Raw genomic sequence first — 60,948 nt, 5'->3', positions numbered from 1 at the left:
AATACATATCACTACATTTCTTCTACAATGAACAGTGTAAATTGTTTTGAAAACTAACATGAATATGAAAGTAAATGTTTTCCAATCATTATTTCATTTTTCAATCGAATTTAATTGTATACACTATTTCTAAATACAGGCAATTTGTCAGTAAAAAAAAGTACTTTGATCATGATTTCAAGTTAAAATGTTATGTTGTATACTATTGTATGTATTCTTGAACTCAAATTGTTATTGTATTTTTGGTCTAGACAGTCTGCTACCATTCTATGTACTTTTAATTAATTTCAAAGTTTGTTCCAAATCATAAAGAATCATTTAATTTTTCCCACCAGTAGGGGAAATTATTACCCTGTAATTATTCACAGAAAATCAATCACCAACTCATACTTATTTGTTTACAAGTAGTATTTAAAACTAATTTAAGAATTAAACTATCTGGTATAGCTTGAAAATTAAACCAATAACAATAATGTTCAAACTTAAACAAACAAAAGTTTACAACTATAAAGTTTAAAACAAAAAACATTGAATGCTCACAACATACTGCCTCAAGTGTCAAAATTATAGATGTATAATTGTCTTCAATTATCACAAAGTGTTAAACTTTTATTGGCAAAATAATTGGAACATTTCTTGTATGAAATGATTGTAATCAGTACCATTGTTATACAAATCTTGTCATCAGTACCATTGTTATACAAATCTTGTCATCAGTACCATTGTTATACAAATCTTGTCATCAGTACCATTGTTATACAAATCTTGTCATCAGTACCATTGTTATACAAATCTTGTCATCAGTACCATTGTTATACAAATCTTGTCATCAGTACCATTGTTATACAAATCTTGTCATCAGTACCATTGTTATACAAATCTTTTATATCAAAGACTTCAAATATGTCACAACTTAAAAATCAATTTATATGGTAATATGGATTTCTTTTCAAAAACTTTTTCTTTTCAAAAGTAATATGGATTTCTTTTCAAAAGTGAAAACAATTGTAAAAGCACTGCAGTAAACAGAAATTTCTTCAATCCTGCTTTGTATTACAAAGATAATTGTCATCTGAAGCTTTCTAGTTTTATCAAGCGTCATGCCTTCTGCATAACTATTTTGTGTGTGTTGTGTGTGTTGCACTGAAGTCCTGCCTACACATGGTCTATTACTATACACAATACACAATGAAATCTTCTATTTGAAGTAAAAAATCTCCCAATGACTCTAGGCTTCTGTAAAACATTTCACAATGAATAACATATAACAGTATTTTGTGCAAAATGTCTATCACTATATCTAGTATCTACAGTGAGGTTTTAAGGTTTGTCAATACATCTCAGCTCTGTCATCTGATTACCATTTGTATTTGAAGTCCATCCTCAGGAGATATTGCATATTACACTGGGCCACATCATACACAATAAATCTTATAACAGTTAAGGATAACAAATAAAGACAAAAAAAACTAACATTCTGTGAAATATCTATTCATCTATAGTGAGATGTTATCACAGAGTGATATATTTCCTTACTTAACTGTTCTTGCTCACTGTTGAAGGTTGTACAGTGACCAGTTGTAGTTGGTCATATCCTTGTGCTTCAGTAAATCATTCAAGATCTTATTTTTTTATTTATTTATAAAAATTAAATTAAGATTTTTTTCTGATTTAAACTTTTAAAATCCATTTATTCTAAATATAATGGAGACGTCCATTCTTTATTCCAACTCATAATGGGGAAGTCCATTCTTTATTCCAACTCATAATGGGGAAGTCCATTTTTTATTCCAACTCATAATTGGGAAGTCCATTCTATATTCCGAATCATAATGGGGAAGTTCATTCTTTATTCCAACTCATAATGGGGAATTTTATTTGTTATTCAAAAACATAATAAAATATGTCCATAGCCAATCAGATGACAGAATTAATTGCTAGATTAAATGATTTTTTTATAATTCTTTTTCAATAAAAAGCCTAAGGTAGGTACAAGTGGCATCTGGAATTATATGTGATTGTCATACAAGTGAGAGCTTTAGCTAGCTTTAAAACCAGGTTCAATCCACCATTTTCTACATAAGAAAATGCATGTACCAAGTCAGGAATATGACAGTTGTTATTCATTCGTTTGATGTGTTTGAACTTTTGATTTTGCCATTTGATTTGGGACTTTCCTCTTTGAATTTTCCTCAGAGTTCAGTATTTCAGTTCAGGTTGTCTAATGGGTCCAAGCCAGAGCTGTTACAAGAGGACTAGAAATGCATAGCCTCCTTTGTAGCTCCTAAAAGACATACTGTTGTAAAATGACCAACAAAAACCTTTACCACTAGAAAATATATATGTCTTTTAGTTAAGACAAAGGGCTTACAATGTTTTAAGTCCTGGAGATTATGCTATCTTCTACCAACAAGAATGTATTTGAATGATGAATCTTAAACATCATTTTGAGAATAATGAGCATTCATTCCTTTATACTTATCTGATTAGAGAATTTCAGAGTCCAACATCTATCTGATTAAAGAATTTCACAGAGTCTCATTGATAGGTCAACAACAGTACATTAAGCATAATATGGTATTGATATGTAAGTAAAAAGGATACTCGTTATATAAGAGACTTGAATTCTTGCCTTCAGGCTGGTTAATGCCTTTACCCATGGGTATCTCTGACCCATCTGTACGTTTATGTGCCATGGTAGGATCAGGTCCATTCCTTCCAATACCTGTAAAAATACACCATATATACTGATTATAAAATATCAGTTGCTCAAATCACCATACAAACTTTGGCATTGCAACTCAAGTTCTATGGTTTGACATAACCTTTAAATTTACAATATAAAATGAGGTACCAAATATATGTGCTATGTTGCGACCTTGTGCAACATGTTTTCCTTTTAGTAATTTTGACACATAATGCTATATCTATACCTCTTTAACTATGTTTTCCTTTTGGTAAGGTTGACACACAAATTGTGACATGATGGTATATTCCTACCTTTTTCCTTTTAGTTATTTGAAACGTAATTCTGTATTTCTATCATTTGTACTATGTTTTCCCTTTGATAAGATTGACACATAATGCTATATTTCTACCTTTCGTACTGTTTTCCTTTTGGTAAGGTTGACACACAATGCTATTTTCCTACCTTTTGTAATATGTTTTCCTTTTATGAATTTTGACACATAATGCTATATTTATACCTTTAGTATTATGTTTTCCTTTGGTAAGGTTGACACACAATGCTATTTTCCCACCTTTTGTATAATGTTTTTCCTTTGTTAAGATTGGCACACAATGCTATGTTTATACCTTTTGTACTATGTTTTCCTTTTGATAAGGTTAACACACAATGCTATTTTCCCACCTTTTGTATTATGTTTTTCCTTTGTTAAGGTTGGCACACAATGTTATATTTATACCTTTTGTACTATGTTTTTCCTTTGTTAAGGTTGACACACAATGCTATATTTATTCCTTTTGTACTATGTTTTTCCTTTGATAAGGTTGACACACAATGCTATTTTCCTACCTTTTGTACTATTGTTTTCCTTTTAGTAATTTTGACATATAATGCTATATTTATACCTTTTGTACTATGTTTTCCTTTTGGTAAGGTTGACACATATTCAGAATGTAAAAGTTCATACCTGTAAATAAATAAATTAAATTTTCGTCAATGATAATTAAGAATTACTTTAGGTTGGAGGCAAACAATTGCTCAGATTGACAAAGTCACAGGGAAATTTTTCTCACTAGAGATACACATGATATTTCAAGTGCCCTATATGCATTAAATAGGTTTTTTTATTTTTTACCTGAGTTTGTAGTACTTGTTTTGTTAATACATTAGTTATTTTCATCTCTCTTTAATAAAAAAATAATTGTAATCATAATCAAATAAAAGAGTATATTAGGCATTCTGTAAATTTCAAAGACCTTATTGTTATTTGAAAATCTGCGCCTATTGAACTACTGACATCATAAAACATGTACTTTTCCATTGTGGTTTTCAATATTTTCAATTTTGCCGTCAAAATTAAACTGCAACCATAATGATGTCCAGTAATGGCAGACAAATAGCAATAAAGTGTATTGAACAAAGATCAATTCAGTTTTTAACTGCAAAAATGAAGCTCAACATGTGTTAAAAATAAATCAACAATTTTTTCGACTTTTGAAAAAATTGAGTTATCTCCCCCTGAAATCTGGTTTCTGTTAAAATGTTGAATATTAATGTATTTCATTTCCTGAATAAAATTTAAATCATTAAATGGATAAATCATTCCATTATATTTGTAAACACACACTGTCTAATTGTTTTATTTCCATTTGTAATTTTTGAGTGATATCTGTTTGATAAATATATACTTTTCATAATAAACATTTGTTGATAAAGCTGACATAATTTCTTTACAAAATTTTTCAATCATGATAGCGACCGTAAAATTTACGAAGGTATTTCTGAAGTTCACACAGACAAAGAAGCTGTGTAAAAATTAACATGAAACAGTTAAATCAGCCACTTAAATTACAGAGAACAAAGCTAATCATAAAATTGTTGATTACGTGAATATTTAATTGGTTTAAATATTGCTGATACATTTTATGGTATGTTATATACTTGACCTCAGATATGATTTTACTGTGACTGTAATGTTTGTTTGTATATATTATAGCTTGTTTTCTCTTCTTGTTGATGTTATTACTGAGTTTGAACATTTTAAGCTTATTTTCATATCATATATATATAGCTGTCACAATTTATGATACAATTCCCATCTCTATCATTTTCAATTTTATATATTACAAGAAAGTCAATTGTTTTCATTTTGTGGATAACACTTTTTTTCTTCTTATAAACTATCTTGGTTCATAGAACAGACGAAGAGCTAGATGTATAGGGAAAAGCTTCCCTCCCCTTCCCCCCCCCCCCCCCCCCCCAAACAAAAAAGGATTTGGGCTGGCATCACTACCAATGTTCTTACATGAATCAAAATATACAAGTTGAGGTTCATATTATCCTTTAGAGCACTAATACTTACGGGTTACCAAGAGCCACTTCACACAGCAACATGAGACCTGTAGGATCTGACTTTGAAGTTCTACAATAATTGGCACTCTTTGACACCATATCAGCAAAATATATTCCTTTACCAAACATGTAACCAGTCTACAATATAAAATATATACCTATACCAAACATGTAACCAGTCTACAATATAAAATATATACTTATACCAAACATGTAACCAGTCTGAAATATAAAATATATTCCTTTACCAAACATGTAACCAGTCTGAAATATAAAATATATTCCTTTACCAAACATGTAACCAGTCTGAAATATAAATATATTCCTTTACCAAACATGTAACCAGTCTGAAATATAAAATATATTCCTTTACCAAACATGTAACCAGTCTGAAATATAAATATATTCCTTTACCAAACATGTAACCAGTCTGAAATATAAATATATTCCTTTACCAAACATGTAACCAGTCTGAAATATGAATATATACCTTTACCAAACATGTTTTTTTGATTGAGTTAAGTCTGCCAATTGATATTTTATCGTATGTTTTTCTATGTTGTCATGTTATGCTATTGTTTCAGAAAAAAGGAGAAGGTTTGGATCCATTAAAACGTTTAATCCCGCTGCAAATGTTTGCACCTGTCTTAAGTCAGGAATCTGATGTACAGTAGTTGTCGTTTGTTTATGTAATATATACTTGTTTCTCGTTTCTCGTTTTGTTTATATAGATTAGACCGTTGGTTTTCCCGTTTGAATGGTTTTACACTAGTAATTTTGGGGCCCTTTATAGCTTGTTGTTCGGTGTGAGCCAAGATTAGACCGTTGGTTTTCCCGTTTGAATGGTTTTACACTAGTAATTTTGGGGCCCTTTATAGCTTGTTGTTCGGTGTTAGCCAAGGCTCCGTGTTGAAAGCCGTACTTTAACCTGTAATGGTTTACTTTTTAAATTGTTATTTGGATGGAGAGTTGTCTCATTGGCACTCACACCACATCTTCCTATATCTATGTAACCAGTCTGAAATACATAGATAGGTATTGTTGACATTTGCAGAACTCTTATAATTAATAAAATAAATGTATAAATATGTATTTGCTAAGCCTACATGATATGCTATGGCAATGAAAACCAAGATGATCTGTGAACTGCGTCACACTAACTTCTGAAAGTTAATGAGCATGAATTTGAAACACATCACACAGTAAAAGCATATTCACATAGAGCTTAATAAAAAGTTTCAGTTAGCTCTTAATTGTAATTAACTTAGAAACTGCAACGGTCATTCTATATATGGCCATAATGTGTTGGATGGGGCCTCTGTGGCCGAGAGGTTTGAGTAGTCATACTGCTATATCATGAACCTGTCAACACTGAGGTAGTGTTTTTAAATCCTGTATGAGCAGACTAGACTCCAATCTTAATTGATCAGGTTGTCAGTTTTTCTACCAAAGGTCTGTGGCTATGCTACAATATTTCAATAGGTTTTGATTTGAAGTTCCTGCAGAAATCAGACCATTAAAAGTATTGAGGTCTTTTTCACTTACCACAGGAGCCTCAGGAGGAGCTATACGTAGACCTTGGGACAGTATTCCAGCAAAATTTGTTGTTCTTGAACCATGCCATAATAATTTACGATTATGCAACTCCTTAAAGGGACCATATGTAACTGCCTCACCCTGCCTTTCAATCTTGAACACCTGAAGTTAAAAATTATATTACATTACAATTTCCTGTATTCTGAATCTTAACATTCAAATTAAGCCAAGGCTCCGTGTTGAAGGCCGTACTTTAACATGTAATGGTTTACTTTTTAAATTGTTACTTGGATGGAGAGTTGTCTCAATGGCACTCACACCACATCTTCCTATATCAAATTACATTTTGGCAGCAGATAAATCTCATATGTAGGATATTAACAATACTTTATTTTTTTCTAATACCATAACTTGTATTAATATTTTGTAAATTCAATATTGAATGTGATCAGTAAAGTTAAAACAGTAATATTATACTACAATATATACATTAACACATAACAGATTTTAATTTTTCCTGAACATCTTACACCAAACATGTTCTTAAATACAATTCAATAATCTTGTCTTCAATACTGATGTGTACTTCATTTGTATCTCATATTCTATAAACTTTTTATTCGAATGTCAAACCGATTATGTGTAGCTACATGTATTGTATATTCTACATACCTCTTCTACAACAAGGTCATACTGATTATGTGTAGCTGCATGAGTGTTCTTAACATAATCCACAAGTCTTTGGAATTCTTCTGATTTCTTGTCAATTGGCTATAAATATCAACGAAAAAGGAATTAAAATACTTTCTTCAACTGACAAATTGATATTAAAGATGGCATTAAGTGCAAGGAATTGTTTTGTCATATTAATTACATTTCTAACTTAAATTTTACATTTACAAAGTAAACATTGCTTAAATAACACAATAAAATGTTAGACGGTGCAGAAATCTGGCATTGCAATAAGCCAGCTTCAGAACCAAAAACACTTTCGCAAGGGTTTCAGGCCGGTAGCCAGCAATTTCCATAACGGGGGGTTATTTAGACTCATGAACTCAACTTTAACAGTCACAATTTTGAACAGAATGTTGACTTTAACAGTGCTTATTTGGTTTAAAGGGAGGCTTTGTTCGAACCCTCAGAAGCCCCCCCTGGCTACGGGTATGGGTTTAACAAGCAAAGAAATAAGTACTGTTTCAAAGATTTGAAGTGAACAGACATACAAGGTCAACTTCAGGGAATGCTAACTATTATCAATAGAAAAAATTTGTAAGGGTTCCGCGGAACCCAGTGTCTCGCCTACTTTTGCTGTAAATCGCAGGCTCAACAAAAATGAGGAAAAAAATCAATAAAAATATTCCTCTTAATACTATCTTTTGACTGTATAAAGAAGCTTCTGTCCAAGTTTGGTGAAAATCTAGGATTGTTAATGAATGTAATATATGTTTTGAAATTTTTAACTGCAGACTGTATGTAATGTTAACTGGAAGAAAATCTTCGTCCATTTAAAAGTAAAATACAGAAAAAATGGAGTTATCTTTTAAAAAAATTTACTTCTGGATACTATCTTATAATCATAAAAAAGCTATTGTCCAAGTTTGGTACAAACCCAGGATAGTTTAAGAAAGTTATTAAAATTTTAAAAACTTTAATCACAGAGTGAATGCAATGTTTCCTTGCACAAAAACTAAGTCCTTTTAAAAGTAAAATACAGAAAAAATGGTTGTGTTTTTTTTTTAAATATACTTCTGGATACTATCTTATGATCATAAACAAGCTTCTGTCCAAGTTTGGTACAAACCAAGGATAGTTTAAGAAAGTTATAAAAATTCTAAAAACTTTAACCACAGAGTGAATGTAATGTTTCCCCGTAGAAAAAAAATAAGTCCATTTATAAGTAAAATACGGAAAAATGGAATTTTATTTTTACAAAATTTACTTCTGGATACTATCTTATGATCATAAACAAGCTTCTGTCCAAGTTTGGTAGAAATCCAGTATAGTTTAAGAAAGTTATTAAAATTCTAAAAACTTTAACCACACAGTGAATGTAATGTTTCCCAGCAGAAAAAAAACTAAGTCCATTTATAAGAAAAATACGGAAAAATGGAATTTTATTTTTACAAAATTTACTTCTGGATACTATCTTATGATCATAAACAAGCTTCTGTCCAAGTTTGGTAGAAATCCAGTATAGTTTAAGAAAGTTATTAAAATTTCAAAAACTTTAACCACAGAGTGAATATTTATGGACGCCGCCGACGACGACACCGACGACGACGGAAAGTAGGATCGCTTAGTCTCGCTTTTTCGACTAAAGTCGAAGGCTCGACAAAAACTGGCTGTTGCTATGTTACTTATTTTGCTAATTCCATTAACTCAAGAACTTGCTTTGTTATTGTCAATGGTGTTAGTAACTTACTACAATTTCTGTTTTAAGTTTCTTGTAATGATTGTCAATAGGATCTTCTCCTTCAGTGCCACCCTTCAACATACTGTATGCTATCTCTATCTCTAATAAGTTATCTAACATCTCGGTCTTAGACTGAAATAAAATATTGTATAAACCTCTAATAAGTTATCTAACATGTCCAGCTCTATTGTTGACTAAAATCAAATATTTATCACTTAAAGTTGACATTGTTAAACAGAAATTAACTACCGTCTTTTGGTATGTTTAACACGCAATACCCTAGATCATGTTTCTAGTAAGAGGGGTGCGTGTTATACATGACTACAAACAATTTCTTAGTCTTGTTTTTCAGGTCCAAACTCCGACAAAGAAATTTCCAAGTGAAGTGAAGAGTACGGAATATTTTTGCTAAACCCTCGATTGTTTTTATGTTTTACATGTTATAATTGTAATATGTATCCTATTGTTCTTGATTTGTCATGTTTTATTCAAATAAAATACATTTTATATCTTTGTTGTTACGTTTATTGTGTAAATTTGTCCATCAGTTTTGCAATCAGGAAATTTGCCAAGTCTTAATAAAGACACAATAAAGCTTTTGCTGTCAATTAAATTAGCCTCTGTGTTCCTTGTTGTCGTAATTTACTGTTTTTTTTATGTGTTCATCATAGAGAATTGAAGAAAAGTGTATGAAATTTGAATAAACCACGCTCGTTTTGACAAGATTAACGGCCATTTTTTTCTAATGTATTGATCAGGTGATCACAAGTCATGTGGGTAAGTCATGAGACTTGATATTGTAAAGTGATGATTTACTGTCTATGAAAAATTTATTAGGAAATATACGTTTTTACTTTGTAACTTTTCAACTTTTAAACAACTGTTAAACAACTGTTTGAAACCATTCAAGAAATTATGATTGAAAACATGATAATCCCATAATTGTAACCTGAAATAATTTAATTAGGAACAAGGTCAACCTGTCACTGATTTGTTTTGACATTGATTAGACCCGTTGATTGAGGTGTGATGATCCCCATTAAGCTAGAATCATTAAACAAAAAATATAAACAACGAGATTTTAACAATTTATTACAGCACTAATGACATTAATTATAATTAATAGACTGATTCGTTATTATTTTATTGTTTGAATCAGAACAATAATTTGGTCTGACATTTAATCTTGTCCTTGATACCCAACCCATTTATCAAATTTGGATTAAAATATTTTATCTCAAACTTATAAAATTCTTATACATTTGTTAGAATACTTTCAATTTCATATCAATTACGTATTCTGTACGAAATTCTCCGACATTGGTGTCCATTTAAAAAACTTCCTGTTTGCCGATTTCGGAGATGTAACTTTTCTGAAAATGTCAATGAGTATTATACGAACAAGAAACTTTTTTTCTCAAGTTTCTCGGACCAGAAAGGGGGTGCGCACAATACATCAATGCGCTCTTTACATACGAAAAGAAGGTAAACTTTTTATTCAATTTACTGCTTTGCTGCAAGGTTTATTTAATACATACAAACACCCATAACATAATAACTAGTACTGATGTTAAAATAGGAAATTCAAGATCACTTGAACGCATAATATTATTTATCTGTACCTTAATGACTTGATCTGTATCTAATAATGGTGGCTTCTTCATGCCAAAGTCATGTGGCACTAAAGTATAAAATCTATTGGTGGCATCTAAATATTGTGTTTGTGTTCCTCCTTTCTCCAATAACTGTAATCAGAATTTTACATTTAAAACAAGAATAAAACCATCATCTAATATCTTGTAATTTTAGTGTGGAATAAAACATCACCAAAGTTTGACTCGCTGATCTTACAATTTTTTATATTTTTTCATGACAGTGATGACATATTGCAGAAAAGTTTCTCTGCTTTAAGGTCAAGGAACAGTAAATGGGCTATGTTGCAGATTTTGTTAAAAATTTGCATACAACCTTGGCTCGTTGAACTACAACTGAAAATCGAAAAAATAATACATTTATCTCTTTTATTATCTGAAAAATTGCAGATTGATTTCTTTTGATATGGGTGAATATTTGTATAGAAAGTACATAAAATCGGCGAAAAACCTTCTAAAATTTGTCTTAAAATCGCCAAATCTCTAATTCCACTCCATAGATTTTTCTTAAAAAACTATATATTGTTGACACATAAATTTCTGTTTTAATGATATAAAATAATCATAGGGTCACCGACTTCGTTTTTTGTCTAATTATCAATTTGTAACCTTGTTGGTAGGGAAAAACGTCAAAAATCAACTTTTTACGACCTGCAACCTGATAACGTTACGATTATTTCGATGTTTTGTTGCATTTTTTCACAAAAAACGCAATTTTAAATGAAGAATACCGTAAAAACAAAGTTGGTGACCCTATCTTTATTTTGCATCATTATAACGAAAATTTATGTATCAACAACATATAGTTTTTTAAGAAAAATTTATGGAGTAGAATTAGAGATTTGGCAATTTTAAGACAAATTTAGAAGGGTTTTATACGATTTTATGTGCTTTCTATACAAATGTTCACCCATTTTGTAAGAATTCAATCAGTAATATTTCAAATGATAATTGAGATAAATACATTATTTTTTCGATTTTCAGTTGAAGTTCATCGAGCCAGGGTTGTATGCCAAATTTTACTGAAATCTGTGACATAGCCCATTTACTGTAACTTGACCTTAAGGTAAATGGTTGGTTTTGTTGTTCAGTCTTATGCAAAATAGTCAAAAACATTTATATCTTTCTTAGCAGAGATACACAACTTAACAAGTTTCTTTTAATATCTCTATAATATTATCAAGTGTAAAACTCATTTTAACTCTAAAAGAGTTAAAATAATTAATCAAATTTGTTAAAAGCAGTTGTTTGTGAGGAGCTAACATTGAGCTACTCAACAGCACTGAAGTTGAGTCTCACAGCCTAATAAGTTTCTGAGATATCTGATCAGTAGTTAATTTGAGAGATTTTCTATATAAAATTGAACAGAATATTATAGAGGCTGAATGCTTTTGACAATTTTTTCTATATTATTATCTATCCAATTTTAAACATTATAATCTTACACAGAGAGAATATTAAAACATTTGGTCAGTGTGACCATAAACCATAATTTTACTAATGTTTACCTTTGTTAACTCTGTTAATATTTTATAGGCTGATTCTATCTGGCGTTTTGACAATTTTCCCAATGGCATCTTTTTTAAATCAATCTAAAACATTAATGATAATAAAATGAACTAAATCCTTATAACATTGAAACTGTTATATTATAGACTACCCTAACCAGGGCTAGATGATAACTAGTGTTTTAGATAATGGGATATGTAAGCCTGTTCAAAAGAAAATGTTACCAAAGGCAGTTTTTTTGTGTCTAAAAATTTACTCTGTTAGTCCATTGGTTTCTGGTGGATAATTTTCATCGGCAATTATACCAAATATCCTTATTTTTATATGATCAGTGATGATGTCCCAATTTTATCAGAAATCCACAGCACCTGTAATAGGAAACTACCACTTCTTTGAGTTATAAGATACAAATCATGGGAAGGAAAGCATACACATGATATTGAGGTAACACCATAGTCCATGTTTGAATTGTACATGTTTTGGTGCATTTTTAATATTTCATAATTTGATTGAAATTTAATTGCAATTAAAATAAATCTAAGTACTATGAATAATTTACCAATTGTTTGAATTCACGTTTGCTAAAATCTACAGAAAATATTTGTTGTCCTTTATTAAGTCAAGAGTTGTTCTTATTCTATAAATACCTCAAATTCTAACATGGCTTTTTTCATACTTTCTACGTCAAATATAAGTCTAACTAAGTCTTGTACAGGTTTGGCTAGTTTAGATGTTGAGGAGCTGGTGTCAAATTTCTTCACTTCATCTTCATCCTAAAATATTAAATAATAGTTGTTAAATTAATAACTCTCTTTTTCTGAACAGATTTGGTGTTCTTATGAATCTTTTCAGATGAACTTAATTGTCTCATTTTAATCTAAAGTCTTCATTTGTAAATGATAATCATACTCATCTCAAGATTAAAGTATCTTTGGTTACGTAATGCAGCGAATTTTTTTAGTAAGTCCATCACTTGTTTAATATTTCAATTTAAAGAGGTATACTGATTTCCTTTTTTTTTATTAACATTTTTACTGATTTTTAATGGAAGGAAAAAAGGATCTGCAGGAATGAGTGCTGAATTTTTTTAGTTGAAATTTAACTAAACTATTCCACAGATTTAATGCTAACTATAGACAACTACATACATCACCATAATCTATCTCTAATGGATAAAATTTGTTCTGTATTTTCTTGAAATCTTTCCTCTCTTCCCAATCATTGCCTGTCTTCTCCCCAAACAAAGCTTTAAACTGTGATATAACACTATTCTGGGAACCACACCTCTCTAGCTTGTTACCTCCTATTGTTGTTCCCACACGCCCCCACGCACGGAATAACCACCATCTACAATATATCATTTAATGTTATGAAATTCAATAAATCTTAATACACCTCTCTTCTTAAGTCTTATTGTTCAAAGTATTAAAAAGTTGTTGTAATTTAGATTATTGAAAGTCTATGGTAGTCTTTTTTTTTTACATTGAATGCAAGCAAATTTCTGATTAACATAGGGCATAACATTCATATCATAAACAGCTGCACCAAGAGAGCATGCTACACCCTTATTGAACATATTGAAAAATGTTCCAAAAACAAAATTAGATATTTCAAAGGCTTTTAATATTCAAACAATTAAGTGAAGTTTTTACTACATCAATCAAACTAACTGAAGTAATCGTACAATAATAAATATATGAAAAAGTGACTAAAATCTGTTCTGCAACTCAGGAATGACAAACTTGAAAATTGAAATAAATGGCAGGGGAGCTTCACCTGCATTTCATCAATCCCCACAATAAAATAAAGTTTCAAGGAAATTAATTCGGGAATACTAGAGTTACTGAGGGATTAGTGAAAAATTGCCTTAAATGTAAGGTTTAAAGTTCAGTAACTCAGAAATGATAAAAAAAAATTCAAACCATCAATTTCATGAATTTGACCTACCGAATTAGACTATTTACTGGATTTGTAATCACATAAGCAACACGACGGGTGCCACATGTGGAGCAGGATCTGCTTACCCTTCCGGAGCACCTGATATCACCACTAGTTTTTGGCGGGGTTCGTGTTGTTTATTCTTTAGTTTTCTATGTTGTGTCATGTGTACTATTGTTTTTCTGTTTGTCTTTTTTCATTTTTAGCCATGGCGTTGTCAGTTTGTTTTAGATTTATGAGTTTGACTGTCCCTTTGGTATCTTTCGTCCCTCTTGTAATGATGTGTTCAATTAATATGAGAATTGGTCAATATGAATTTGAATCTATTTTATGACGTGTTGACAGACAGATGGAAGGACATTGGTATGCTATAATATGTCCTGTATTGGACAGGTGTATAAAATGAACAGCTAAATTTTTCAAGGAACTAAGGTCATATTTTTTTTATCAACTTCAATGTATCTGAAATCAATATGCATTTCAATATGTTCTCAAAAAAAAAATGTATGATTAAGTTGGTAACAAGTATAGGATCAGTTATGCTTGAGTACCATTTGTTAAATTGTCTACTTACGCTCCACCTTTGTCACTCTCCAATGCCTGAATCTTATAGTAAGAGTTAGTCCCCCTTACAACATCCACTAATCCTAATACTGAGTTAAATATGTCTCCTTTACTTTCAACAATATGTGCACTGTCTTCCAAACCTAGTAAAACATTAACAACAGCTGAATAAACAGGAATATTATTCTCAGTGAAATTCTAATTCATATTAATTATGGAAATATATTGGCATACATAGTTTTAATGGCATTTTCTTGGGTGTGCATCAAAACATATTTCAATTCTCTATATTAGATGCAGCATTATTACAACTTTATAACAATTTTCTTAGAACTAGTGTACCTTATCATTCTTTTGGAGAGCTGTCTCATTGGTAATCAATCATACCACATCTTCCTTTTTATATCTTATGGGAAGTACTTAATTCTACATATTTTAACTTTTGACATTGAGATACATTTTACAAAGTTACAAGTACAAAAAAAAAATCATGAAATCAGAAATACCAAATTCCTACAGTTACTTTAAATTCAGAAATTATTGTGAGGTTTTTATTATTGTGAAAAATACGACAGAGCTGGAGAAGTAATATTTAAACTCGCAAATATTTTATATGAAGTAAACAGAATTTTTCTCAAAATCATAAAAATTAAAATCGCATTTAAGTCAAAAATGAGAAAATCGCAATAATAAATGCACACAATAATTTCTGAATTTACAGTAACCTACAGGTGGATGAAATCTCTCACTAAATATACCTGAATCAGGATCTACAGCAGCTCCTCCTTTTACTTTCATCTTTATTGTTGTTTGCATATTCTTAGTAAAATGTTTCTCTGAAATACAGTATTATATCACAGTAAAACTATTACAACTTGACATTACTACATTCCACACATCAATTAATCATGTGATCCTGGAGGAGATTTGAAGTAATTATTTCCATTACTGCCTTGTAACAATATCCTTCAGCAGTCCAAGAAAAATGCTGTGATAGTTACACATTCTTACATACTTATTGCATGTTGAATATCCAATGTATTATAATGTTAGTTATTTTTTACATTTTGCATGTTATTAGTTTAGGTATTAGATTGTTTGGTGTTTTTTACATCATTTTTTGTAGTGTTCATAGTTTAGTTATTAGATTGATGGTTTTTTAGGTATTTTTTTCAGAGTTATTGGTTTAGGTATTTCTTTGTCAGGGTTTTTGGTGAGTTTTTTTCAGTGTAATTGGTTTAGGTATTTGATGTAAGTTCTATTTTTGACGTCTTTTTTTTTCAGTGTTATAGGTTTGTGTATTTGATTGTAAGTTGGGTTTTTTTGTGTTGTTTCTGTGTTACTAGTTTCTGTATTTGATTGTACACTCCGTATCTGTCCACAGCTTTATCTAGATAAACTGTAGTCATCAGAGAGAGATTTTCTGTAGGAAGCTGTAAGTGACACCTGACCTGTACTAGATGGTCAGATGTGTATCCATAAACTTCCATTTAAATCATACTAATGGCCAAGTATGTCTAATGTTTTGTCCTACAGGTTCTATTTGTGAACAATAAAAAGGGCAACATATTGCAATATTTTTATAATTTTTAAAGAAATTTGATGTTTTCACAATTTCAATTTCAGCCTTGTAACAAAAGCAAAATGTAAATGTAAGTATTTTCAATTTTGAACAATTTCTAACTAAAGGAAATATTGCCAACATTGTAAATCCATCTCTACAGTGCCTTACTTGGCTTGAATGCAAATGTTAGAGGTTAAAATCAGGATAGATAAATAGGACAAGCTATTTTTGTTTCTAAATAAAAGTTACCATCTTGTTTCTGTCTGTAGGCACTCTTTCCCATACTTTTACTAGAAGCTGGAACAATTCTGGCAGATGGCTGAAAAAGTATATTTATCTATGATATGTAAATATGAATTTATTATTGAAACAAAAGTGTGTGCACCTAATTCTTTTTTACTATACAACTTTATAGAAATACGTAATAAATATATTGCAACCCTAACAAAACTTACAAAATTTTATATGTTGATATGCCTTAAATGTCAACAAAAGAATAATTCCTTAAAAATAAGCATTGATGTGAAAATCACAATGGGAGAACAATAAACTTGTTTCTGGGGTCTCCTTCCGTCCTCCCATTGAAGAGAAAACAATCCTGGACTTACAAAAATGAATGAATTTTGTATACACCATTTATAACCATGCTGTTTGAAAAAAAATATTATTCTGGACCCAAAGACAAGCTCCTCTTTTCTATACACTGTCTAGGTAGGTACCCCACTATATGCCCCTCCTATCTGAACACTGTCTAGGTAGGTACCCCACTATATGCCCCTCCTATCTGAACACTGTCTACGTATTTACCCCACTATATGCCCTTCCCAAGGGACAGATTAAACTTACATCAGCTCCCCAGGACACAATGTTATGTTTCTGGATCATAGGACATGCCCCTCCTTTCTGAACACTGTCTGTGTATGTACCCCACTATTTGCCCCTCCCCAGGGACAGATTAAACCTAAACCAGCTCCCCAGGACACCATGTTATGTTTTTGGATCATAAGACATGCCCCTCCTTTCTGAACACTGACTATGTATGTACCCCACTATATGCCCCTCCCCAGGGACAGATTAAACTTACATCAGCTCCCCAGGACACCATGTTATGTTTCTGGATCATAAGACACACCCCTCCAATCTGAGCACTGTGTATGTATGTACCCCACTATATGCCCCTCCCCAGGGACAGATTAAACTTACATCAGCTCCCCAGGACACCATGTTATGTTTCTGGATCATAAGACACACCCCTCCAATCTGAGCACTGTGTATGTATGTACCCCACTATATGCCCCTCCCCAGGGACAGATTAAACTTACATCAGCTCCCCAGGACACCATGTTATGTTTCTGTATCATAAGACACACCCCTTCAATCTGAGCACTGTGTATGTTTGTACCCCACTATATGCCCCTCCCCAGGGACAGATTAAACTTACATCAGCTCCCCAGGACACCATGTTATGTTTCTGTATCATAAGACACACCCCTCCAATCTGAGCACTGTGTATGTATGTACCCCACTATATGCCCCTCCCCAGGGACAGATTAAACTTACATCAGCTCCCCAGGACACCATGTTATGTTTCTGTATCATAAGACACGCCCCTCCTTTCTGTACACTATCTAAGAAGTCTTGATCTACAACATGTATATTGGCCTTCTCTGCATCCTTTATATTGGTGCTTTTCTTTGTTACTTCAGCTATTGGTAAAATGACGATGTTTGTGTTATAATACATGGGAACAAATAGTAATACATGTACTTGCTAGAAGTTTATGTGACTAGAAAATTGCCATGGTATATATATTGGGTTGATGTTATTTAACTATTCTGATTTAACTGTAAATATTGGTTTTTGTCCCATTGATGATCTCTTATTATTCATTTTATACAAAATGTAATCGAAAGAATTCTAATTCAGATTAGACTATGGAAATCAGCTGTGTATTCTAACTATTGGAACATCATTAACACACACTGTTTTATCTCAAGATTCATGAAACAGGGAAAAGATATATATATAAGTAGCAAAAACATATATAGAGAGTTTGTGAAAAATTACAATAGAATATGACTTTGAAAACGTCATCATTTAATAAATACTAGTAAACTTATTAATCATATTAATAGTTTGACATAACAGAAACAAAACCCATGCAGCAGTATGAAACACCCAAACTGAATCAATAACCCCATAAGATTTTGTACTTTATATCATTATGCATATTAAAACTAGTTCCCTGCTGACATAAACTCTTGCTTCTATTTCCAGATACCATTATGGATTAGGCAAATTATTCCAGTTTTTGAAAATAATTAGGGATGGCCTCTATAAATTCAATAATGAACATAACTGAACATAAACAAACATTTTTTTTTGTCTGAAGTGTAGCTTTAAGTTTTTATAATCTGCATGCCTTGCAATTACAATATAAAAGTAAAACCCACAGACAATAGACAATACACAACTTAACTCTAGAAGCCCAAAATACATAAAATATATTTAAACTCTATCTTTTTTAAATCAGACCTAAATTTGGTTCTTGTATAATGGAATACCTTTACAACTGATGACAGCAGCAGTATCAGATGTCACCTTGGTTACAATATGGCCGCCCAGTTTCTGTATCTCTTTTGTTATCTCCCCTTTAGACTTTTCTGTTTTTCCAATTACAAACTTCATTCCTTCCAATGGTTTTGTTTTCCTTAAAAGTATAAACAGTTATGAATCAAAATGGTTATCTATACTTATTACCTTTTTTCAGTACACTCCTGCAAATCAAATACTTTATAAGTTTTCATGAATATTCCTATCCCATTGCCAATATATTTCTTTTTTCTACATTCATGTACATGATAATGATTAACAGATAACCTATTGATTGCATAAATATAACAGAAATTAACTCACTCAAAACAACAACAGTTATCATGCATGGTACAGGCAACTTACCCTGAGTCTGTAGAATCTAGAGAAGAACTGACTGGGCCATCATCATCATCACCAGCAACTTACCCTGAGTCTGTAGAATCTAGAGAGGAACTGACTGGGCCTTCATCATCATCACCGTCAACTTACCCTGAGTCTGTAGAATCTAGAGAGGAACTGACTGGGCCTTCATCATCATCACCAGCTACTTGTTTAGGAAATACTCTGTCTCTCTTTGCATATTTGTATTTCTTTCTGAAAGATAAACCACAGCATATACTTCAGTTGATGTCTAAATGGGACTACCTACATGCTTTGTAATGGTCAATATGTTAAGGCAGGCATTTAACTATATGGATCTTGCATGTTATATAACTGACTATGGCTGTGATGTAGGGGCCATGGTTTTATTAAAATGGATAAGGAAGCCTCTCAACTTTGTAGATCTTATTATAGCAGACTTTTTTTTCTTCTTATATTTTCTATACCCACAACCATAAGACTAAAGAAAAACAATAGTATGATGAGATAGTTTACAATACTACCATAAGAAATACAGAAGAGGCAAAATGTAGACTACATAATGAGTAAGAACAATCAATTACTTACAAAACCTCTACATCATGGTATTCTTTGGGTATTTTAAAAGCCTTCCTGGATGGATGTTGTGTTTTGTATTGACATTTGGTCCATTCTGTTACACTTCCAGTACACTTGTACCCAGCACTCCTACAACATAGCATGTTAATAAATTATACAACTATTCATTAAGTCAAGCATGATTTCTAATTGCCCAGCTACATTGTCCAGTTTCAAAACTAAAATTCCCAAAATAATAAAAGAACAGAGTTCCAATGTCCTCCACATTGCACATTTTTTATATTTCAAAATGTCATAATTCTTTATAAATTAGTGGATCCTCCACCATTTCAGAACTTGTCCTGAGATATTGCTGATATCAACCTATAGTATAGGTTTTATAAAAATCTAACCGGGGAACAAAAAGAAAAAAATCTTAAACATATTGCCCCTGCTTTTAAAGATGAGTGTGAAATAATTATTTACAGTTATGCTCATTTAAAACACAATATTTGATTCTACTGATGACTAACGTGTTACAACAAAATATTTTTTTATTCATTGTTTACAGAATAAATCAAGACTGTTTGTTTCCTCTATTGAATTATTTCCATTTTATTTTTTATTCCATGGCCTTTGTGCAGTTTAGTTTAGTTTAGTTTAGTTTAAACATATTTATTTAGAGTGGATTGGGAAACAAGTTTTGCAACTTAATTAATCCCTTTCCACTTTGCGGGTGCGAGTGCTGTCTTGTAGTGGCATTAGCCTACTCTTTTTCGAAATCTACAAGGGTGTCTTTAACGTGCAAGAGATATGGCTCTCTCTTAACACGGGTCAGCCATTTATCGTCCCCTTCCGACGGACTATCATCGTTTCCTTAAGACCATACTCGCAAATGGTGTCAAGAGAGAGCCGAAAATTGAGTTCCTGAAATTTTCATCCCAAACAGGAAACGAACCAGGAACCTTTGTGTTAGTAGTCCGATGCACTAACCACTACACCACGGCTATCTTTGTGCAGTTTTGTTATGATTTAGGTTTTTTGATAATTGTTGAAGGTCATATGGTTCACTGTAAAAAATGTTACAACTAACAAGAAAAACTCACGAATACACAAGCTGTCCTTTCTTACATTCTGGACATTTATTGAGGGATCCAAAAGCCATACAGTCTGCTACAGTATCCAACAGCTACAAATTAACAAATACATAAGGGAATAAAATAACATCAGGTACTGAAGACCAAATAAAGGTGCAATATTTCTCATGTTAACTTACATTGGCATATGCAGTATTTAATTTATCATTTCAAAACCAATATTCTAGACAAATATGTGGCCTTTTTTTTATTACATTGACATTGCCCTTCCACATAAAGACCTAAAAACTACAGATCCATGTTAAAAATTGATAAAGACATTTAGCTTAGAGATATTCCTTCCTTGTATGTAACTTTACTTAAATATCAGAGTTTATATTTCATTGATAAATGTCTGGAAAGTAAAAACTTTAAAGTATAAACCCCTTCTGGCGTGGGGTATAATCCAATTACCTACTTGCTACCTGTATATTTTCTGTAAAAATTCATATATTGAGTCTGACAATTATCCTCTTTGTTCCAACAAAATAAAATTGCTTATCTTATTTTAAAACACATGTTCATCCAATAAACACAAATATATTACCTTGCTTTCCCCGGATGGAATCTCTTGTCCATTCAGTTCCAATAAAATTTTCATTGCATTGTTTGAAACATGTTTTTGTAAATCATCTCTAAATTTCCAAATAAACTGGCTTTGCTCCTGAAATATTATACATATAGATAATTTTATCTACAAATGACTAAATTTGTTAACATTTTAAAACTGGAATGGGGTGCTCATTTTCGCCATATCTTTCCAAGTTTTTTACAGTTTATGTTCAGGTCTATATGTTTTTGAAGTATACTGATATTTCTATATGAAGATTACTTCTAATTCAAAATATTCTTAAGCCTGAAAACATGTTTGTTTGAAAATAATCATCTGAAAAGTTAGATTAAAGGGTGTTTGAAATTGCCTGATGTTTTGTCAATGGGGGACACATATACACCGTTTTTATACATCCATTTAAACCCAAATAACTGCAGCTTTAAACAATATTTTTCAAATCAATTTCATTATAGATGGCAATAGCAGACATTTTTAAAGGTGTACAAAACTGAAATTTAGGGCAATCAGTCAAAGATTTACTAAGAAATACTTCTTTGAAATCATGTTATTCATTCAGAAAATTGGCTGAAAATTGTTATCCGTTATTTGGTTCTTTTCGGTAAGTGCCACAATTTTGTCGTAGTTTAAAATAATCTCGTATTTGTTTTAAAAATCTTAGTTACCGGCATATTTCTTCCATTTCCGCCATCTTTTGAAGTATTTACAACTCAAAATTATAAAACGGCGAAATTGTGTCCGCCGCGAATATGCGCACCCCACTCTTAACCTGATCCAATATATCTGTCTACAAAACTCCTATTTTATTTTTATTGAGATGATGTATATAGATGTTTTCTAGCTTTTATATTATTCTGTTTGAACCTCAATATAAACAGAATTAAGAAAAGAATTTTTTCCAAAAAAATGTTTTTAGAAATTAATATCTACATATATATATATATATATATATAGTTTAAACATGAGATATTTCTGTAAACTGTAAAATAATATCCAAGTAAAACCTTGAGTTGTTTTTCTTCCTCTGTATCTTCTTTTGTTTTCTTTGATTTCTTCTGAGAAGGTCCAGCAGCATCCCCACCTTTTCTCTTCTTACTAAAACAGAAAATTTTCAAAATATTAGCTCAACAAACACTGCCAACAAATGGTGGAACTTTTTTTTTTTAAGTGTATTTTTTAGTTTGTCAGATTTGTCATGAAAGTACAATGTAAAACATATAATTTAAACAAAGCTAGAATTACAATATATGTTAGAAACATTTGAGAACATATAATCAGGGAATTTCTGTTTGAAAGTGTCCAGAAACACTCTGTTAGATATTTTATATTAGTTCATAAGAACTCACTAGAATTATTTACTTTTTCTTTAACTATGCCGAAATATTAGTTTGAAGTTAAATTATTCAAAACCAAATGACAGATATCAGAACTATCTTAAGTAGACTAGATTAGACCTTTGGTTTTCGCATTTGAATGGTTTTACACTAGTAATTTTGGGGCCCTTTATATCTTGTTGTTCGGTGTGAGCCAAGGCTCCGTGTTGAAGGCCGTACATTGACCTGTAATGGTTACTTTTATCAATTGTTATTTGGATGGAGAGTTGTTTCATTGGCACTCACACCACATCTTCCTATATCTATTTGAGAATTTGTCTCCTAATATAGTCTGGATGTCATAAATGTTACTTCAATGTTTACCTTTATTAAGAATCATGGACTGTGAATGCACTGTTAATAATGTAGCACTTATTTCAAATAAATTTGTTCTAGTCAAAACCATAACTATAAATTTGAAAGGCTAAATAAATTGTTTATTACATGAGGACAAAATAAATACATGAAATAACAGTATTTTTACAGTGTATTAAAACTTCCTCAATTCTTTAGAAAAATATATCTCACTTAAATAAGTACTTACCCTTTTTCTCCTTTTCCAAGTTTTTTTATTAATTCTTCTTTGTCTTCTTTTCTTACATTGACCCATCCGACCATTCTGAAAATAGATTTGATAATCAATTGCATACAAAAACATATAGAATTATAAATCTAAATCATCAACATATTGTATCATAATGTGGTTATAATAGCCTGGTGATAAATTACCTCGAAATTCTTTTTTTTATACCTCTAAATTGACAAAACTAAAGTTAACTTAAAATTCTATTGAAGGACATATTTCCTTTAGATTAGATTGGGATCTTCAGAAAATGGTATACAGTAATTGGAATAACTGAGGTACAGAGTAATAAAATTATAAAAAAAAAATGATGAGATATGAGAGGTTCAGTAAAATCCATAAGAGATTCAGCCTTTTGCCTCACAACCTATGGATTTTACTTACTCTCTATGGACTCTGCCCAAAAAAAGGTGGTACCTATGCTTATAATGATTTCATGGTTCAGCCCCAACAAGCAAGCCAGCCAAAGATATTGCCTTTACCTACACATTCTGGAAAGTCATTTTGCGGTTTTATAAGAACTTACTTTTCTACATTCATTTCTTTGCCAAACTCCAGTTCATCTCTGTTTTCTACAAAACAATCTACATGATGCCACTGGTCCATTGGTCCATACATCTTGGCTCTCTGGCTTTCGTAATCCTTCTTGGCAATTCTTAATTCATCCTGCAAATTAAGCAAACTTTACTGTTTGTCTATCGAAGCTAGTCATTCACTTTTAGTGTCAATAATAACTTGATTTTTAGTAAAGTGTACACATATAAAAGTTACAGGGGGTTAAATCACTGTAAATAACGTAGAATATAAGCATTTTATGGGAAAAAGCATGGATGTGAAACTGAAAGTCCTATCACTCATGGTAAATATTTAGCATAAAGGGCCAACCTAAGGTAAAATCAGCAGAAGTTCAATCCTCCTGGTATTATTTCTTATTCTTATTAGACTGAATAATCCAGTTGAATAGGATCCAAAGTCTACAAAAAAAGAGGTTGTTTTCAAATAATTCTTTAGATCAGCAAAAAAGACGGAATCAAACTTTGGGTTGGGCAGGACACAGGAAAAAGATAATTTCCATGAATATTGATGATTTGACAAAACTATCAATAGAACTTGCCTTTCCAATCTTTTCTTCACATGTTCTACATTTACTTTGGTTAGATTTTGCATACCCTACTGTATAATCTTTGTAATCACTGGTCATCTCTTCTCCTTCTCCCCCTCCTCCACCTCCTGCACCTGATCAAATAATAAATAATACATTGATTGATAGAGAGTTGTACCTGATCAAATAATATATATAATATGTCATACGTACAATGACAGAGAATAAAGAAGAACTAGGGTTGATATTTTGAACATTCTTTGGCAAGCTTTATCCACCTAAAACATGGAACTGAGATAAGAAAACAAGTTGTTTAACTACTGAATTGATTATTGAGTAGCTGGCGACTGTTGGACATTGCAGGTCTAGTTGTACATTGACCTAAGTTTCAAGTTGATTGGATTCTAACTTTATCGAAAACTACAAGTACCCTGACCATTTTGCTGACTAAAAACTAAAACCAAAAAATTGAAGACGGATAGAGGGACAACAAAAAGGATGGGCAGATGCACACTGAAAAACATAATGCCACAAAAATTATTTAGAACACTTTTGAATTGTCTTCATGATCTTTCTCATATTTGTATTCTAAACTAAGAAAAACAAACCTCCAATCTTTTCTTTGATTTTTTCCTGATCTTCCCAACGCAGTGCATCAAACCCGCCAATTTGTGTATGGCTGGAACACTTAGCTCTCTTCCAAAAACAGGCATAATGAAACCAGTTAGGAATCTACAAGTAAAACAAAAATTATTTTATACATCTAATATGAAAAGCAATTCTTACTTTCATACACATACAATGAATGAACCTTGGACAAGTTTTTAAATCAAGATAGTAATTTTGACAAATAGTGTTTGGAATTGGGTGGAAACTTTAACCTACATGTATAATCAGAATACAAATGTATTTAGTTTGCATTAAGTCATTCCGTACGATTAAAAGGAGGTGTTGAAAGGATTTTGTAAAAAAAACATTTAAAAGATATTATATCTTTATCAATTATCAAAAATTCAATTCATGAATAATTGAATTTTCAATAATCAATAATTTTTTTATTATTACTTTAATTAAGTGAAACATCACTAGATTCACCTCAATCAACCTGAGTAGCATCTGAATATCAAGTTGTATACTTTCTAAAATAATAGATCGAACCTTTCATTGATTGATTGTTGCTTAATGTCCTATATATGGAGGTTCAAGTCCTGTATAAAATGTACATACATTTTACCTACATAATAATCCACCATATTGCATTTCAATCTGCAAATACTGTCAAGCTAAACTACATGTACAACACTGTATAACTCACTATAGAGTACATGTACTATAAAATGTACTCACCTTGCCATCAAATACTGGAGACTGAAAAAGATTTTATTCAAAACATAAAAATGCATACATATATATATATAACATATAAATGGGATGATTAGATAGTCTTGGTGATTATTGATCAAGTCAATTTTTTATATACTTCATAACATGATAGTGCATCATACATGTACGTCTACTTGGCTGGCTAAATCATTTTGGCAATACTCAATGTACATTATATTGTATATATTCAGCTTGCACTGTAATAAACTATTTATTCATTCATTCATTCATATACTTTAAGAGGTAATTAATAAAACTTCTAAAAGTAAATTTGTGAGATTTTAAAACTTTTCCACAAAGTTGTTGAATAATCTCCCGTTAGGCCAGGAATTTTTAATTTGTTGGTTTACGGATCTGCCGACCCGATTTTGCCGATTTCCAAAATAAAAATAAAATTGAATTTTCAGGCTTTTTTTTATTCTCACCGACCCTAAGAAATGCATTATCCCTGAAAAATAATTAAAATATCCTTTTTTATGAAATAAAATGCATTAATCACTAACAGAAGTGATGACACTTTCTGTTGTGAAAATTGAAACTTTCAGTTTACGTTTCTAAAAATAGACAAATCAATTATTAATGACCTTGAAATGTTGTTTGCGCAAACAATTTTGCGGAACGAAACCTGTGTTTAAAACCAAATACACAATAAGTTCGTTTCCCTTATTTGTCACCAGTCCGTAAGATGCATGTTCTCATATAAATAGACTTGTCCAAATGTGGACAGGTGGAAGTTCAAAACATCAAGTTAAAATACTGAATTTTAACAAATCATTTGATATTTTCTTGTTTCATAGATAATAAAAAAAGTTTCGTCCGTTTGGATAAAAAACGGGAATGCATGACAAAAGATTATTTAACCTGATATTCTCGTTTTTTCCAATGGACAAGTCTATTACGTTTTTGACACGTGTGTTGAAACTTATTTTCGTACGACGTTTTTACTTTTTTTTTCTTTATCAGTTTTCGTGCTTATTATTTTTCACCAAGTTTTGATTAAAAGCTAAGTCAAATAACTGACGTGAATCTGTTTTTCTTGTTTGTGAATTGACGATTTAATTTCGTCTTTGTCAGTGTACCCCCCCTTTTTTTACGGGAAATTATTAGACAATGTCATGTGATGTTTACAGCTGAGCAATAATAATTATCAAACTAAAATTTAAGAACGATGAAAAAATTGTATGACAAACATAAATTAGAAAGGTGAAATATATTTTTATTTTGCATATCAGTTTTCTGTCTTGAAAGATCTTTTTTTTATTTATTTTTCTGACCGACCGACCCGACTTTTTCATGGAGAAAATCCGTAAACCAACAAATTAAAAAAACCGGCGAGAAGAAAAAAAAGCCTGAAAATTCGATTTTATTTTTATTTTGGAAATCGACAAAATCGGGTCGGCGGATCCGTAAACCAACAAATTAAAAAATCCTGGCCTTATTGAGTAAGTCATTAAAAATTCTAATGGTGGCAGAATGAACACAATGTAAGACCTGACCAGACTGTAATAGAAACACAAAATAACAAGTTATTTCTTCATATTTTTAATGCTTGTAAAATTATTTCAAAGATAATGGCATGGAACAATCAAAGTGATGGATATCACTCATGGAAAGATTAGAACAGTAGTTTGAATTATTTCATATTAAGGTATGGTGGGGAAAATGAACATTTATAAAGCACTATTGCTGTAAATTGCATTTACAGCAGGTCTTTAGAAGGAAACTTGCTTTTCCAGTATGAGTATAAAATGAGCTAAAATTAAATAATAAAGGTCTCTTAATTTGTGTTGCCGGTTCTGAACATGTTTCAAAAAAACAAAAAAATGCAAAAAATTCTTCTGGTAAATGTTACCAACTAATTCTATCCTTGTAAGACATAAATTTAGATCAACAGCTAGAAGCTTTAAATTGCCAACAAAAATAATCTAAAAATGTTGTTATGGGGCATTTTGTAAGTTGAAACAGAGGTTATATGGAATTGAAGATTAAAAGTGTTAGAGTGCCTTTTGATCAATTTTTAAAGTATTTTTCAACATAGGGCACTTTCAATTTTATTTTTCAACGTAACCAATTAAAAAACTTGTTTTATTGAAATGTGGATTCTTTCTTGATTGCAAAAATATATATTTAAATTCAAATGACTAAAATAAACATAATGATTGATGGGAAATAAACTAATAAACAATGGTTTGTTATAATTAAAAGTTTTAAAATTTTAAAACTGTTTCAAGCCAATTCCTGATAAAAAAAAAAGTGAACTAATCGAAATTGTTGATTGATTACAGATGATTATTGGAAATTTATCAAGTAAATTATACTTGAATACCTTAAAAATATTCATATTTATATTCATTTTTAATTTTTTTAAGATCTTGTTAATCCATTAATCATTTATTTTTCAGATATAATTTACAGAATCACTTTATGTAATGTAGATCAAAAGTAATTGGCAATAAATAAATCTATCATCCTTATAAATATCAAACATCTAATACATGTATACATATTTGTGTATTCAATTATGAGGTCAAATACTTGTGTATTAAGAATTAGATGCATATTGGAGTGGTCTATATAATTATGTAAGACTGATCGAGGTTGATAGGTAATGTGGTCAATTTGATTGGCAGTTCAGGAGGTGGGGCATTGTAATTAAAGGACCACCTTGTCTCTGAATGTTTAGTGATAATGACAGTTGTCAATCATACTAGTTGAATCAATACCTACTTACCTAATCAAAATGTTTTTTAAAAAGCCTACACATCAACACACCTTAATGACATACATTCTTGAATGAACTGCTCCAATAATATACCCATTTTGTTTGGGTTTATATGTGTATTATGTGCACATACATGAGAACCATAGGGAACTATATTTTAGTGTGAATACATTTAATAACAGTAGCTAACCTGGCATGTTGTTAGGGAGGGTGGTGCCTAAGTAAAGATTTAGAACAAGTTCTAATCTTTCCAAAAAATTATAAGATAAATAATTATCTTATTCTAATAAAATAATAATTATCTTATTCTAATAAAATAATAATTATCTTATTCTAAATGATAACTTCACATCTTTGTCTGTCAAAGAAAGGAAAACATCTGCAAATTCTTATTCTGTGATTTGTGCAATCAAGAATGATTTTAAAAATGTACATAGGTAAATTATCTGGCTAATCCCATTATGTTGTCATGCGTTAATTTTTAGTACATCCGATGGGCAATAAACCTATTACAGCCACACATAGTTGGGAGAGAATCTTTTGAGGAATTTGGGAGTGAAATCTGCTGTACTCGGTGAAGCTCCGAAAAACAAGGAAATCTGAAAAAACGATATTGAATCGATCCATTTGACTGGTACTGTAAGTGGAGATTTTTTTTTAGCATCTATCTGTCTGTTGTTTGAACTTAAATTTTACAAAATCCTATAGTGTGGGTCTCATTGGGGTCTAAGCGTGACGCAGAATTGCTGATTTTTTGTAACCATGACATGTGAAAGTCAAATTATTGTGGCGTGAAATGGGAATTGAGGTCTTGCGGGACCCGGGAAATGACAAAAAAATGAAAATTGCTTACGTACATGGTGTTAGCGGGATATAAGAATCTGACAAAACAGTAAGCGGGATCCTGGATCGGAACCCCCAATGAGACCCCCTATAGTTTAGTAAATGGAACATTTTTTCCAAACCTTTCTTTTTCTATTGATAAAAGGGTTAGTAGTCAAGAAAATATTTAAATTCACGTTCGCTTGTAGCATCTCTGTAAATAAATTGTACATGTTTGTAGTTTCCATTTAGGGTAAATTTCTGCATTCTTGGTGTAAACAAATATATATATTTATCAGTTATACCTGAACCATTAATGCAAGTCTCAAAGACTCCTGACCGATTGTTGCTTTGCAGCCTTTGCATGACGCTCTTCCGCTTTTAGCATATTCTGCTTTGAAATCGCTCATTCTTACAGCATTTGTTTACAGTTTCACACACGTTTTGCTTTTGCTGAGCGTTGCATTAAAAAAAATAACTAAAAACCGCAAAGCACTTCATAAGTTTGATTAAAATATAAACTGTATACGTCACTCTCTGGTAATCTTTAATATCACAGTAAGATGAAAATGGTCATTTTAAGAAAAAGTTTTTATTCAAAATGGAAAATGATATGCCTTCTATTCATTACCAATCTTATTTATGTTTGTTTCTTGTGGTTTTCAACTATACACATCTTTCCCGCCAAAACAAAAAAAAAATCTTAAAAGTATACCGGGGATGGAAAGGAATGGAAACCGGATTTTCTTACGTTATCCAAGTATTTGTAAAGTGTCACTCTACCTATAAGCTATAGTAACGTTACTGTTACAAATCCTAAACCTTGTATATCGCAACTCGTTTGCTATGTCCGTGTCTGATGTGACGTTTTGGATTTCAATGAACGTATGTAGCAGAGTGATTTTTCATGCTTCATAAATTAAGTAATTTGCACTTTTGAAATTATTGGTGGATTTTTAATATTTATGATTCATATTAAAAATCCACCTATCAAATTCTTATTGAGTCTTTAGTTTAATTATTTCACTCTTGCAATTTTTTTTACTAAAGGATATTTATCCTATAATTTACGTATTGAGAAAAGTAAAAACACAAAAATACTGAACTCCGAGGAAAATTCAAAAAGGAAAATCAAAAATCAAAAGGCAAAATCAAAAGTCCAAACACATCAAACGAATGGATAACAACTGTCATATGCCTGACTTGGTACATATAATACAAGAGATTGGCAACTCGGCGAAATCCCGTGATTTCACTCGGCCAGATTTAAATCTCGCGAGATTTCTGTGGTTAATAGAGTCTTATCAAAGTACTCGAAGAAATGGTGAAGTTGAAGCATGAATTAACTGTTTCAGTGTTAAATTTAACATAATTAATTGAATAATTTTAGTTCATACGTAATTATGTATTTCAATGTCATTTTAATTTTAATTATTTGTATTATTGAAAAAGAGACATTATTTGATATTGTATTAAAAATACGATATTAAATAATTAATACGTAATAAATTGTATGTCTTGTATCAGGGTTAATTTTATTTGATTGTTTTATAATGGGTTTCTATTAAATATACACCTGTCTCGGAGACATAATGTCACAGTGTGACATGTATATTCGGCTTGAATTATCCGATGGTCAGGTAAATCACAACCTGTTAAAATGAGTTTTATTTGACACCTGGTACACACGAAGTAGTTACACCACAGGTGTACACACTCCTTCCGAAAATATTATTTACAAATTATAAAATTAAATAATGTGTAGAAAAAAAAACTTAATTTGTTTGATAAATATCGTTTATCATGATCGACTTTGTCTTATATTTATAATTTATAGATATAGGAAGATGTGGTGTGAGTGCCAATGAGACAACTCTCCATCCAAATAACAATTTAAAAATTAAACCATTATAGGTTAAAGTACGGCCTTCAACACGGAGCCTTGGCTCACACCGAACAACAAGCTATAAAGGGCCCCAAAATTACTAGTGTAAAACCATTCAAACGGGAAAACCAACGGTCTAATCTATATAAACAAAACGAGAAACGAGAAACACGTATAGTATAGATCATTAAAAAATGATTACTTTCTATTTTCTAATGTAGAAAATGGTGGATTGAACCTGGTTTTATAGCTAGCTAAACCTCTCACTTGTATGACAGTCGCATCAAATTCCATTACATTGTCAACGATGTATGAACAAAACAAACATACTCAAAGAGTAAAAATGTAAAAAAAAATAGGGGTACAGCAGTCAATATTGTGTTATCATCTTAATATCACTATAAAAACAACAAATGTAACGAAGAAGCACAAAAAGGCATACATCAAATTTAACATACTCATTTTGCTTTTCTTATACCACTTAATTTATCTATATAAAGTCTACCCGTAAAGGATAGAAGGTTATCATTGCTGGTGTAAAATTGCGCGTTTGAAATTCGCACAGGTAGACATAAAAATAATGTTGTCGTTCAAAGTATAAAGGCATACATACATGCATAGTCACGTAAAGTTGATATAACAAACAACAGACTCAACAGTATGAAATAATTTTGTCGTTCAAAGTATGATGTTTTATATAACCACAGAGTCAATTCAAAAGAATATCTCAAAAATTGACTTAACAGTACAAGTAATATTAATAAAGACTAATAAAAGAATACTATAACACGTTATTAAGATGATAACCAACGTCAGTACACACAATCTATACTCCAAGACCATCTTGTATTTATTTGTGAAGTTGATACGGAATATTTATCAACGAGTTCTGGGTATCTTCCGATGAACTTTTTAAGAAAAAGGACGAGACGTTCTTTGACATACCCCTGTTTTTATAACTTTCTGCTCAGACACTGGTGACGTTTTACAAAGTCTGAATAGGAGCTGCAAGCTCTTGAATACCTAATAAGTTGGGAAATGTATATTCCATATGCAGGTGAAGTTGGTATATTACTACTAAGGTGGGGGAAATTGATAATTTCAAAATTAAAGTCGTCTCGTTTGTCATAGATTCTGGTACTAATGTTACTCATACATATTCATGGAGGTTGAAATTGAACTCTTGGTTTGATTGGTTCTTTGTTATTGGCGGTTTAGTTGAGTTTTTCTTTGTGGACCTTAGGGACTGAGAATTTACCTGGACACTGGTCAGTGGAAGACGTCCATTATCGACTAAGATTATATGATATCAGAAACCCACATTTAATAGACTCAGCTTTATAGTTTTCCAGACATGACTAGACTCTGATGTAGATTATTTACTTTGTGCCAAGTTCCTTAATTACTGGAGAACTCACTCCACAAGTGAGTTTTTATTCTCTGGTTATAAAGTATCCGAACCTTAGAAAGTCTTTCGGTTATTTCATTTATACCAGAAGAGACCCCTTTCACACGTACACTATTCTATATTTTATTTTAAACTATTGTAAGTCAGGGGTTTCGTAACCACAAATCACTTAAAACCTCTAATAAATTTTTCCACAGACATAAAGTTATGGTTTTGAAGTTTGATTGCACATGTAGAAAACCTGTTAAACGTTTTGGGCGATGTTGTTTACCGAACTAGGAAATTTAGAAACGATCCGGATAAACCTATCGATCATTTCAAATAGCCTATTTATTCTAAAAGGTTACCAACACTCACGGTACTTGAATAAATGTTGTTTTTATTGGTATTAATATTGATTTTGTAATCAATAAATTAAAATCAGACTAAATATTATTTTATATACATACCGTGATATGCACATTGATGACTCGATACCTGTATAAGGTCATGTTTTTTCCATAACTGTTGTCTTTATACTTAATCCATTGGATGTTGGATGTGTCTTGATATCTTCATCTTAGATACATGATTTTTTTTCATTTATTGATATTTGCTTTGAACTCGCTGTTAACCACTGCGACTACTTTTTTTTGGGGTGGGGGTGGGGGAGGGGTTAATACCCTGTCGGGTCCACTCTGTATTTTTGTTAGATGTATTTCTATTTGTATTCATATGATGAGTTCAAAAGCCTTTTTGAACTGATTTTTATAGTTCGTTCTGATATTATGCTGCCTTACCACTGCCCCAGGTTCCTGTTTCGATTCCCGTTCCTGGGTGAACATTTCAGGGACGGAATTTTCGGCTCTCCCTTGACACCATTTGCGTGTATTGTCTTGAGGAAACGACGTAAGTCCGTCGGAAGAGGACGATAAGTGGCTAACCCGTGTTAAGAGAGAGCCATTTCTCTTGCACGTTAAAGACACCCTTGTAGATTTCGAAAAGAGCAGACTAAAGCCGCTACAGGGCAGCACCCGCACTCGCAAAGAGGAAAGGGATTAATATAAGTTACAAAACTTGTTTCCCAATCCACTATAGATAAATATTTTTAAAACTACTGTCCCAGGTTAGGGGAGAACTGTGATCCCGTTAACATGTTAAACCCTCTACATTCTGTATGTGTGTGCCTGTCCCTAGTCAGGACTGGAGCCTGGTAATTTAGTGGTTGTCGTTTGTTTATGTGTTACATATTTGTTGGATCTTAAATTAGGCCGTTAGTTTTCTCGTTTGAATTGTTTTTCATTGTCATTTTGAGGGCCTTTTATAGCTGACTATGCGGTTTGGGCTTTACCTATTGTTGAGGGCCGTACGGTGACATTAAGTTGTTAATTTCTGTGTCATTTTGGTCTCTCGTGGAGAGTTGTCTCATTGGCAATCATATGACATCTTCTTTATTATAATAAACATTGATGATGAATTATTCACTTGCAAGTGAATCTAGTCAAATAGTCTATACGTTAGTCAGTGCCATCTTTCACTTTTTGATTTTGAATTATCTTGAAAATGCATGAGGGCAAAATAATCAAAAACAGACAAACAGACAGATAGAGTGCAAACTTCCGTTGCTAGGGTAATGATAATAATAAAAATAATGTTTATTCAGGTAAATATAAATATACGAATACACAACAAGATTTAGAAATTAATATAAATACAAGCTGTACATGTCGTTTCTTTCGTTATACATGACGGATTTTATGTAATTTAATGGATTCATCAGCTGAGTCATCGGTGTTTATCATTGTCATGTCCATAATTAGGGGGGAAAATCTTCTTCTTCTGTTATAAATCCCTTTTAACCCTACTGCTTTGCTTGATACTCCTTGGTTCAAAATGTCTAAGCACATCGGAATCACTGTAAAATCGTTTTTTCAAAGTAATTTGTTTATTGACAAAGGCACCCCCCTTTTTGTCTTCAGTTCGAAGGGAATTTACAAAAACATCTGATTCACAGTTATTATTGCTGTCTTTAGAACTTTTGCTGCCAACTGATTTCTCAGATCTTTCGGTCGAGTGTCCTTTCCGAAATGTTTCTGTGATATCAACATTGTGTGATCCTAAAACAGCTTGGACTGCTTTAAACGGATGTCTGCAAAAATAATTAATCATTAATCAATGAATACGGAAAAAACGAAATAATTTTATTTTTCGGACTTGCAGACATTTATGAAAAGAATAAACATGTTTTCCTCATAAAATGTCCTAAACCATATTTATATCATTTATTTAGCCAATGAACCATTACTGACCGTACAAGACACTCATGGGTAGTCAAGATTATTAAATCAACCCTCATCTCAAAAAGTGGGAAAAAAAATAAGTATGTATAGAAGTTCTTAGTTCAAAATGTATTCTATGTCAATCCATAGCTTTGTTATTTATCTTTTTAGAATATCCATGGCAATACATCTTACCTGTATCTCCTTTTCCTGAATCCGGTAACAGGGAGGTCAGAATTTGACAACATTTTTGTAGCTTCTTCTGGTGTTAGAAACCAGCGATAACACCGCTCTCGGGGCAGAGCATCTCTTGAAAACCTTGTATCCGACACATTCAGGGTCTGAAATTTAGTTTAATAAAATAAAACGAACATTAATAACATAAAAATGTGCAATATTTTTTTTTTAATAAAAACATTTGAAAAAAGAGAACTTGAGAAGACAAATACAAAGATAGAGACGGCTATTGTTTCGTATCTATACTTACACTAATATTTGGTTGAATATGATATCTTCTCTATACTATAACATTTGAAATAAAGGAAATGCAGTATGTCATAATAACGTGGATTTTAGCATAGTCACTATATTTTGAGGTGCTAGTTTTTTTAAATATTTTAAAACCCACCTTCAATTTGATTGGTGTTTTTTTTTAATTTTTGTCTAATCACGAGGAACACATGAGATCACCCCCAGTGAGTTTGTCGGGATTTTTGTTGCTCAGTTTGTTGTTTACTATTTTGTGAATTGTATAGTGTTGGTTTTTTTTCCTTTTTATGTTGACTGTGTACAAAGTTAATGATTTGATATGTTTAATTTTGTTACATGCCTTAGAACTTGTTTCTGTATCTTTAAACATCTTATGAGCTTTATTCAAAATTTCCTGAAAACACAAAATAATTCTTCACATAAATAACAAAATAAACAAAATGATCCATCTTAGATTGCTTGCTCGATCTCATTCCATTTATAAATGATAAACAATAGATATTTTCGATGTATCCAATATGTGTAGATGAATATTAATTTAGCTACAATCAATAATCTGGAATTAATAAAATTCCTTTAAATCCAATTGAAATAAAGGTTGGAAATGCTGCTTCGTAAATGCATAAAAACATATTATAGTTTTCTCGTGCAAATAAGACGGGCCAAATATATTTGTTCTGATCTTGACCATGCGAAAGCAAATTTACAGATCTAACATTGTTGGGTTGATGTTTAGACGAGTTGTATATACATTATGTACACAGCCACGTATCACCATCATTGATGGCGATCCGATGGATACATCTGTTGTAGGGTTGTCACTGACTCAGACGTACTTATGAATATAATTATTTTCTGTGACTGTATCTTACATTAATTTGTAGGATCCTTTACTATAGATAATTTAGCTGATCTGTAACAATAACATCTTCATGCCTTATATATCATGTACTGTAGTACGCCGCTAGATTAAAACTGACGTGGAAAGGTAACATATGGCCACCGAAAGCTCTTTTTTGAGAGCCCAGGTGGTCGTGTGGTCTAGCGGGACGGCTGCAGTGCAGGCGATTTGGTGTCACGATATCACAGTAGCATGGGTTCGAATCCCGGCGAGGGAAGAACCAAAAATTTGCGAAAGCAAATTTTCAGATCTAACATTGTTGGGTTGATGTTTAGACGAGTTGTATATACATTATGTACACAGCCATGTATCACCATCATTGATGGCGATCCGATGGATACATCTGTTGTAGGGTTGTCACTGACTCAGACGTACTTATGAATATAATTATTTTCTGTGACTGTATCTTACATTAATTTGTAGGATCATTTACTATAGATAATTTAGCTGATCTGTAACAATAACATCTTCATGCCTTATATTATGTACTGTAGTACGCCGCTAGATTAAAACTGACGTGGAAAGGTAACATATGGCCACCGAAAGCTCTTTTTTGAGAGCCCAGGTGGTCGTGTGGTCTAGCGGGACGGCTGCAGTGCAGGCGATTTGGTGTCACGATATCACAGTAGCATGGGTTCGAATCCCGGCGAGGGAAGAACCAAAAATTTTCGAAAGCAAATTTTCAGATCTAACATTGTTGGGTTGATGTTTAGACGAGTTGTATATACATTATGTACACAGCCATGTATCACCATCATTGATGGCGATCCGATGGATACATCTGTTGTAGGGTTGTCACTGACTCAGACGTACTTATGAATATAATTATTTTCTGTGACTGTATCTTACATTAATTTGTAGGATCCTTTACTATAGATAATTTAGCTGATCTGTAACAATAACATCTTCATGCCTTATATATCATGTACTGTAGTACGCCGCTAGATTAAAACTGACGTGGAAAGGTAACATATGGCCACCGAAAGCTCTTTTTTGAGAGCCCAGGTGGTCGTGTGGTCTAGCGGGACGGCTGCAGTGCAGGGGATTTGGTGTCACGATATCACAGTAGCATGGGTTCGAATCCCGGCGAGGGAAGAACCAAAAATTTGCGAAAGCAAATTTACAGATCTAACATTGTTGGTTTGATGTTTAGACGAGTTGTATATACATTATGTACACAGCCATGTATCACCATCATTGATGGCGATCCGATGGATACATCTGTTGTAGGGTTGTCACTGACTCAGACGTACTTATGAATATAATTATTTTCTGTGACTGTATCTTACATTAATTTGTAGGATCCTTTACTATAGATAATTTAGCTGATCTGTAACAATAACATCTTCATGCCTTATATATCATGTACTGTAGTACGCCGCTAGATTAAAACTGACGTGGAAAGGTAACATATGGCCACCGAAAGCTCTTTTTTGAGAGCCCAGGTGGTCGTGTGGTCTAGCGGGACGGCTGCAGTGCAGGCGATTTGGTGTCACGATATCACAGTAGCATGGGTTCGAATCCCGGCGAGGGAAGAACCAAAAATTTGCGAAAGCAAATTTTCAGATCTAACATTGTTGGGTTGATGTTTAGACGAGTTGTATATATATATATATATATATATATATATCTATAAAGTGCCTAGAAAATCAACCTAACGTGTATATATATATATATATAAACGAGTCTAAATTGAAAACTACGTTCAAACCTATGACTGCGTTGGATAAAAACCGCAATTTTTATACGTGTGCCTGTCAAACAAATTTCGTTGTAGAAGGGTCTAAAAACAGCACAAACAACATTTTCCAAAAGACCAAAAGAGTGAAAAAGTATATTTAAACAAAACGCATTTGACTAACAGGTCGAACAACTGATGTTCTTTAACCCTGCTGACTGCCATTGACGATTGCCAAATAAAATTGATCACAAGATGTAACAAACTGGATCTTAATATAAATTTAATACGTCAAAGAAAGAAAAAAAATTGTTAACTTGTGGACAGGATGTTGTGCCACAAACATTCGGTGTCAATATTTCTTTAGTACACCATATCCGGATTTCGACAATAAATGTCTCTTCAGTGATGTTAGGGATCGAAACGGTATTTGGAAGGCCATTTAAAAAGTACCCTCATTTTTTAGAGAAAGTACCCTCATTTTTAGATTAACTCTTGAATTTTAAGAGTCAATATATAGGATGAACGGATCATATAAACCGGAGGGAAAATATGATACATGCCCAAACAAAAAATATATAAACGAGTCTAAATTGAAAACTACGTTCAAACCTATGACTGCGTTGGATAAAAACCGCAATTTTTATACGTGTGCCTGTCAAACAAATTTCGTTGTAGAAGGGTCTAAAAACAGCACAAACAACATTTTCCAAAAGACCAAAAGAGTGAAAAAGTATATTTAAACAAAACGCATTTGACTAACAGGTCGAACAACTGATGTTCTTTAACCCTGCTGACTGCCATTGACGATTGCCAAATAAAATTGATCACAAGATGTAACAAACTGGATCTTAATATATATATAAACGAGTCTAAATTGAAAACTACGTTCAAACCTATGATTGCGTTGGATAAAAACCGCAATTTTTATACGTGTGCATGTCAAACAAATTTCGTTGTAGAAGGATCTAAAAACAGCACAAACAACATTTTCCAAAAGACCAAAAACGTGAAAAAATATATTTAAACAACGCATTTGACTAACATGTCGAACAACTGATGTTCTTTAACCCTGCTGACTGCCATATATATATATATAATTGACTTTCCAAATTGTTCAGTCCATACTAAGTGAGTTATTTCAGGAAAACATGTCGTTAAATAAAAATCGTCATCATTTGTTTATATTATTATTTTGCTTACTTTAAATGAAGGTCCTTTCTTGACTGTCGAGTTTGTCGTCCAGTCTAAATGCCTCTTGTGATTGAAGTCAAGATCTCGTAGACGAATTAGTGTGTTTACGTCCATATGACCTTCTGCTCTCTGATGCCAAGTTCCAGACTGCCCATCGAATGTATACTAATGGCAAATAAACAGGAAATATTAACCTCAATTAGACATTTTTAATAGCTTAAACATAGCCGAGAATGCTTAAAATATATATAAATAGTTCTTTGGTTCTGTAACAGTTAAGAAATCATTGCTATCAAAACCCTACCCCATTGTTCTTTCAGATGTCTTTGGCATCTTTCAATAAAATGACGATCATGCAAAAAGTAAAATTGAAATATACCGACCTCTGAGGAAAATTCGAAAAGGAAAGTCGCTAATCAAATGGCAAAATCAAAAGCTCAAACACATCAAAGGAATGGATAACAACTGTTATATTCCTGACTTGGAGTGTCTTATGTAGAAAATGGTGGATTGATCTTGGTTTTATAGCTAGCTAAACATCTCACTTGTATGACTCCAATATATTGTCAACGATGCGTGAACAAAACAAACAGACATAATAGGTAAAATGTCAAAAATACAGCAGTCAACAGTGTTATAATCTTAATCACTTAAAAACTAGCAAATATGTAACAAATATGTGTCAAACGACAATAGAACAAATCTAAATAAAGGGAGTATATTACTCTGATACTACATTTAGCGGACACAAGTGAGTTCCCACTCAAAAAAGTCCAATCATTTCAGCGTAAATCAATATTTTTCAAAACAATATTACCAAGAAACGTTATTAACGAGTTAATAACATAAATACCATAAGATGTAGAAACGTTTAAAATTCAGTTGTTAATTGGACCATAATATCATTCAGACTGACTTTATTTCCTGATGAGGTGAATACAAACAATACATTTCAGGAAAACGTTGTTATGCATTCTAGCCAAAATGAAATCGTGAAAATTTGCATTTGCATTCAACCAACCAGAAAATGAAAACGATCTTCACCAATACTATGGCCAAAATAAACAATAAACCTTCGGACATTTCTTCATCTTTTGCACACGAAATGCTGATACGTAATTTTGAGTTTATGCATCGTAAATTGTAAATTTTAGACTTTTGTATATGAATATACTTTTTAGTATGTTATCAGTCGAATTTATTAATTTGAGATAATAGTTATCAAATATGTGAACATGAACAATCGATGTATGACTTTTGAACACCGGTATATTGTTGGTGCCTTTGTCTAGTACCCCTTTTATTAGGCGTCAACCGTCATCGAACCTGAAACAATATTGTGACATAGCGACATAGAAAGACACCTTTCGAGCTTATATCACTAACGAAAGCAATTTTATCTTATATCACCAATGATAGCATTGTTAGCTCATATCACTAATGAAAACATTGTAATCTTAAACACCAATAAAAACAGTGTAAACTTAATTCACCAATGAAAGCATTGTTAGCTTATACTAAATGAAAGAACTTTTAGCTTATACTACCAATGAAAGAATTCTTAGCTTATATCGTCAAAGAAAGAATTGTTAGCGTATATCAACAATGAAAACATTGTTAGCGTATATCAACAATGAAAACATTGTTAGCCTTAATAACAAATGACAGCCTAGTCATCTTATCTCACCAATGATAGCGTAGCCATCTTATCTCACCAATGAAAGCCTGGCCATCTTATCTCACCAATGATAGCCTAGCCATCTTATCTCACCAATGAAAGCCTAGCCATCTTATCTCACCAATGAAAGCCTAACCATCTTATCTCACCAATGATAGCCTAGCCATCTTATCTCACCAATGAAAGCCTAGCCATCTTATCTCACCAATGATAGCGTAGCCATCTTATCCCAACAATGAAAGCCTAGCCATCTTATCTCACCAATGATAGCGTAGCCATCTTATCCCAACAATGAAAGCCTAGCCATCTTATCTCACCAATGAAAGTCTAGCCATCTTATCTCACCAATGAAAGCCTAGCCATCTTATCTCACCAATGAAAGCCTAGCCATCTTATCTCACCAATGATAGCGTAGCCATCTTATCTCACCAATGATAGCGTAGCCATCTTATCTCACCAATGAAAGGCTAGCCATCTTATCTCACCAATGAAAGCCTAGCCATCTTATCTCACCAATGAAAGCCTAGCCTTCTTATCTCACCAATGAAAGCCTAGACATATTATCTCACCAATGATAGCCTAGCCATCTTATCTCACCAATGAAAGCCTAGCCATCTTATCTCACCAATGAAAGCATAGCCATCTTATCTCACCAATGAAAGGCTAGCCATCTTATCTCACCAATGAAAGCCTAGCCTTCTTATCTCACCAATGAAAGCCTAGCCATCTTATCTCAACAATGAAAGCCTAGCCATCTTATCTCACAAATGATAGCCTAGCCATCTTATCTCACCAATGATAGCCTAGCCATCTTATCTCACCAATGATAGCGTAGCCATCTTATCTCACCAATGAAAGCCTAGCCATCTTATCTTACCAATGATAGCGTAGCAATCTTATCTCACCAATGAAAGACTAGCCATCTTATCTCATCAATGATAGCGTAGCCATCTTATCTCACCAATGATAGCCTAGCCATCTTATCTCACCAATGAAAGCCTAGCCATCTTATCTCACCAATGATAGAGTAGCCATCTTATCTCACCAATGAAAGCCTAGCCATCTTATCTTACCAATGATAGCGTAGCAATCTTATCTCACCAATGAAAGACTAGCCATCTTATCTCATCAATGATAGCGTAGCCATCTTATCTCACCAATGATAGCCTAGCCATCTTATCTCACCAATGAAAGCCTAGCCATCTTATCTCACCAATGAAAGCCTAGCCATCTTATCTCACCAATGATAGCCTAGCCATCTTATCTCACCAATGAAAGCCTAGCCATCTTATCTCATCAATGATAGCATAGCCATCTTATCTCACCAATGAAAGCCTAGCCATCTTATCTCACCAATGAAAGCCTAGCCATCTTATCTCACCAATGATAGCGTAGCCATCTTATCTCACCAATGATAGCGTAGCCATCTTATCTCACCAATGAAAGCATAGCCATCTTATCTCACCAATGAAAGCCTAGTTTATATCACCAATGAAAGCCTAGCCATCTTATCTCACCAATGAAAGCCTAGTTTATATCACCAATGAAAGCCTAGCCATCTTATCTCACCAATGAAAGCCTAGCCATCTTATCTCACCAATGATAGCGTAGCCATCTTATCTCACCAATGATAGCCTAGTCATCTTATCTCACCAATGATAGCGTAGCCATCTTATCTCACCAATGAAAGCCTAGCCATCTTATCTCACCAATGAAAGCCTAGCCATCTTATCTCACCAATGAAAGCCTAGCCATCTTATCTCACCAATGATAGCCTAGCCATCTTATCTCACCAATGAAAGCCTAGCCATCTTATCTCATCACTGATAGCATAGCCATCTTATCTCACCAATGAAAGCCTAGCCATCTTATCTCACCAATGAAAGCCTAGCCATCTTATCTCACCAATGATAGCGTAGCCATCTTATCTCACCAATGATAGCGTAGCCATCTTATCTCACCAATGAAAGCATAGCCATCTTATCTCACCAATGAAAGCCTAGTTTATATCACCAATGAAAGCCTAGCCATCTTATCTCACCAATGAAAGCATAGTTTATATCACCAATGAAAGCCTAGCCATCTTATCTCACCAATGAAAGCCTAGCCATCTTATCTCACCAATGATAGCGTAGCCATCTTATCTCACCAATGATAGCCTAGTCATCTTATCTCACCAATGATAGCGTAGCCATCTTATCTCACCAATGATAGCCTAGCCATCTTATCTCACCAATGAAAGCCTAGCCATCTTATCTCACCAATGAAAGGCTAGCCATCTTATCTCACCAATGATAGCCTAGCCATCTTATCTCACCAATGATAGCCTAGCCATCTTATCTCACCAACGATAACAAAGAACAGCAAGCTATAAAGTGCCACAAAATGACTAGCATAAAACCATTCAAACATGAAACCCAACAGTATAATCTATATAAAAATCCAGCTACGAGAAACACACCAATGAACCCCATCTACAAACGACAACCACTGCACATCAGGTTCCTGACTTTGGACAATTGAAAACAAATGAAGCGGGTTTTAACGTTTAAAGGGGACACTAGCAACGAAATATAGGAAAATGCTTATGATTTGTGTTTGTTCAATCATTAATGAAAGTGAAATAGTGAAATAAAAATTCGCTTTTAGCAGACAGTTTGGATCAGTTTTGAAAAAATAAGAAAAGAAAAAATGCTAATGAATCATTCACTGGCAAGTGAATAATTCGACATCATCAGATCCGTATTCGTGTGAACATCAATTAAAACTCTTTGCTTGAGATGTGTTACGCATGAATAAGGCGTGTTCAGCTAGTTCAAAGAAATAATGTCACATTGATAAATAAAATCATTGACTGAGTCGATCTACAAATCATTCGTATACAGGTAAAAACCATTCTTACACATTATTTTTACTTATACTATGATATCAAACATACATAGAAAAAAAAATCAAGAGCTTTCTATCTTTTAAAATCTATGTTTATGTTTGAAGCAGGTTATATAAACATCGTCAGTCTTCGTGGTTAATTAGAAGGCGTTTAGACAAAATACTCATAATAATGCATATACGTTATTTTGAGTTTATGCATCATAAATTGTTTATTTTATACTTTTTTTTATTTGCATGGGTATATTTTCAGCATGTTGTAAGTCAAATGCGAGACTTTGGGTTAAATCGGTGAGCATAAATTTGACAGCTCCTTCGATTTATGACTTTTGAACACCGGTATACTGCTGTTGCCTTGATAAATCACCGTTTAATAGGCGCCAATCTAAAACAATAGTGTGACATCACAACATAGAAAAACACACTATTTGCGTATGAACTGTTAGAGCTTTGTGAACTTATATCACCAATAAAAGCATTTTTATATACTATCAATGACATCATTGTGAGTTTATATCACCAATGAAATTATTTTCATCTTATATCAACAATGATTTTATCAACAATGAAATCTTTGTCATCTCATATCACCAATGAAATCATTGTCATCTTACATCACCAATGAAATGATTGTTGTCTTATATCACCAATGAAACCTTTGTCATGTCATATCACCAATCAATAAACTCATCATAGATACCAGGACTAAATTTTGTATATACTAGTAAGCCAGACGCGCGTTTCGTCTACAAAAGACTCATCAGTGACGCTCGAATCCAAAAAAGTAAAACAGGCCAAACAAAGTACTAAGTTGAAGAGCATTGAGGACCAAAATTCCTAAAAGTTTTGCCAAATCCAGCAAATGTAATCTATGCCTGAGATAGAAAAGCCTTATTATTTCAAAAATTCTAAATTTTGTAAACAGTTAATTTATAAATATAACCATATCAATGAAAATTAATGTCAGCACAAAAAAGAGCTGACAACTGGGCTGGTGATACCCTCGGGGAAACAAATCTCCACCAGCAATGGCATCATTGTCATGTCATATCACCAATGAAAATATCTCCAATGAAAGCATTTTTAGCTTATATCAGCAATGAAATCATTGTCATCTCATATCGTCAATGAAAGCATTTTCAGATTACATTGTTAGATTAAATCTCAAATGAAATAATTGTGATCTTATACCAAGGATGAAACATTGTTATCTTATATTTCAAATGAATGAATTGTTAGCGTATATCATTTTGAAATAATTGCTAGTTCTAGTTCTACTGAGAATACATACGCTCAGTTTACATGAAGTCAAGTAAACGTGCTTTTCAAAGAAAGAATGGGCAAACACAAACACGACATCATAGAAAATTAGAATCGGTAAGCTGTTGCCTCATTTAGATCACTGGTATGTATTTCGATGAAAAGAGCAGTTTATTTAAAAACAAGAGCAATGCGAATACTGTTAAATATTTTGCCTTACCTGAGGTAAGAGTTTCCATCCATGCTTTGTAACCATGTCAACAGCTTGTATTATATAATTTATGTGCTCATCGTCATTAAAATATGGCAGATTAAGTCTGGTGAATCCTGGCCTAATTATCAAATTATAAAGTTTATGACAATGAAGTACTATTAAATTATACATTATTTATACTAGTGAGCTTTACATCAAATATAACATTGTAGTAGGTATAACCGATGTCAGTTAGATTTTATGATAATGTTAGGCCAGTTTACTTTTCTTGGGCGGCAACATTCAAATAAACAGCTATATGATCGTCTCCTGAGACAGCTTTTTACAGTAGTGAGTACTTAGGTCGCTGCTCTCCGAATTATATGGTGTCGTTCTTTCTTATCCTGTATAAATTGTCTTTAAACTTGCATATGAATGGCATTCTCGTGATAGAAGTATTTAAAACTCAATTGTGCGTCCATATTTTGACAATACCGAATACTAACTTTTTTATCTCGCACTTTGCCTAGCAAAAAATACCTTTTTCATTGCCATTTCTTAAAACTTGTTACAAATTCAAGCACAATATACCTAAAAACGTATCAATCAGATTTATGAAACTATAGATATTTGACAAATCAACATAATTTGATATTAGACGTACTGAGGACAATTATAGTTGGCAAGTTTCTATATTCTTATTGCTTCACATGGGATCTAAGGTGTGTTAAATACATTGACAGATGATACTCAATAAACATCGTCGAGAAAAAAGGACGAGAGTAATAAGACAACTAGAATCAGCGATGAGAATGAATGTATAAAAGAAAGTATTCACCTAAATCAGAAACGTTCAAAGCCGAATATTTAAAAGCCACGGATAAACAGTAGCAACAGAATAACTTACTTTACTATTTCCAGTTTTGTTTGTCCATTCTTTTCGTACCTTTGTAAAACAGATCAAAATGTCAAATAGGTATATGGAGAAAACGCTTATACAATTGTCATTTGATAATGCAATATGTCATTATAATGTTGAATATTTGTATAGTAAAAGTTAATATAAAGCGCCTGACAATTCCCAGTTGTATAGCCGGTGCTCGCTTTGTTGAGTCTCTTGTGCTTGCATATAAATGCTGCTATGTCCTATGTGGTTTATTTCTTTAAAATAAATTAGTTTTGTCCATATGTCGGGTCTTTTACTTGTCTAGGGATTGTGTTTGTCATGATCCAAATAACCAGTGAATATTACGAATTTCACGTCTTCAACATAAATCAACACCTACCTTACGGCAGTATGGTCAATGATGAGAAGATAGATCATCCGTTTACGTTTGTGAGATGTATAAATAGGTAACAACGTCTTTTCAGGTTGCTGACAAAACACATTTGCGAATACTCATTTGATGACCTTTTTTCATTTGGTAATCCAAATTACCAGAACTTCATCTCACTGTGCATACCTATGGAAATACTGTTTTGTTTTGTCTCCTTCGGAAATTTAATAAATTTTTAGCTACTGGACATTATAAAGCAAACTATAATTCAACCAAGAAGTTGCTTTAAGAGCTAGAAAACATGACCCTAAAGTTTATTTAAATACGAACCCCTGACGTTTATCTTTAAGATTTATATAGTAATGTATTTAAATACGAACCCCTGACGTTTATCTTTAAGATAAGTAATGTATTTAAATACGAACCCCTGACGTTTATCCTTAAGATAAGTAATGTACTTCTTTGCTAGAGGTTCTGATATGCCCATCAAATCCTACAAGAAATGTTCACGTTACAACATCGAAACAATATTAAAATAATATATTGCTGCTTCTAGTTCTTCCTCATACATTTATATACATATAATTTCAACTTAAGACAAGACATATCTTTTGTAGAATTCTCATTAAAAATGTATTTTTTATATGAAATAACAGGAAAATGTTCGAAACACTTTCGACCTTAGATACTCACACATACTTTTCGGTCTCTCACAAATACTGTTGATTTTAACTCTATAGTATAATAATGCTTCTTGGAACCTGCTAAAAGTTAGTGGTGTTTCCCTGATGAACCTGTTTCCCTTTGTATGGAAGGTTCTAAAAACAGCTGAAGCTATCTTAGCTAGCTTCTTGTAGTAACAACTACATGTGTATCCAGCTTTCCATTCTTAGTATCAACTTTCATTTCCTTTTTCATGATAGTGGCAATTTTGGTGTTAGCTGAACTGTGCAGATGTTTTCTTAATTATGTTTAACTTGTACAACCTATGGTCTAGGTAGGTAATGATGGGTGTTTGCTCCAACGCCAAACTAGTTTAACAATCGACGATTTATGATTTTCGAACAGCGGTATACTATTGTTGCCTTTATTAAACAAAATATATTTTGTACATGTCTTTCTGGAAAATAACTGTTCGTTTGTGTTTGTTTTTATTTTTAGGCTGTAATTTTCCGAAGTAGTCCAAATCGAGTTTGTGTGGTCGTTGGCCTGTCCAATATTGTTCACGAATGTATTATAATAATTGTTTTATACATTTGAATGAAAAATAGTATTCCACTGTTTAAAACCTACCTGTCCATATGGACCAGCACATGCGCAGCCACTTCTAGCTTGTATCCCAAATAATTCATTCAGCAATAACGAAATGAAATTATGATGAACAAGTTTACCAGAAGCATGATGGATAGTCAAAAAAGAAAATATTGGTATTCGATTTGCTGTTTTACTTCCCAAAATATGAATACTTGGATTAATTGACCAGATGTTGAAAGCTTTCCTATACAAAAAATAAAGTCAAATTAACAATACAATACTAAATCTGTAATATTAAAAATGACGACAAAAATGTAAGAATTCGTGTGAGTCCCTTTTATGAAAATATGGGTTTTATATTCATCCAGCACACTCAAGCAAATAGTAACGTGACAAATGAATTATTATTATTTGACAAAACATGTCCTATAAATGAATATTTGGTTAACCTTGACAGTATATCACAAGGCAAAATTGAGATATTGTGATGACAGTTGCTGAAGTCCCGTTAATGTATAAACACAGTCACCTGAAACAGTAAAGTCCCAATCTAATAACTTATAAAACATGACGGCGATCTATGTTTTTATCAATTCATTTGCGATGTCAACGTTAGAACTATATAAATTATGCTTCACAAAAAGTAGGCAGAGGAGCTTCGTTCCACTCTCTCAGTCACTTAAGACTGTCAGGCTGTAGTAGTATTCAACTGTTGTTTGAGGTCGTGTGTTTAAACTAATTTTGACTATATATTGAAAAACTAGAAATATGTTCTCTAGCTATATCTTACTACAGCGTAATGTTTTCAAAACATGAACATCATTTAGAAAAATGACATATATGCATTAGCTCAAATCTATAGATTGAGTGGATATAATTTTTTAATGACCAGTTAGTTGCCAGTAGCAAGTTGATTTTGAGAGTTTGCTTCAGTTAAAAATGAAAACTGAGATTCTTTTTATTTAATTGTTTGGTGAATTGGTCTCGAATTGGTGTTCATCTCGCGTGTCCTCTATTCATATTAAATTCGAAGCATCAGCACCTCTTTCTTGCAATTGTTTCTTATGTTATTTTCTTAATCGTTTTTTTAAGTATTCTACATACTGACAAGCTTCTTCTTCTCTTTGATGTATCAGATCTGTACCAACATTCTACAAAATAAAGTATATAAATTAAAAAAAAATACTTATAGATTGCATTTAGAAGAGTAAGATTTGTTTACGATAATTTTATTGTAAAGAAGACCAGTTGATGAGTTTGTGTTCCTATGCAGTCAAACAGAATAACATAGGTGCTTGTTCAATGTGTTGGATAATAATAAAAGTAAACATTAAAATAAGAATATTTATTATTCCAATAAAGGGCCCTTGATGGGCAGCATGACATCATTTTCAGAGAAATATGAATGAAATTGGTTCTATTTCAAAGCATTAAAAAAAACCTTGCCTGTTTGAGTTGAAACACAAGTCCTGCCCTGATACAGCCGATGATATCAGGTGTCCCTCCTTCTTCTCTGTCTTCTATATTACTGCTATAACAGTGTATTTGCTTCGTCACCTTTTCACAAAATAGAATTTAGATTTTTACTAATTATTTATACTTATGAACTGTGAATTTTTAATTCCAACTTACGTAATTTGCATATCTGTAGTATGTTGTAGAAATGAAAAAAGTGTGTTTTTTTCTTGAATCTGTAAATAGTTATACACATAATTTACATGAAATATAATATGTCACAAATTTATTTGGAATGTCATCATATTGCAGTTGTAACGGAAGAGTAAGAAGTGTACACATTGCACATATTAAATCATTTCCAAAAGACAACTTTAAAAGATCTATCATATATAAATAAAGAGTGATATGTAAATTCACTTATTTATTTGACTTACATATATAACAGTTCCTCCTCCTGTTCTATCAGGAACAGAATTTTTGAATATCCATTTCTTTGCGAAAAGTATACCTGAAATAGTGAACTACTTTCAGTGTTTATACTTCCATTACGTGATAATATAATACATATTATATATATAAGGATATTTGCTGTTTCAGAAAGCTAATTCAAAGACCGATTCCAACTGATAAAATTAACCATGTATGCCATCCTAAAACGTTAATCAACATAGCTTCAAAAGATGTGTGCAAATAGTTATCAAAGGTACCAGGGTTATGATTTAATACACCAGACGAGTGTTTCGTCTACATAAGACGACGTAGGCAGTCTGAGAACTGGGGTACTAAGTTCAAAATAAAATATAAGTACCCAGAGAGAGTGAGATTATAACTGAAACTACTGCAAAATGTGAGTTTAAAGTTATATCAGACCAAAACAACGAAATACCAAAAGATGCACAAGTATGTATTAGACTACTGAACCAATGCTTACTTACCTGGAGTTCCTGGACCACCAACAAATTTATGTGGACTCAGAATGATAGCATCTTTATAACTACAATAGAATATAAATTAAAATTGCCTTTATAGTCAATGGACCTAAATTTGTATACATATGAAGACAATCGTGTTGACCAACTGGTCATAGTTATAAAATACTGACCGAGAATAAAAACTAAGAATTGATCCGAAACTTCAGAACAGTTGTCTATTGATCAAAGGTTGATTGAAAAACGTTATTGCAGAAAGTCTAAAAGTAGTAACCCCACCAGAAAGGGTTGACCTTGGTTAATTTTTGACGGTCGGTATAGTTAAATCTAACTTAAGCCAGAGTGAATCTACAGAAATTTATTCCAAAAACAATCATTTTACGCGTTGTAATCTAATCATATTCCTTGGTACACATAGTTTAAATGTATAAGTGTTCTTGATGTATAACGGTTACGCAGTCACACCCATAGATTCAAAGACATTCGTCACAAGTGAAACTAAACGAAAATTGCAATTAAGGTTTAAAAAATATGGCTTGCTTTTAACCATGTCTATAGTGATAGGTTTTATTCAACCCATTCTTTTACTTGTCTTTACATATTCAAAAGGTAAATTCTGTTACAAGTGAGAGCTTTAGCTAGCTATACAATAATTTTTAATCCACCGTTTTCTACTTAAGAAAATGCCTGTCAGTAATACGACAGTTGTTATTCATTCGTTTGACGTGTTTGATATTTTGATTTTGCCATTTGATTAAGGACTTTCCTTTTTAAAATTTCCTCGGAGTTCAGTATTTTTGTGATATAACTTTATATTACATTTAAAGAGACTTATCAAATGGCTTACCCTTTTTCTGAAGAATTCATGTCCATTTTCAGATAAGGACCTTAATTAAAGATACATAATAACATTAAAGTATGTAGTTAAACATTGCACATTACATAACCATTTTGACATAGAATTTTCATCATTTGTTGAACTCCAATAGAAATGCAAAAGGAACATTACACAAGATTGTTCAGGATTTCCTTTCTTGAAAGTGTACTTATTCTTAAGGTGGAATAATAATGAATGAATTTAACTTGACATTTGAATTAATTTTAAATACACTGATAACTATTTTGTCAGATGTGTATTACATTGATATATAATACAGTGATTCTCTTCCAATTAATTAATGGCTCATCGCCTAAACTGGGAAAACAGGCGTTGTTTGTGTATAATTTGATTAAGGAATTTCCGTTTTGAATTTTCCTCGGAGTTCAGTATTTTTGTGATTTTACTTTTGGTATGTATTGATGTTGTTGTGTTTCTATTAGACGAGGTTTAATCCACCATTTTCTACTAAAGAAAATACCTATACCAGGAATATTACAGTTGTTGCCCATTCGTTTAAAATGTTTGAGATTTTGAGTTTTCCATTTGGTTATGGACTTTCCGTTTTACATTTTCCTGGAGTTCAATATTTTCTTATTTAACTTTTTTTCTATATTGGCGCTTAATAGAACTATGATAAAGAATGTGCTATGCATGTATCATTTGGGCTAACCTCCAGAAGCGTAATCAAATACAGCTAAAGCCCCATGAGTGTGTGCTAACACTGCTACGGCGTCTGTGTCTGTTAGAATACCTGTGACATTACTACATGCTGACATGACGACTAAAACATGTTGCCTTTTCTCTTTCCAAAACTAAAATTCAAAATAAACGAAACATGTTAGGACAATAAGTTTTCTAAAATGATTGAATGAAGCCATTTATTTCGTTCATGATTTTTTAATGAATGATTGGAAAAAAGTATTACATACATGTACCTATATGTATATTATTGAAAATTATAAATATATTATTTGTTTAAATTGTTTGATTACTGCTGATCGGTTCTATCAAATTGTATTGTTAGTTTTTCAAGGATTGTTTGTCTGAAAACACTTTGTTTTCACCTAGAAGAAAGATCTACGATTGAACCCCTGATTTGACAAAGGGAAACATCTACTTTTTGATATCATTCGTCTGTGAAATAAATCCGGATATGTTATGTTACCTTCAACTCTTCTTCAAGATGTGTAATATCAACATAACCATTTTCATCATCTTTAATACGAACAACCTGAGTTAAAATAAAAACAATCACGCTACAAATATCAGAAATTGAATTTATACTCAATTGAATATCTTTGAGAACAATATTTCAAAAACTTTGAAAAAGGGAAAATATACAAATACAGTATAAAACTAGAGGCCCTAAAGAGCCTGTGTCGCTCACCTTGGTCTATGTGAATATTTAAAAAAAAAAAAGGACGCAGATGGATTCATGACAAAATTGTGTTTTGATGGTGTTGATGTGTTTGTACATCTTACTTTGCTGAACATTATTGCTGTTTACAATTTATCTCTATCTATAATAATATTCAAGATAATATCCAAAAACAGCAAAATTTCCTTAAAATTACCAATTCAGGGGCAGCAACCCAACAACGGGTTGTCAGATTCATCTGACAATTTTAGGGCAGATAGATCTTGACCTGATAAACAAATTTACTTCTGTAAGATTTGCTCTTAACGCTTTGGTTTTTGAGTTATAAGCCAAAAACTGCATTTTGCACCTATGTTCTATTTTTAGCCGTGGCGGCGATCTTGGTTGGTTGGCTGGGTCACGCCATACATTTTTTAAACAAGATACCCCAATGATGATTGTGGCCAAGTTTCGTTTAATTTGGCCCTGTAGTTTCAGAGGAGAAGATTTTTGTAAAAGCTAACGACGACGGACGACGACGGACGCCGGACAGTTAGTGATGAGAAAAGCTCACTTGGCCCTTTGGGTAAGCTAAAAAGGGATCATTAACCTTAAAGTATGGAATTCCAGAAGTCGTCGTTTGTTGTTGTTTATCTTATTAGTTTTTTATTCATTATTTTGTACAGAAATCGATAGTTTTATATTTGTTTGTCTGTGGCTTTAAAAAAAGCCTTGCTATGTGGTTTGGATTTTGCTCATTTTTGAAGGACGCACGTCGGCATATATTAGCTTACTTCTATATCATTTGGTTTTTATCGGGAAGCCAACTCATTGGCACTCATATTACATCTTATTTTTTTCACCTACACGTAAGTCAAAAATAGAATTCTATTTTAAATACAGTATGACATTCAGGCCGATATAGACTTTTTGCGCTGAAGTTAATCAATCATTAAATCATAATATATCATTCTATTTACACATTATATCTTTTTTTTAAATTAAGGTATTAACAGAAAATTATGCCTTTACCAAGATTAAACAATTTGTCAAATTTATGCTATACTGGTATACTAACTTGTGTTCCATACTCCCTCCAAAGGAGTGTGTTGGAGTGATGCTCATATGGTCCAACTATCACAACCTAAACAAGAAACTCAGATATGTAACCTTACTCTTATAGTTATATGTCGTCAATATCAGTCTATTTTAATAATACAAACAGGCAAAGGTAAAATATCGGAAACGAGATAAGAATATATTATCTTATGAAGATAATGAAATTGGTAGTTAGAACAAATGACAGTTGGTTGTTAAAACAATCGGTGTTTTCAGTAATAAGTTCTTGTTTTGGTTTGGTGTCGAATCCTGTTTGCACTGATCCCATTTGTTAATTAAACTTTGCTAACAGTTAAATGGTTTGGTTTATAGAATTTGCTTTCTCTTTCTTCCATCAAGGTTGTCCCTTTTGCCCTTGCGCTGTGCGATTGCTGAACTAAGAGCGGGTTGTTTTAATGAATTTTACATGTAATTGATAATACAAAGACTAGAGACAGTCCACACTTAATACTTTACCGTTTCTTCCGCCACTCTAAGCAAGTTGATCTTTAAAGCCCACGCTAATTTGTGAAAGGCTGAAGTAGAACCACTACCAGTAAAAATAGCTACGTCATTCTTGCCACAATTCACACATTCTTTTATTATATGCCTGGAAAGAATAGAAACATTTGTAAATTATCAAATAACTAATGTTTGATGCATACCCCTCCAACGGACACCTTCACATTCCGAATAATTTCATTTCGACAGTTATCTGTTTGTATCAGGTCCTTTTAAAATACTTATCTTACATATGTATTCCCCTATTCTTATGTTTTAAGGAATTCTGGTATTAAAGTTATATTTCAGTTCTCTACATTTACAAATAAACACTTACACTGCTGTGAAAAGGAATTTCCTAGTTGATAATGAAATTTGTTTATTTACAACCTTTTAAATGAAATGATGAGCATGAGGATTTTTATTGCAATATAGCAGTATTTTGATTTTTGGTAGACTACAGGGTTAGATTAAATCTTGTTTATAGTCGATTGTGGTATAAATCAAGTAAATATATGGCTTTTATGTTGTCAATTACAATAATATATATAACAAGGACATGTTCTATGTTTGCGAATGATACAATTTTTCACCATAGTCCATTTGATGTGGATTTTTGCAACTATAAAATACCGTATGTCAATCCCCGTGTCATATGTCAACTTCTTACCTGGCTTCTTCTCTAAGTTTATTAGTTTGCAGAGCATTGTGACCAGTAGAAGAGTGGGTATTAGCATACACCGGTAATACATGCTGTCTGATTGTGTCCTCTATGAATGCTAAGCATCTGAAATATTCAACAATTCGAAAAGAACAAAAAATAGACAAAAAATGTTCCAGAATCAAAGTGCTCGCAAGCACTGAAGGGTATAAATTTCTTTAATCTATAAGTGAGAACCTAAATAAATATTGCATTGTATTAAGAATTTATCGAAATTGATTCAACTACAATTCTGGACAGAGGAAAATCACCGTGGGAAAATATCTCCAATATTAATGATAACTTTAAAATGATATCATTGATATTTTTAGAAACAGAAATTAGGTTCGTGCACTTTGCAAAAAATATTTTCTTGATCTTATTGTAACTTGAATATATGAACATAATTTTTTTAATTTTTTTTTAAAGTTATCATACTTTATTGATAGTTTGACATTTGTTAGAGGATACATCAAATACCGGTACCTTATTCCGGCCTCGTTAACCGTTAGTAGCATATAATTAATTTGGTTAGTATTCGTTAGTTAATTTAACTGTAATATATACATTTATCAATAATTGTAAATTATAATATATCCAACTAAAACATTATCAATATAGAATGATCAAGTCCGAATTCAGCTAACTTAAAACCTACCTTCCAGATGCGGTATAATCACAGTAAACAACTGAAAAATAACAGCAACTGCTATATAATTACTTTATTGTATCACACAAATTCTATTTGTTTTTATTATGAATCTCTTAATCATTAAACCTCATGCCATAATGACACAAAATAAATGTATTCCATAATCTATATATATTAGGTTTTTTTTATTGAGTTAAGCCTTCCAATTGATATTTTATCTTGTGTTTTTCTATGTTGTGATGTTATAGTATTACTAAACGTCTAATTTAGCTGCAAATGTTTGCACCTGTCGTAAGTCAGGAATCTGATGTCAGCAGTTGTCGTTTGTTTATGTAATATTTACGTGTTTCTCGTTTCTCGTTTTTTTTAATATAGATTAGACCGTTGGTTTTCGCGTTTGAATGGTCTAGTAACACGTCTAGTAATATTGAGGCCTTTTATAGCTTGCTGTTCGGTGACAGAAAACGCTAAAAATAAATATACTGGAAAATACAGAAAACGCTCAAAATGTCATCCAATGGGTTCAATCGAATTAGAAATATTCAATATCATACAGTTTTGAGAATATTCGCATATTTCGGCAGACGGGATTGGAGCTAAGGCAAGTTTGAAGTAGATATTCCCTTCATAACATATGAAAAATGGTGAATATGTGAGTGTAACTGTGAGGAAATCATTCAAAACAAATACGTCCTATTTCAAAAGTATTTAAACTAAATTTGAAGACCATTATATTGGGAAAGTTGTAACATACATGTATATTATTATTCAATATGTAAAACAGATTGATAATACCATGAAAGGATTATACAATACTAGTACTCTGGCATTGTTTCTTGACCCCTCTTTCGTCTACAATCTATGGGGTACAATAATGTTACTTTCACCAAACATCCCTATTCATGTACTTATCTGTCCTGCAATGGACAACTGGTACAGTTAACGTACGTATACCAAAAACATACAAGCTTCTGTTGACGCTAGACTTCATTTTGGTGTCTTCTTCGCAGTCCGCTTCAAATCAGCTGACCGACTGAGGCTTCATTTGGTAATTGAATGTTTCTTTTGGTAATTTCTTTGGGATGTAAAAGTGTTCCCGAAGCACATTTTAACGCCAAAAAAGGCGTATTACCAATTTGATTTTTTTCTCTCTCGATTAAAGCAGCTTATTATCAGTGTATATTGAAATTTTCGAACTACAAGAGTTTAGAGATGAATTTTAAAGACAGGCATAGCAGAAATCTCAGTTCTGTTTAATGGTGGGTTTTTTTAGAACTATAAGTTATAATATATTGCATGTTTAATTTCGAAAATAGAAAACGTTTAGTACGTGTATATACAACAAACGATAGCACTTAAACTGGTTGAAAAATCTGCAAACTGTTGTAGTTCGAAGATTTTAATAGACACTGATAATAAGTAAAGTAACTTAATAAAATCTACTGTTATGTACATGTATATTGATTAAAATATATACCTTTCCGAGGTCCATATGGTCCGTGTACTATTAAGTCGTTTCCTATAACATTTTCCTGAATTGTGCGTAAAATTGGATAATCCTCATATCTATGTTCCTAAATACAAAGACATCAGAACAACTAAATATTGGTATGATAAAATAAAACACCATGAAATAGTATTAATATATAGTGTCAATATTTAACCGTTAATCACGTGTGTTTAATTTTTGCTAAATGTTCTGGGCAGCTATAAAATCGCCAAAAAAATAAATGACTCCGCGTAAATGTCCGTGCACATTTCAATAAGTCTTGTTAGTTTTAAAAGTAAATGCATTTTTATTTTTAAATAAGAAGGGTATATGAAGCAATATGTGACAAGTTCAAAAATTGTTAATTAGCGACGATTAGTAATCGTTTTCATAATCCGAACATTTTGCATATAATGTATAAAAAGATTTTAAAAAATATATTTACTCGGATACTTGCACTAATATGTGATAAGAAAATTGTGTAATACCATCCCAAACAAGATAGAAATTTCTTCTAAGTGTAATTTAGTTGTCACTCACATTTGTTTGTAATGACTATCTGCCAATCAATCAATTTTGTGTTTTTAACATCTCTGCCAATACAAAACTGTGATTAATTTTTCGCTCTTTTGATGTCAGCGAAAATTATACACAGTGAAATTGAACTTGGGCGGCCCATTTGGTCAGAGTGAGACTGATTAAAATTCAGATCCATCGAAACTCACGTGGAAGTCATCGTTATTAAAGTAATACAAATAAACAGAATATACGAAAAAAAACATTTAGAATCATTGATTGAAATTCATTTTAATCTGCTAACCGACTTGATGTGTCTTGGGGATTACATGGTAGCTTTTTATTCTTGATTTGGATAGATCGAAAGTGCGTTCAAGCCACGGGTTTGTTCGACCAAAGATTTTTTTTAAAAGATGTTTCTTTGCTTATGTTAAAACACGTGACGTTCAGGAGTGAGAGTAAATATTGGTTGTTTCGGAGTCAAAATGCCGTGCACGTGTCGAAGTTAAATGTGTGCATATGCACAACTAAGCGCTAAGTCGGTTTCTCTGGTACGAAGAAACGTGCATAATTTCATTCTATATTGCATTTTAAAACATGCTTTCGTCCAGATATGCGTGTAATGTTTTCCACTGGATGTGTATGTCCTCCACGTGTACTTTGTTCTTTATATGTACTTTGTAATTAATAATATAACGACTGTATAACTTACCTTTTCTGTAAGATTTTTGTCCGACATTATCATAATAACTAAGAATATGTTTTGCGCCACTGTCTATATAAATATTTATTTAAAGAAGGGGTAATCATATTATTTATCAATATGACCAAATGATCATAAATTGTCATATTTTAACGGGTATAGTTAATTAACTCTAAATAAACAATAACGCTATAAATCAATCGGACATATTATTAAATTGTAATCTTGTCATGTCAGATAGAAACAAAAGATAGATAGAGATAGCAAATGCTGATATTCTGTCTAATAATTGTGGTTCTCTATATGGGACCTTTAACTGTGCTCTTTTATATACACACGACGAACGTACGTGCGAGTATATAAAAAAAAACACAAAAAAAGTCATTTTTTTTTACTGCTGAATCATAATAAAAAAAAATTAAAATTTGTACCGGTTTGTCAAGTTGCAAAAAAGTAATTTGTGCATTCAGCACTTTTAAAATGTTAAACCATAAAGTCGCTCGACATTTAAAAAAAAGAGACTTAAGAACGTTACGAATTATACAAAAAAGAACAATAAACCTTGATATCCAGTGTCCCAGGAGAGTAAAACCGTCTTATATTTACTAGTGGTAAAGCCAAAAATAAACTCATCATAGATACTAGGATTGAAACTTTGAATTTGCGCCAAATACACGTTTCGTCTATAAAACAATCATCAGTGACGCTCGAATAAAAAGAATATGGCCAAATAAAGTACGAAGTTGAAGAGCATTGATGATCGCAATTCCTAAAAGGTTTGCCAAATACAGCTAAAGGTCCATAATGACAAATGGGAGAAAATAATTATGGGTGGCAATCTATTAGAAACCATCAGTTGAGAAAAAAAATACCATGGAAAAGTAGGTACGATAACACATTAGAATTGAATGCTCCTTTTTGTAAATTCATTGGGGTGCAAAAGCGTTGACCGAGGTACATTTTGTATGAAGCGCAAACGCGGTCCATTGTAAAAGTGTGCACACGGTCAACGCTTTTACAACCATATGAAGTTACAAAAAGAAGCATTCAATATTTATAATAATATTTTTTAGCTAGGAAAATGAAAACACGAATTTTATCTATTTTTTTTCTTTCTAATTCACATGTGCACTTCATTGTGGGACCTCGTGTTATCATGAATGAACAGTTTTATTGAGTAATGCAATTGCTTAAGGAAAAACACGTGATGTGCAGTTAGCCAATCAGAATAACGTTTTATACTGAAACATACATCTATGATCTTAGTAACTATATATCCATGGTCATTTAAATCTGCCGGAAAATAAATAAAAGATTGTATATTTTATTGAATAGTTCATATAAAGGTAATTTTCTTATACAATGACGTCAATAAACAGCAAACAAGCAAAGTTTTAGCAAGAGAATATGTACCAACTTCAAGATGTATATGTATGAGTCGGTATTATGATTTTTGTCTTGACGTTTTTTGCTTACATTGTAAATGGTATCTGATTTGTGTTGGTAGAATTTAATCAAATTATAACTAAAACCTTCATCATCATTTTACAATCAATGACTGGATGTTTGTTTTATCATTTTGGTTAAATTATGCATGATAGTTGGTGCTATATGAATATGTCATTAATGGACGAGGTTTATCTTTTTCTCAGGCCGTCTTTAGACATATAAGTTATTAAAAGAATGTATTTGTTATTTGAAATTGGGCTTTTGATTAACTGGAAATGCTCTGAGCTCGCTATTTTGAGTATTTTTTACTTTTTGGTTGTTTTTGCACTTTGATTCCCAATTAAATGTGTCAAGCTCTTACCAATTTGCTTTAACCATGTGTTACATCAAAAGAGTGGGTGCTCATAAACCTTTTCGCATTCTCTATGCGTAAGTCCTTACCCCATAAAAAAGAGTCTAATAAGTGCAGGTGTTTAGTGTCACGTGAGTAGTGAGTTTTTTAAATTCAGCAGTAATTCAATATTGCAGCATACGAAAACAAACAACAAACAAACAGAGATACAATATTGTTACATAATGAAATAAGGCATAAAGCTGCTATTTAAAAACAAATGAAGAAGAATTTTAATTATTTTAAATGCCATTGAAAACATTTATAGTGTTTGAAATAAGTAAAGAAATCAAAAGACAAAATCAAATTATATTAATCAAAGGGAAACAAACAAGGAAAACTGACAAAGATTTAATAAACTGATTAATATCTTTATGGAAAACTGCAATATTTGCTAGACTGATTTACAAATGAGTTAATCAGATTTTGTTATCTGATTTTCGTCAAGATTTTATCAGAGAGCTTCCTTATACAGGACACAATGCATAAACTGAGATCAGATATTACGCTAGGGTTGAATGTACGTCGCATTAGCTTACATGTTATATACTTGTCAATGTCTTCCAAAGCCCACTTTATGAGTGAGTATGCACACGTCTGAATGTTTAGATGATAGAAAACATGTTTAGACGTGTTATTGTCTTCTAATTCTTTGTAGCGGCTCGATATTCGGTTAATATTATTACTTGTGAGATTTCTAAGGATAAGAATAATGGAATTCTATTGGTTTTTCTCTTTGGATCAAACGCTTTTATAAAAAATAATCTAGCAACAGAATGGTTGTTAGTACAAATAAGCCCTGTTATGTTGACACATTAAAGACAAACAAAAATAATTAATCTAGGGTCAGCTAGACATTTTGTGAAGAATTTATAAATTTTAAATTAAATGGATCCAAAATGACAAATGTAAATAATTCAAACGAGAAAACTAACGGCCTAAATAATGCAAATAAAATCAACAAAAACAAAAATATTTCACAGCAACAAACTACAATCGCTGTATTACAGGCTCCTGACTGCGGACAGGCACATACATAAAG

At 32.1% G+C, this 60,948-nt stretch overlaps 2 protein-coding genes and 1 non-coding gene across 4 annotated transcripts; all 3 read right to left on the bottom strand.

Annotated features, from left to right (window-relative positions):
* Window positions 1-858: 858 nt before the first annotated feature.
* On the bottom strand, window positions 859-30,098 carry LOC134712659 (poly [ADP-ribose] polymerase 1-like). 2 transcript variants are annotated; one of them, XM_063574407.1, is made up of 27 exons: window positions 29,725-30,098; window positions 25,840-25,860; window positions 25,101-25,224; window positions 24,505-24,626; window positions 23,917-24,056; window positions 23,352-23,426; window positions 22,439-22,529; window positions 21,411-21,527; window positions 20,834-20,916; window positions 19,758-19,877; window positions 19,299-19,403; window positions 18,779-18,924; window positions 17,775-17,920; window positions 16,464-16,533; window positions 15,409-15,486; window positions 14,661-14,793; window positions 13,297-13,495; window positions 12,796-12,921; window positions 12,148-12,231; window positions 10,610-10,732; window positions 8,997-9,119; window positions 7,247-7,345; window positions 6,584-6,736; window positions 5,049-5,176; window positions 3,592-3,653; window positions 2,605-2,725; window positions 859-1,430 (listed from the first exon to the last, which is right to left on the bottom strand). In XM_063574407.1, the coding sequence occupies exons 1-27, from the start codon at window positions 29,827-29,829 to the stop codon at window positions 1,358-1,360; spliced, it is 2,967 nt and encodes a 988-aa protein (XP_063430477.1). In that variant the 5' UTR covers window positions 29,830-30,098; the 3' UTR covers window positions 859-1,357. The 2 variants fall into 2 exon arrangements, with proteins under 2 accessions (XP_063430477.1, XP_063430478.1); XM_063574408.1 differs by lacking the exons at window positions 859-1,430; window positions 2,605-2,725; window positions 3,592-3,653; window positions 5,049-5,176 and adding an exon at window positions 5,360-5,509.
* On the bottom strand, window positions 16,008-16,139 carry LOC134712910 (small Cajal body-specific RNA 8). The gene has a single exon (XR_010106340.1). It is a non-coding gene; the product is annotated as a small Cajal body-specific RNA 8 (non-coding RNA).
* Window positions 30,099-34,328: 4,230 nt separating the features above from the next.
* On the bottom strand, window positions 34,329-58,164 carry LOC134712660 (probable cysteine desulfurase). Its single transcript, XM_063574409.1, has 21 exons — window positions 58,076-58,164; window positions 56,836-56,932; window positions 55,365-55,395; window positions 54,677-54,793; window positions 53,983-54,115; window positions 53,486-53,551; window positions 52,216-52,281; window positions 51,721-51,862; window positions 51,018-51,057; window positions 50,177-50,235; window positions 49,676-49,749; window positions 49,230-49,340; window positions 48,888-48,934; window positions 47,823-48,027; window positions 46,955-47,022; window positions 46,160-46,198; window positions 45,280-45,391; window positions 39,242-39,397; window positions 35,800-35,853; window positions 35,166-35,311; window positions 34,329-34,840 (listed from the first exon to the last, which is right to left on the bottom strand). The coding sequence occupies exons 1-21, from the start codon at window positions 58,106-58,108 to the stop codon at window positions 34,534-34,536; spliced, it is 2,103 nt and encodes a 700-aa protein (XP_063430479.1). The 5' UTR covers window positions 58,109-58,164; the 3' UTR covers window positions 34,329-34,533.
* Window positions 58,165-60,948: the final 2,784 nt, after the last annotated feature.

The sequence above is a fragment of the Mytilus trossulus genome, chromosome 3 (assembly GCF_036588685.1).
Source record: "Mytilus trossulus isolate FHL-02 chromosome 3, PNRI_Mtr1.1.1.hap1, whole genome shotgun sequence".
In the NCBI taxonomy this organism is placed as follows: Eukaryota; Metazoa; Mollusca; class Bivalvia; order Mytilida; family Mytilidae; genus Mytilus; species Mytilus trossulus.
Note: the sequence above shows the minus strand (reverse complement) of the source record. Positions and strands in the feature narration are given on the sequence as shown.

Bases quoted from the DNA above. Each gene is read 5' to 3' on its own strand.
- LOC134712659 (XM_063574407.1), bottom strand. From the start codon at position 29,829: ATGAGCGATTTCAAAGCAGAATATGCTAAAAGCGGAAGAGCGTCATGC. The intron at 25,225-25,839 runs GTGAGTACATTT...TTTTACTTGTAG, and splicing joins CTCCAGTATTTGATGGCAAG to ATTCCTAACTGGTTTCATTA. The intron at 2,726-3,591 runs GTATAAATATAG...GTATTTTTACAG, and splicing joins AGGAAAACATAGTACAAAAG to GTATTGGAAGGAATGGACCT.
- LOC134712660 (XM_063574409.1), bottom strand. From the start codon at position 58,108: ATGATAATGTCGGACAAAAATCTTACAGAAAAG. The intron at 55,396-56,835 runs GTATATATTTTA...GTTATTTTTCAG, and splicing joins ACCATATGGACCTCGGAAAG to TTGTTTACTGTGATTATACC. The intron at 35,854-39,241 runs GTAAGCAAAATA...TTGTGTTTTCAG, and splicing joins AGAAAGGACCTTCATTTAAA to GAAATTTTGAATAAAGCTCA.